This window comes from Corylus avellana, chromosome 1 (assembly GCF_965113065.1).
Source record: "Corylus avellana chromosome 1, dhCorAvel1.hap1.2, whole genome shotgun sequence".
Classification (NCBI taxonomy): domain Eukaryota; kingdom Viridiplantae; phylum Streptophyta; class Magnoliopsida; order Fagales; family Betulaceae; genus Corylus; species Corylus avellana.
Window position 1 is genome coordinate 2,297,728 of NC_142490.1, and position 69,513 is coordinate 2,367,240.

At 34.7% G+C, this 69,513-nt stretch overlaps 8 protein-coding genes and 3 pseudogenes across 12 annotated transcripts in view; 1 reads left to right on the forward strand and 10 right to left on the reverse strand.

The window, feature by feature from the left end:
- Positions 1-3,231: 3,231 nt before the first annotated feature.
- LOC132171669 (putative mannitol dehydrogenase) lies at positions 3,232-5,820 on the reverse strand. Its single transcript, XM_059583044.2, has 5 exons — positions 5,720-5,820; positions 5,510-5,626; positions 4,341-4,854; positions 4,034-4,187; positions 3,232-3,488 (listed from the first exon to the last, which is right to left on the reverse strand). Exons 1-5 carry the CDS (start codon positions 5,818-5,820, stop codon positions 3,292-3,294), a joined length of 1,083 nt encoding a protein of 360 aa, XP_059439027.2. The 3' UTR covers positions 3,232-3,291.
- Positions 5,821-9,649: 3,829 nt separating this feature from the next.
- LOC132172444 (putative UDP-rhamnose:rhamnosyltransferase 1 pseudogene) lies at positions 9,650-11,245 on the reverse strand (annotated as a pseudogene).
- Positions 11,246-17,328: 6,083 nt separating this feature from the next.
- Positions 17,329-18,759, reverse strand: LOC132172676 (putative UDP-rhamnose:rhamnosyltransferase 1 pseudogene; annotated as a pseudogene).
- A 1,683-nt stretch (positions 18,760-20,442) lies between these two features.
- On the forward strand, positions 20,443-25,594 carry ELO1 (Paxneb protein-like protein). 4 transcript variants are annotated; one of them, XM_059582365.2, is made up of 10 exons: positions 20,443-20,623; positions 20,794-21,000; positions 21,470-21,622; positions 21,767-21,993; positions 22,092-22,167; positions 22,634-22,790; positions 23,565-23,643; positions 23,931-24,090; positions 24,177-24,268; positions 24,854-25,594. In XM_059582365.2, exons 3-10 carry the CDS (start codon positions 21,490-21,492, stop codon positions 25,019-25,021), a joined length of 1,092 nt encoding a protein of 363 aa, XP_059438348.2. In that variant the 5' UTR covers positions 20,443-20,623; positions 20,794-21,000; positions 21,470-21,489; the 3' UTR covers positions 25,022-25,594. The 4 variants fall into 4 exon arrangements, with proteins under 4 accessions (XP_059438348.2, XP_059438347.2, XP_059438349.2 ...); XM_059582364.2 differs by lacking the exon at positions 20,794-21,000; XM_059582366.2 differs by lacking the exon at positions 20,443-20,623 and having other exon boundaries at positions 20,988-21,068.
- A 1,983-nt stretch (positions 25,595-27,577) lies between these two features.
- LOC148587846 (putative mannitol dehydrogenase) lies at positions 27,578-30,434 on the reverse strand. Its single transcript, XM_088513151.1, has 5 exons — positions 30,049-30,434; positions 29,818-29,931; positions 28,360-28,873; positions 28,096-28,249; positions 27,578-27,920 (listed from the first exon to the last, which is right to left on the reverse strand). The coding sequence occupies exons 1-5, from the start codon at positions 30,144-30,146 to the stop codon at positions 27,715-27,717; spliced, it is 1,086 nt and encodes a 361-aa protein (XP_088369277.1). The 5' UTR covers positions 30,147-30,434; the 3' UTR covers positions 27,578-27,714.
- A 1,249-nt stretch (positions 30,435-31,683) lies between these two features.
- Positions 31,684-34,909, reverse strand: LOC132168433 (putative mannitol dehydrogenase). Its single transcript, XM_088513156.1, has 5 exons — positions 34,714-34,909; positions 34,067-34,180; positions 32,401-32,914; positions 32,152-32,305; positions 31,684-31,997 (listed from the first exon to the last, which is right to left on the reverse strand). Exons 1-5 carry the CDS (start codon positions 34,809-34,811, stop codon positions 31,792-31,794), a joined length of 1,086 nt encoding a protein of 361 aa, XP_088369282.1. The 5' UTR covers positions 34,812-34,909; the 3' UTR covers positions 31,684-31,791.
- A 4,155-nt stretch (positions 34,910-39,064) lies between these two features.
- On the reverse strand, positions 39,065-42,442 carry LOC148587847 (putative mannitol dehydrogenase). Its single transcript, XM_088517396.1, has 5 exons — positions 42,128-42,442; positions 41,545-41,658; positions 40,042-40,555; positions 39,512-39,665; positions 39,065-39,421 (listed from the first exon to the last, which is right to left on the reverse strand). Exons 1-5 carry the CDS (start codon positions 42,226-42,228, stop codon positions 39,213-39,215), a joined length of 1,092 nt encoding a protein of 363 aa, XP_088373522.1. The 5' UTR covers positions 42,229-42,442; the 3' UTR covers positions 39,065-39,212.
- Positions 42,443-43,723: 1,281 nt separating this feature from the next.
- On the reverse strand, positions 43,724-45,612 carry LOC132168436 (8-hydroxygeraniol dehydrogenase). Its single transcript, XM_088512400.1, has 5 exons — positions 45,515-45,612; positions 45,262-45,375; positions 44,463-44,976; positions 44,225-44,378; positions 43,724-44,093 (listed from the first exon to the last, which is right to left on the reverse strand). Exons 1-5 carry the CDS (start codon positions 45,610-45,612, stop codon positions 43,879-43,881), a joined length of 1,095 nt encoding a protein of 364 aa, XP_088368526.1. The 3' UTR covers positions 43,724-43,878.
- A 2,366-nt stretch (positions 45,613-47,978) lies between these two features.
- On the reverse strand, positions 47,979-49,680 carry LOC132168441 (8-hydroxygeraniol dehydrogenase-like). Its single transcript, XM_088517397.1, has 5 exons — positions 49,583-49,680; positions 49,339-49,452; positions 48,569-49,082; positions 48,315-48,468; positions 47,979-48,193 (listed from the first exon to the last, which is right to left on the reverse strand). The coding sequence occupies exons 1-5, from the start codon at positions 49,678-49,680 to the stop codon at positions 47,979-47,981; spliced, it is 1,095 nt and encodes a 364-aa protein (XP_088373523.1).
- Positions 49,681-52,018: 2,338 nt separating this feature from the next.
- On the reverse strand, positions 52,019-54,775 carry LOC148587848 (8-hydroxygeraniol dehydrogenase-like; annotated as a pseudogene).
- Positions 54,776-65,169: 10,394 nt separating this feature from the next.
- The window catches only part of LOC132171149 (uncharacterized), a 5,559-nt gene continuing 1,215 nt past the window's right edge, over positions 65,170-69,513 (reverse strand). The window contains exons 1-16 of one of the 2 annotated variants that reach the window (XM_059582390.2): positions 69,175-69,234; positions 68,950-69,025; positions 68,725-68,846; positions 68,577-68,627; positions 68,369-68,488; positions 68,175-68,294; positions 67,942-68,077; positions 67,638-67,808; positions 67,339-67,494; positions 67,138-67,244; positions 66,967-67,057; positions 66,558-66,699; positions 66,199-66,358; positions 65,989-66,105; positions 65,681-65,804; positions 65,170-65,569 (exon numbers count right to left, since the gene is read on the reverse strand). In XM_059582390.2, the coding sequence (XP_059438373.2) occupies positions 65,324-65,569; positions 65,681-65,804; positions 65,989-66,105; positions 66,199-66,358; positions 66,558-66,699; positions 66,967-67,057; positions 67,138-67,244; positions 67,339-67,494; positions 67,638-67,808; positions 67,942-68,077; positions 68,175-68,294; positions 68,369-68,488; positions 68,577-68,627; positions 68,725-68,843 (1,860 nt within the window). In that variant the 5' untranslated portion in view covers positions 68,844-68,846; positions 68,950-69,025; positions 69,175-69,234 and the 3' untranslated portion in view covers positions 65,170-65,323. Of the gene's footprint in view, positions 65,570-65,680; positions 65,805-65,988; positions 66,106-66,198; positions 66,359-66,557; positions 66,700-66,966; positions 67,058-67,137; positions 67,245-67,338; positions 67,495-67,637; positions 67,809-67,941; positions 68,078-68,174; positions 68,295-68,368; positions 68,489-68,576; positions 68,628-68,724; positions 68,847-68,949; positions 69,026-69,174; positions 69,235-69,513 lie in introns of those variants that run through there. The other variant, XM_088515633.1, reaches the window with a different exon arrangement.

The following is a 69,513-nucleotide window of genomic DNA, read 5'->3' on the forward strand; positions in this document are numbered from 1 at the left end:
TATGTAAAGTTCTTACTTTTTGGACATTTCAGCAATATTGTAAATAATCTTTTTTATACTCTTGAAACTTGTAGAAAGAATTCTTCGATCATGGCACCTGAAATATTGCTAGTTTTACGCTACTTGAGAAAATTGTTAAAAAAATAAAAGGTCTATTTATTTATTTATTTATTTTAATTTTTAAATGTATATATACTTAAAGCATTAATTAAATATGATTTAAGTAAAGTCTTGAACCCGTAAATTATTATCTAGTCTTAATTAGAGCATGAGAAGCACGTACGGGTTGATTCAAACAATGCCAGTACTCGAAGCAAAAGCGGCGTCGTAGTATCATTAATTTTGACATTTCTGCGACGTACTTACGTTGTCCATCAATTATTATGAATTTTTTTTTTTTTTTTTTTTGTAAAGACAACATTTTGAAAGAGATAGCCATGAAAATGTGGCCAACATAAGAACTCCCACCCAGACAAGGCACTACCGACCAAAAACGTTTAAGGAACCCATTGTGTGGTGGTGGGGGAAACGTGGAGCGCCGTAAAATTACTAGTTCTGCGCTCAACAGCTATGTCCAGAACTTGAGAGAGAGAGAGAGAGAGAGGAACACGTGAGAGGTTGGCCGGATTCCCGTGAGAGCAAACCAAAAACGAAGCCCATACATACATAACACCAATAATATTGTTTCTTCCACTTACCAAACGTTACATCTCACGGGCCTCTCCATCTCAACCTAACCACTTCATTTTTCATTTTTGCTTATTATTATTATTATTATTATTATATAATGGTAATAATGATGCCAATTAGTCAAAAATTTCAAGAATCTTCTCAAATGTCATAGGAATTTTCAATTTTGGGACATCAATTTTCCTAGTTTTGAGACTTATATGTTAATTAAGGTCCTTAGGGTGCCCTTGATTCTCCCATTAATCTATGTAGAATTTAATCCATACCTAAAACTCTACCCGGCATACATTAATTGTTTAATAGTTATATAACTTGCCCCATCAGCATAATAAGATTAAAAAAAAGTGTTGTGCATATATAGCATTTCTATTATACAAATAAGTAGCATTTATATCATGGTTTGAACCATCAAAGTAGATCCATCAGGGGCGGAACTAGTATTTTGAGTTTGGGAGGTCAAAAATAAAATATTAAAAAATTTGGAGGGTAAATTTCTAATTTAAAAAAATTATAAGAGTATTTTTTAAAATTTTTAGAAAAACATGGGGGCTGAAACCCCCAAGCTCCCATGTAGTTCGCCCGCTGAGGTCCGTAATATATTTTAACATTACTATTGAATTTAAAATATATAATTATTAAATATTAATCTAATGATAAAAATTACATAAACTTTCTTTCTAAAATTACTCATGTATAGCATTGCTAAAATACTACTTCCACTCTGCTGTATAGTGCGGCAGGCCTTGCCTTGTACTATTGAGGCTGCAGTGGGCCGACAATGTAGGCTGCAGCTACGTGCAACCTTCTGCCAGGCCTACATAGCGGAAATTCATGTCCCGGCCTGGAAATATGACTAAATAATAATAATAATAATAAAAAAATTATATTCCAACTATTAAAAGATATCCGGTTGAGAATAGCATAATTTAGATAATTTCATTTAAAACAACTTATTTTTTTGAATGGTTAAAATAAGTAATTTTGGTTAAAGTTATTGCACATAATCTCCATCCCTATGGAAAAGGATCATTTTTAGTCCCTTTTGGATTGGAAGGTATCTAGTTAATGGCCAAAATTTATTATAAGAAATTTAAGGGCCACAAATTGAACATCAGTCCTTATAATAAAAAAAATTATTATTTAAAGTTTAACAAAAATTGAAAATAAAAATAATAAAAGGCATAGGGGTGGCCAGGCCACCCCATTGAGGTGGTCGACCATCCCACTTTTAACCACCAGGGTGGCCAGCCATCTAGACCGGTCGGTTTGGGGTGGCTCTAAGAGTCGAATAAAAAAAAAATAAAAAAAAATTTACATTGTTAGTCTTGGGGTGGCCGAACCACCCCCAATGGTCGATTTAGAGTGACTGAAGTCATTCCGTGGCCTTTAAGGGTGGTTCGACCACCCCAAAATGCAAACTCAAATGAAAAAAAATTAAGTACTTTTGGTTAAAGTTATGGCATAGAATCTCAATCCCTATGGCTTTCACATATATGGTATTTTTTTTAAAAAAATGAATCTGTTTTTTTGTTTTTATTTTAACAACGACAAGAGGGAGGGGTTTTTTTTTGTTGTCGTACAAGTTAAAGAGTTAAAAAGGGTATTTCCTTAAGAGGCGTTCATGTATTATTTGTCTCATTATCGCCGCATTTATTTTGGCAACAGATAGAAGTCGTCGAATGAACAATCGCTATCACGTCTGATCCGAAACATCAGATGGACTGATTGTGAAAATAATTACAAAATAACAAAAAACTAACGGATGATTTCTTCTTGTTTCGCTGAAGCGCTCTCCCTCCCTCTGCTTCTGCTACTGTCTGCACCGTACCGCATCTCTCCCTAACTCCGATCTCGATAAAAACCACCTCAGAGAGTACGGCTGGGCGTGCTCTCTGCTTCTCTGTTCTGTAACCCCACTGGAACAGTGGAGCTTATCCCGAGGGTGCTCTCGTCATTTCGCATGTTAATACCTTGTTAAGTCGCTCTCTCGTCACTATCATTTACGTTTTTGACACGAATGCCAAGGTTTCACTTTGGAGAATTCTACTTGGTCCACAAAGATTAATTTCGTAATATATAAATATATTTTGGATAAAAATTTCTTACCATTTTTTTTTTTAAAAAAAAAAATGCTATTATTTATGTTTATTATTTTTTATTTTTTTGGGTCTCATAAAATTAGGGAAGAAGCATTTTTGTGAAGGAAATTCTTTTAGCTACTCGGTAACATGCCACCTTTTATTTATTTATTTATTTTTAATTTAAGCAAACACAGAAAATGTAATAGTACTTGTGGAGACGAAAAAAAAAATTACGTTGAGTTGGTATGACAATGCTTTTTAAGATAATATTTTTCAAAACTAAAAGAGTAAAAATATTAACAAATAAATCAAAATACAAAAGTACTCATGAAAAATTCAAAATTAACCTTTATATCACATTACAACCATAAAGAAAAAAAAGGCGGTCTACAAAGTTTGGTGAAATGAACCCAATACATTATTGTTAGAAAGCTAAAAATGAATTTTCAAACATATATAACGAAAACAAACATGTTTTCCGTGGATCGTAAACAAACGGAGCCTAAAATTTATTTGAGGTCTAGATTAACATGTTGGCCACGTCAATGACAAAACGGTACTTAACATCACCCTTGGCAAGTCGTTCAAAAGCAGTGTTTATATGTTCCATTGCAATGACTTCCACATCTGCCGTTACATTGTGCTTTCCTGCAAAATCCATCATCTCTTGGGTCTCTTTCATTCCCCCGACTGCGCTACCACCAACAATCTTCCTCCCTTTTAAATCATGTACGTACAATTAATTAATGTTTATTCTTAGAAATAGAATTAGAAATAAAAAAGAGGAAAAACTGCATAAAAAATTACTGAACAACCACACGTTTTGAGAAACCTCCCATAAATTTTAAAACTCTAAATTTCACTCCTCAAACTTTCAATTTGATGCAATTTACCTACTCCGTCAATTTTTGCTGTTAAAACTCTTAAAAATATAAAATTACCTTTCGATTTTCTTTTAATTTTTTTTTGAAAAAATTGAAAAAAGGGTCACGAGGTGGGCCCAACCGTGGGTCACCTTGTGAATTTTTATTTTTAATTTGAAATTAAGGATAAATTTGAAATTTTATAAACAAGTTAGAGGTATAATGGTTATTGTATCACTTTTAACGTTTAAAAACTAACAGAGAGGTTTAAATTGACTGCAATTGAAAGTCAAGGAGTTTAAATTAAAAGTTTTTGAACTTTATGAGATCTTCTGTGCTCATGAATCTAAAGTGAAATTTTTCCTAAAAAGAAATTAAAAAGAGAACTTAATTAATTACCCAACATTAAAGGAATATGTGGTAGCTCAGGAGCCTTAATTGGAGCACCAACCAAGATCAATTTTCCGTCCGTCTTCAACAATTCAATCAATGGCAGGAGTGAGTGAGGTGCTGAAACTGTGTCGAGTATACCGTCCATTGTGCCCATGGCAGCCTAATAGATAGCAAATAAATTGAAGACATTCTTTGTTATAAAAAAAAAAAAATTATCACTTATTTTGCCAATAAGAAAATGGTTAATTTAATTATTTAATTGATATTTAAACATATTGTTAATTCAAAATAAAGGCAATTTGCATTTGGTTACCTGCAATTTGTCCTGGTCATGGCTAAGCAAAAAATCATCAACGCCAAGTTGTTCTACTGCTTCCTTCTGCTTGCCTGGAGAGGTGCTTATTACGGTGACCTTCATTCCTAGAGCTTTGGCAAACTTGACAGCCAGATGGCCGAGGCCACCGAGGCCTACGACACCCAAATGCTGGCCGGCGTTGGAGAGTCCATAGTGCATCATGGGGCTGTACACTGAAATTCCGGCACAAAGTAGCGGGGCAGAAGCGGCTAATGGCAGATTATTTGGGACAAGGACCGCAAAATGGTGGTCTACGACTAGCTTATCAGAAAATCCACCAAAGTTTCTCAGGCCATCGTAGTACTCTCCGACGGAGGTCCATAACATTTTGGGGCAATAATTTTCTAAATCCTGCTTGCAATTGTTGCATGAACCGCATGAGCCCACCATGGCTCCCACGCCGGCTCTATCTCCGATTTTGAACTTTGTGACATTGCAACCAACATTTGTCACTTCACCCACAATCTCGTGCCTACAAAAATAATGATTTTTTAATTTTTTCCAAATTTTTTTTAATTTTTAATTTAAAAAATAAATATAAAAAAAAAAAACGAAAAAAAGAAAAACCCAAATTATAAGAATATTCTTTTTTTTTTTAAAAAAAAAAAATTAAATTAAAATTTTTAAATTTGTTTTTGTTTTTATTTATTTTTTTAATTTATAAGGACATTTTTATCTTATTGAAATTTTTTTAAGGTCATTTTTGTCTTTTAGCTGGCCTTAGATGGAACATTGATACAATTGGTAGCAGTTTGGACTTTGGGAGAGACAATATTGATCATAGGTATTGCCACATCAGCCCAATAAAATGTGAGTAATTAAATACATAATATTTCTCAGTACCAAATAATTGTCGCTATGTTGAAATCTTATTGATGAAAATAAATTATTAACTCATGTTAATGTCTATGAAAATTATAGTTACTTAAGAAGTAAACCTGTGACTAGAGGCAAAAGTTGTAAGCATTTAATACCCTCCAATCAGGTGGCGACATGTGTGAAAAATTGTGAAAGAGGCATTTTTCATAGATTAAACTTAGAGGAGCTAGCTAGCTAGGTTCCATAATGTTGTTACCATGAATGTCAAACAGTTTCATATTATATATAGACACATTAATTAAGATTACCCGGGAACAAACGGATAGTTGGTCGGCATTAGTGATCCATCTTTAACGAAGACAAGGTCTGTATGGCAAATCCCACAGTACAGTATCTTGATGGTAATGTCGTTATCGCCGTTAACCCTATGTATATAAAAGCAAAGCAATTATATATATAATCTTTTGAATTTATTAACTTTTATTTGAAAATTGAAGAAGATAGAAATGAACAAGTACCTCCTAGAGAAGTGAAAGGGGGAGAGAATTCCTGATGAATCTTTTGCTGCCCATCCATAAACGTTCACTGTTTGCTCTTCTGCTGCTGATGCTTTTGACATTCTTTAATTTGAAAAAACTTGTGATGAACCAGGAAAGCTTGTGGTGGGAAAGATGATGAACGATGCTTCTTATTTATACCATACACAAGGAGTGAGGAACAAGAAATGTGAGACTGAGACCCGCCGGCCGGTACGAATATTTAATATTACCTTCAACAACTTAATTTTCTAACCATTTGACCATCTAAACAAAGAACAAATTAAAAATGGAGAATTTTTCAAACCCGTCGAAGCAAGAAGAAGGTTTAAGGAGATAATTATTTATACGTAATTAGACTATGATGTTAGACTTTTCTTTTTTGTTGTACGTCTCCACCCTAGTTGTCTGATTGGCTGGCTCCTTACAATTTAGGTTAATTATAAGAGCTAGCCTTATAATACATTGGGATTGCGTGATTTCTAAACGTTGTAAGGCGAATGTGTTTAAGAGCTTATATTTATATTTTATATATACATGGTTAAGATTAGACTTAACTTATATGGGATACAAAAATTTTAACATATTATGCACCACGCTTCTGTATTTGACATTCACGACAGCCCATTCTATTGACATTAACCCGATGATAGTTATTTTTCTTTCGTCGGCTCCACTTTCAATATTTTAATTCAGCTCATATAGGTCACTTCTTTTGTGATTCGAATTTGTGAAGTAGTGTTTGGCTTTGATACCAAATAATACAAATTAATATTAGATAAAATTCCCTCTTAAAAACCATTTTGCAAGAAAAAAAATGCCAAAAAACTTATATACACATGATAAGATTAGACTTAACCCATAACCCATAAGGCATATGAAATATAGGGATAGTAACATAAGATGTCTTAAGGCTTTTTTGAAATTGCGTTAGAGAATTTAAAAAGTACTTTTAGTACTTAAAAAGCTGTGCAAGCAAAAGTTTACTTGTTTGATAAAACATTGCAAAAATAGTAATTTTTTTTGACTTTTTTACTCAAAAAATGACAAAAACACACTTTTGATAAAATCTTAAAAATGAAGCTTTTGCCAAAAAACCACTTTGTAAGTTGAAAGTTATATTTCTCAAACACAATTCCAAACAAACGTCTTTGTTCATCCACTGTGCGGGAGTTTGCTTCTGGTTGCGAAGAAGGCTTTAGCAGCATGCATGGTTTGGTTTGGGCTGTTTTTTACAAGCTTGAATGATTGACGCATTGCCGGAATTGTTTCAGGCTGTGGAGGAGTGGATTCAACGTGGGCTGAGTAATGTGTAAATGATATTAATTGGGCTTAAAGTTTCATTTATTTTGGACCGTGAAAGGTGTCGGATTAGTAATTTAGTAGCAATGTTTTCGGCCCAGCTCTTGTTGTGGATTTTTCAACTTGAATAATGGGTTTAGGACATCAGTCTCCAAGTGATTAGACATTGACTCATTAGGGGTGAAAAGATTAAATCTATTTATTTGAATTTGTGATATTGTTGGATAAAGTGTTCCTTTATTTTTGATAATTATTGCATTAGCGTCGGGAAATGATGAAAGAAAGAGTAGGAAGTAAAGCCTAATTATTTGAAGATAACACAAAAGAGGATAAATATTATTATAATAAAGTGAAAGTATATATTCCCCTAAACATTAATGCATGAGAAAAACACTCCATAAAAAAGAACACGAGATCGAGAAGTCTTCTAAGAGAAGGTGCGTAGATTAGCATGAATCAGAAATAGCCGATCGAGTAGATGCTCGATTGAGTGATTTGCATGCTAAGTTGGATTATGTTTTAAAAAATGCAAATGACAACCGTACGTTCCTCAGTTGCAAATGGTATATATGCCGAAGTTCAAAATGCCACAAATCGGTGTCTCATCCAAGTAAAAGATGAGTGATTTATATCCTTTTATAGAGTGTTTAACAGTACTTTTTCCTAACCATATATACCAATAAGGAAAGTTGTAATTTACCCATCTTTTAATTACCTCTTGGCATAATTTAATTATGTGCGCACATGGGATGACTGTGAACTATTCTGGAGGTGGAAGTTAAAAAGTTGTAAACTTATGCAATGATTAATCCACATCGACTAAATTATTAAAGAGATAATCACCCAATGGAGTCCGAGTCTCCAAGTGAAATCTTTAGAAATATATTACAATACTTCATTCGAGGAAATTTTATTCCACCTACTCTAATAAGTGGCAAGTATCATTCAATATTTTTTAGTTTTTAAAAAATTAATGCTTAAAGTCTTAAATTAGTAGAATGACAATAAATGACTGTTAAAATATTAAAAAAAATATGTAAAAGATGTCACTTAGCACTTATTAGACTAGGTTAAAGAAAAGAAATATGTTAGAATCTAATAAAAACTCTATATTTTGCCCATAAAAGTCAATGTGACAAGATGTCTTATTATCTTCTTTTTGTTTTGTCTTTTTTCCTCCATTAAAAAAAAAATGATGTGACATCTTGCCATGTGAACTTTTATGGGCAAAATGTAGAATTTTTATTAGATTTTAGTATTTCTCGAAAGAAAATTTTCTCATAACTAGTTTGGAAGAAATTTGTCATTCAAATTATATAAGGAAAAATGTAAAATTAGTCCATGTGATTTACCTGATTTGCATTTAACTCTTTGTGGTATTAAAATGAACTCAAAGGTTCCTTAGGTGCATGCCAAAAAAAAGGTCTCTTTTAGGTGTGTAAAAAAAGAATTTAGTCCTTACAGTCAACTTTCGCTCACTACCTAAACAGATTCTGATAGCGTGAAACGTTAGAACCAATAAAATTGTGATACTTGTCCTATTTAAATTAGTGTCACACTAACGAAATCTGTTAAATTAGTGAATGAAATTTGATTGTAAGGACTAAATTATTTTTTTAACATACCTCAATAACTTTTGAATTAATTTTGATACCACAAAGAACTAATTGTAAATAGTTAAAAGACTAATATATATATAGAGAGAGAGAGAGAGAGAGAGAGAGAGAGTGTAGACGTGACCCGAGGTGGCCACATGCACCACGCGACAATCCTGCATGCTGTTGGCGCTTGGTTCTAAACCGCACAAGTCACAACCGATTAGAATTGGCATGGATTCTCTGAATCCTTGTTGAGTACGTTACTTATAATATAGTATTTATGAAATATAGTGTTTTTTTTATTATTATTATTTTTGAATATAGTGTTTTTGTGTGGTGAAATTACCGTTTTGGTTGAAGTTAACCAAAACAGAGCTTCTTAAACTCTTTACACAAACGTCATTGATGATGCTTATTGTCTTGGCTTGAAGTTGAAGAAGCCAACTTCGAGTGTCCATGCAATTGTATATATACAAAACATCTTATAATAATAATAATAATAATAATAATAAATGTAATATATATATATATATATATATATATATATGTGTGTGTGTGTGTGTGTGGTGAAATTACCGTTTTGGTTGAAGTTAACCAAAACAGAGCTTCTTAAACTCTTTACACAAACGTCATTGATGATGCTTATTGTCTTGGCTTGAAGTTGAAGAAGCCAACTTCGAGTGTCCATGCAATTGTATATATACAAAACATCTTATAATAATAATAATAATAATAATAATAATAAATGTAATACATTTTAATAGTAGATAAACAAAAACACTATATTCACCACATATATATATATATATATATATATATATATATATATGCTTCCAAATCCAACCTGTCTGAAACAGTATTAAGTACGTAACCAGCCTATTTTGAAGTATGTGGGTCCCGTTGCCCCCATTTTCTAGATTGCAATTGAGCACTTCAATTAAAGAAAATATTGAGGATCATATGAAAGTCTATATACAACCATTGACTATGATTGCTAGCACATGGAGGCATTTATTGAGGTCAAACAGTACCATTTTGTAATAAAACATTTATGTAAAAGCAAAGAGGCAAATTCATGCTAACTTAAATTACATATATAGCTTTTGTCAATTAAGGAGTCGAGGACATTTTGCTTAATCTTTTCGCTTATCTTTCATAGTTTGTAGAAAAGATTAGCTCAAGTACCCTTGGTGTCATTGGTGATCACATGCCTGTGGCTCCCAAGAAAATCAACAAATTTGTCTATGTAATTGGACTGGAGGTCCTTGTCTCCGATTATGGTGGTCATTTCCTTAGCTTTGTCGTGATAAATCTTCCCCTCCTCATCCTTCATCACCAACCTCAGCGTTTGGGCCACCGAGTCACTGCTAAACGACCCGTCGTACTCATTTCTGGGAACCTCAACTCCTGCCTGCATCTCTTCCAAAAACCGAGCATTCAATCCTTGGTCCGTCAAGAAGGGCAAAAGAATAAGTGCGCGTCCAAATTGAAATGCCTCCGTCACTGAACCCCAACCACAGTGAGTCAAGAAACCCCCAACCGACTGGTGAGCCAATAGCCTTAACTGAGGCACCCAACCCGTCCAAACAACCCCACGACCTCTCGTTCGCTCCTCGAATCCTTCCGGTAGCTCAATCCGCTTTCTTTGAGCCCAAAAGAAAGGCAACCCCGATTGCTCAAGTCCAAGAGCCAGCTCTGTGAAATCCTGTTGACTTGGTTGAATTTCACTCCCGAGTGCTATATAAACCACTGATCCTTTCTCCTGCTTGTCTAACCACTTACCAATCGTACCCCATGTGCTATCTTTGTTGAGGTCTCCGCTTTCTTGCGGCGTCGAGGGTAGCAATAAGCCCACCGGAATTACAGGTATATCATAAAGCTCTGCAAGGAGCTTCAACCACTCACCTTCCACCTCCGTGCTGGTTTTAACAACCAATGCCTCAGTGCCTGAGATCGCCATCTCGGCACGAAACCAGTCTGAAACACCGGAAGCATCGTCTTCAATGTTGTCAAAGATTTTCTTCGCCTCAAACAACCGATACGCTATTTTGGTTGGAAAAGGGACCCACTTGGGAGGGACAGTGAAATGCTCGGGCTCCGTCCTTGTACTTGCATCTTGCGCGTCCGTCCTCGACCCTGGTGGCTTAAGGAAACACCATGTTGATGCGTTGAAAATACTAAAGAATGTCCGGGAGATGCCTAGCTTTGTAGCGATTGGAGGTAGCCAGTAAGGGGCAAAGTCGTGAATAATCCAATCGGGAGCTGAGGTTTCTAAAAAACGAGACAAAGGTTGTTGGAGGCCATCGTGGGCTTTCTTAAGGTAGGGGATTATGTGGTATGGTACGTCCATGGTGGCTTCTGCATTTTCTGGCAGGTTCTCTACGTGGGGTAAGGGAAGCTTCACGAAGGTAATCGAAAGTGCTAAATCTGGTGGGATTTTTGGGAGGCGTTCAATGTTTCTTGGGGTTGATATGAATGAAATACGGTGACCTTTTTTGGCTATGAGCTTGGCGAGCTCTAAAAACGGGATCATGTGACCGAAGGCCAGCCATGGGAACATGGCTATGTGTAGCTTCTGAGGCTCAGACATAGCGTTCATGGTGGTGGCTTTTAGAGTTTATGATGATCTTCTCTTCTATGAGGCTCATATATATATATAGGGGGAAAAGCTTGGACACTGGCTTACGGCTTTTGCAAAAGCGACTGTGGAAATATATATAAGAATGATCAGTGGTCGGCTCAGTGTGATATTATACGTAAAGTGAACATTCCCATGACATCACATCCCACGAACCCTTCAATGACGGGAGTTGCAAAAACTCTTTCTCCTATTTCTCTCTCTTTTTTCTTTTTTTTTCTTTCCCTTTTTAAAAAAATTTCACATATTTTTCTTAGAATTCGTTCAATAAGTACGATTTTAAAAATTATATTTTTGAAATTGTCACCTTTTAAAATAGTACAGACAGTTGATAAAACATGTTAAAATCATACAGAATTTTTTCACGATTTTTAAATTTGCGTTTTTAAAATCGCAATTCTAAACACTCCAAAATTACGATTTGGTTTTAAAACGTAGATTATCTCTCAAAATTTTTAATCGTCAATTTTTTAATAGTTTGAAATAAATATTGTCTCAATTAAAAATTTGAGGAGAGATATATGAATTTTTTCAAAAAATAAAAAATAAAAAATTAACCATTAGATTCTAATATGAGGATTACAAATTCATAATTGATTTAAAAATTGAACGAGAATAGTTATGATATTCAAAATCTGGCGGCCGGTTACAGCCTTACAGGACATTTCTTGTGGGCATTTCCGTTCTTGTCTCTTTTTGACTCTGGGTTTGGTTGTTTTGTTGCTTTGCTCCCCTGGTTTTGTGGCCTGAGTTGTTTCTTGAATTTTTTTCCTTGGTCTCACAAATTTTACTCATTGCTATGAAGAAAACTGGGGAAAAGTTGACGATTATTCAGAAACCGCTGACAATATTAATTATTCTAAAATTTTACATCTTGACAATGTAAAAAAAGTATAAATTTTTAATTTAGTTACTCATTTTTTTATATAAACTCTAATAGATTATCTATTTTAGTTACTCTTTATTTTCTTTAAATATTATTTTATGTGGGAGAGGGTGTGAAACAAAGAGTAGGAAAGAGAATAAAAGAAAGAAATTGAGAGAATAATAATAATAAACAAAGTTTATAGTGTGAATAGTAAATAGGCTAACAACCTATTTACTATATATTCATACTAGAAGAAAAAACTATAAAATTACCATTATGCTAGAGAGAAAAAAATGCTAATAATAGTTAAATATGACTATTATAAAAGATTTGCCTATTCTTCTTGAGATGCTCTTATATAAAACTATAGCGACGAAGAGAATCACTTAGCCACTACTTACATTTCGTGAGCATTTTCTGATGTTTGAATCCTCCCAAAGTTTTGACACACATCTAGAGTGCTTTACCGGCCACAAGCTGCGATGATTTTTTTTTTTTTTTTTTTAGTTCATTTTTTGAAATTTTTTTTTTTTATTAATGTATTTTTGTCGTTATGGGATATTGACCATTTTTAGTAGTATTGGAGGACATTGTCGCAATCTAAAGTTTGAGATGATATTTTTAGTATATGTATGATAAAATTATATGGTGTAAAGGGTTATATTATTTTTTAGTGTTTCGAGTTGAGGTATTTGTTTCTTATTGGAGGGCACAAAACATTAAGTTTACATCACGACCTAATTAAAATTGTTCTCTTTATTTTTTAAAATCATCATTAGATTTAAGGAGTTTATGTGAGTTCCGCATATATATATATATATATATATATATATAGACCCTACAGATTGAATTATTATTTTGAAAAGTGAAAGGACGGGGGAATGATAAGAGAAAGAAATAAATCATTTTCCTATCCAAAATGTAGAAGGGGAGAATGTTCCTTATTAATCATACTGAAAGCTACTTTTATTTGTTAAACTCACCTTCACTTGACTTAAATCTTATACATTTCTATCTATAAAAAAAATAATAATAATAATAATAAAAATCTTATACATTTCATTTTAGTTAAACGGATTTATTATTATTATTATTATTAGGGTAAAGTCCTCTTAACCCCTCTCAAACTACCACTCTAATGACAATCTCATTTCTAAACTACCAATTGCGACAATTTCTCCCCAAACTACCAATACAATAACAATGTACCCTCGAGACTCATAAATTGATGAAATTAGCCTTACTAAAATAAAAACAAAAATATTAAAAAATATTTAATTATTTATTTCAATTTATGAAAAATAAAAAAGAATTAAATATATTAAAAATAAAAAATAAAATAAAAAATTGAAAAAAGAACCACCCCATGGGTGGCAGACTAGCAGGGGGCAGTTCGAGCCTCATGTTACTGGGGTGGCTGATCAGGCTACCCCATAAGACTCTTGGGGGTGGCTGTAAGGGGTGGCTGGCCACCCCAGTAACATAAGGCTAGGGGGTAGATTTGCTGCCCCCTGCCACCCATGGGGTGGTTCGACCTGTTTTTATTTTTTATTTTTTATTTTATGTTAAATATATTTAATTTTTAATTTTAAATATATTTAATGCTCTTTCAAATTTTTAGGAGTACTTTCGTATGATTAAAAATGTTATAGGAGTAATTTTGTCATTTAGTTACTATTGGGGGGTACATTGTTATTATTTTGGTAGTTTAGAGAAAAAATTGTCGCAATTGATAATTTAAAGAAAAAATTCATTAAAATAATAATTTGAGAGGGTTATTATTTGGTCCCCATTCATGTACACATTACACAAACAGGACTTCGTTAATCGTCCGCCGTTTCGGTCAAATTCAAAACCCCTAGATTGTATAATTGAAGCATCGATCGCCGGAATTGTTTCAGGCTGTGGGGCGTGGATTCTACGTGGGCTGAGAAATGTGTCACTGATATTGGGCTTAAAGTTCCGGTGTACTTGCCACTTTGGACCGTGAAAGGTGTGGGGTTAGTATTTAGTAACTTTTTTTTTTTTAATCAAATTAAGAAAATGTTATAATTAATCAAAATACTAAAAAAGTGGTGAGCTTCCAATAACATACTCTAAACCAAAATAACAGTGCAGAAGTACAATTTTAAAAAGTATAAAATTAGCTAAACAAATGACACTATTCTTTTTGAAGGGCCGCTTAAAGCGATTAGTGAGGCAAAATTGCTTCATATAGGGTCACAAACTTCAAAAGGTTCTTTTACAATTTTAAAGGTGAAGGAACCTCAAAAGGTCCATTAAACCTATGATCTGAGCCCTTGTACGGAAATAACTTTTTTTTTTTTTTTTTTGACATGTCCGCACAAGAGGGGGGAGGGAGATTTGAACTAGTGACCTCCACTTCATTAAGTGTGGTCCCAGCTAATTGAGCTACCTCTTGGGGACGTACGGAAATAACATTAACAACTACCGGAAGGCAGGAGAAGTGGAAAAGCCACTGTCAAAATACAAATTAGAAGTCGTTATTGTAGGGGAAGAACTAAAATCGGAGGCACATGCCTTCTTTACAAAATCAAGCCACAAAAACACAGGGAAACCATATCCCGCAAAACCCAAGCAACACAACAGATAGTACAGAAAAAGTAACCAAAAAACACAAACACAAACGCCACAAAAAATCCCAAGACAGTAGTGGCGGATCCAAACAACTTATATTGGGGGTGCCGCTAAAATTTTTTTTGCGTCCTAAGAATTTTCTACACCATAAAAATTTGGTAATTCACACAATATATGCATTACAACAAAATATCTATAAAAATTCGTATTCAAATTGATATATTAGAAATGTAACGTGTTGGCACTATATGAAGAAAAAAAAAAAAAAAAAACTTTCATTCCCAATACAGAAGTGTTTAGCTTGCTATAGACATGATTGAGCAACAACAACAAAAAGCTAAACAATAGCTTCAACAAACAAAGTAACCATTCAAAATATTATCTACCTATCGCAAAGACATAATAATACAAACTACTTATTAATTACGAAATAAACTTGAGCGCAATTAATAGTGAATCAGAGGTATCTTAAGGGATTTCTTGAAAACGAACCAAACACAATAAGGTCTAGCCGAATGCTGTAAACCAATAAAAACAAATAATGAATTAGAAAAAGAAATAATTGAACCAAAAAAAAAAAAAGTTATCTTCTAAATTGTCTTATAAACTTCCTCCCACACTAATTAATTTTAGTACTTCTATTTTAGTTTAAATTGTATTCTAAACTTTCTCACAAAAAAAAAAAAAAAAAAAACAATTCACATCCTCACACCTACTCCTCTATTTTTTTTAAAATTTTTTTCTTCCTTAAAATTCCACTTCATTCCTTCTAGAATTTAATGCTTACATTTACTCTCATCATTTATTTATTTTTCTTCCTTCAAATTCCACTAACGCCTATCTTCGTCTTTTTGTCTTAGTTCTCCTCACCTATTCTCTTTAATATATTTTTTTTCTACCGTAAAACTCACCCTTCTACTGTCTCCAATTATTTCTTTTATTATTATGATTTTTTTCTTCCTTAAACTTCAGTCTTCAACTCACGCTCAAGCCTACTTCTCAGAAAAAAATAAAATAAAAAATAAACTCGTGCAAGCCTACAGCCTACTCCTTGCAGTTTTTTTTTTTTTTTTTTCCTTAAAAAAATTTCATTCTTATCTTTTAACCACTCATTTCTTATCTTCTATTTCCAATTTTCCACCTTTCACGATATAATACTCCTCACTCCTCACCTCCTCACTCCTCGCCAGACTCACCTCTTCTCTTCCCATCTCAAGACTAAGCCTTCAAAGTTCAAACAAATGAACAATCAAACATGAAACTCCCACTAGGACTACTACTACACAGTGCAGTGTGTCGTTGGGGGTGCCGTGAGTTACATGGGTAGGAAAAAAGAATATTTTTTTTTAAATCTTTGGGGGTGCCGTGGCACCCCCAAAGACCAACGTGGCTCCGCCACTGCAAGACAGCAGCTGCGGCGGTGGAGAGGCATCTGGATGGAGCATGTGGGCCATGCACCGGCGCATGGGGATTAGTTGGAGGCTTGGAGCGAATCTGTGCTGGATGCATGTGTGAAATATATATATATTTGGCGTGGGACCGACATGCGTTATTTTGTGTACCATAATGTTTATGTTGGACACCTATAATTATTTTGTCAAAAGTGGACGGTTGGTTGGGGAACAAATATCATATCATCGTATAATCAATCATATTCCACATTATTTAACATAAGTGGATGTCAGCGTCTCGCTGAGTAAAATATATATGAGTGATTTCACTGATTTTTGGTATCCTTTATATACTATTTCATAACCATATACCAACAAAACTTGTAATTTACCCATCCTTAATTTTAACTACAGCTTGCCATAATTTATAAATATTTGCTAATTTAAGTCTTTCTTTAATTAGGGTTACGGAAATAGTTCAAAACTTCAATATATAGGTTTGCACATGCATATGATGACTGCTATGTACTATTTAATTTGAAGGTTTAATGAATTGGCATTGACTAATTATTAAAAAAATTTATATTGGATGGGTATTTTTGTTCCTTCAAAAAATGAAAAAATAAAAATACTCGTCCAAATAGTATCCAGTTCAAATGAAATTGAGAAGATCTTGTCTCAAATTGAGTCTTTTTAAGTGAAACCTTTGTAAACATATATATTAATGAGTAGTGCGTGATTTATATAACACTAGCGTGCATGAACAGTATGCATGCCAGTGTTATTTAATTATAAAATATAATTAAAATATTATTTAAACAATAATATATATATATATATATATATATATATATATATATATATAAATATTATATATATATATAACACTGGTGTGCACAGTATTATATAAATCACTACTCTATATTAATTACAACACTTCCTTTCATGCTAATAAATTATTGAAAATAAAAAACATTAATGTGGATAGCTACCACTTGGAGACATCTGTATTAAAATAAAAAACAGCAGTAATTTGTCAATTATTGAGAGGAAAAAAAAAAACATTATTTAGGTATAGGAAACGAGGCAAATTCATGCTAATAAATTACTGCCGATTAGTTTTTACATACATTTTGGCGAGGACATTTTGCTTAGTCTTTTCGCTTTTATTTTATTTTTTTCACAGTTTTTACAAAAGATTAACTCAACGTACCCTTGTTGACATGCCTGTGGTTCTCAAGAAACTCAACAAATTTGTCCATGTATGTGGACTGGAGGTCCATGTCTCCGAATATGGTGGCCATTTCCTTGGCGTTGTCTCGATAAATCTTTCCCTCCACATCGTTTACCACCAACCTCAACGTTTCGGCCACCGACTCCCTTGTAAACGAGCCGTCTTCTTCATTTCTGGGCACCTCAACTCCTGCCTCCTTGTCTTCCAAAAACCTTGCTATCAATCCTGTGTCGGTCAAGAAGGGTAGCATAATGAGTGCGCGTCCAAATTGTAATGCCTCTGTCACCGAACTCCAACCACAGTGAGTCAAGAAACCCCCAACCGATTCGTGAGCTAATATCCTCAGCTGAGGCGCCCAATCCGTCCAAACAATCCCATGACCTTGGGTTCGCTCCACGAATCCTTCCGGTAGCTCAACTGAATCCCCACCGACGGAGCTGCTTCTCTTTCTTAGAGCCCAAAAGAAGGGCAACCCCGATTGCTCAACACCAAGAGCCAACTCTGTGAAGTCTTGTTGAGTTGGTTGAGTTTCACTTCCGAGTGCTATATAAACCACTGATCCTTTCTCTTGCTTCTCTAACCACTCACCAATGGTATCCCACGTGCTGTCTTTGTTGTTGTCTCCGCTTTCTTGCGCCGAGGGTGGCAATAAGCCCACTGGAATTACAGGTATATCATCATAAAGCTCTCCAAGGAGCTTCAACCACTCACCTTCCACCTCCACGCAGGTTTTAACAGCCCAGGCCTCGATGCCTGGGAGCACCATCTCGACACGAAACAGATCTGAAACACCAGAAGCATTGTTATCTTTATGGTTGTCAAATATTTTCTTCGCCTCAAACAACCGATACGCTATTTTGGTTGGAAACGGGACCCACTTGGGAGGGACAGTGAAATGCTCGGGCTCCGTCCTTGTACTTGGATCGTGCGACCTTGGACAAGGTCTAAAGAAACACAACGATGATGCGCTGAAAATACTGAAGAATGCCCTGGAGATGCCTAGCTTTGTAGCGATTGGTGGTAACCAGTGAGGGGCAAAGTCGTGAATAATCCAATCAGGAGCCGAAGTTTCTAAAAAATGAGACAAAGGTTGTTGGAGACCATCGTGGGCTTTCTTAAGGTATGGGACTATGTGGTGTGGTACGTCCATGGTGGCTTCTGCGTTTTCTGGCAAGTTCTCTACGTGGGCTAAGGGCAGCTTCACGAAAGTAATCGAAGGTGCTAAATCTGGTGGGATTTTCGGGAGGCGTTCAATGTTTCTTGGGGTTGATATGAATGAAATATGATGACCCTTTCGGGCTATGAGTTTGCCGAGCTCTAAAAATGGAATTAAGTGACCAAAGGCTAGCCATGGGAACATGGCTATGTGAAGCTTCTTCGGCTCTGCCATGGAGTTCAGGGTGGTGAGTTATAGAGTTTATGTTGATCTTCGCTGTTCTCTGTGGCTCATATATACTAATAACGGCTTTTGACAAGTCGAATATAATAATAAATAAATAAATAAAAAAGAAAAAAAGAAAAAAAGAAAAAAAGAAAAGGGCTTTTGACAAGTGATCGTGGAAATACAGGTAAGAATGGTGAGTGGTGGGGCACTGTTATACTTTTCAAAGTGGGGACATTCGTGTGGGAACCACATGACGTCGCATTCCACGACACCTTGATTGACGGGATGACGATATATATAACCACATCATATATATCGGCATTTTGGTTCTTGTCTCTTTGTGACTCCGGGTTCAGTTGTTTGAGTAAAATACAATAGACATGAAATTATTGAAATGCACAGGATTGTAAAACCCATTGAAAATTTTTTGTCCATTGGGTCTGGCCAGACTTTTGATACACCGTCGGCGACTTCTCCCCTGCAGGAGGATTTCCCGGCGAATTTCCGCCACTTTCTTTTCCACTGTTTTTAACAGAGCTAAGCTTCTCTTTTTTTTTTTTTTTAAACGCATATGAGTTATTGAAAAGGTGCAATACAGTGTGTTTGTTTATTTTTCTTAAGCTGTTTGATGCTGATATTTTTTTTATTTTTTTATATGTCCACAAGGAAAAGGAAATGAGTATTCAAATGAGTGACCTCTACTTTATAGGGTGTGATCCACATTATCTCTTAAGGAGGATTTGTTTGTTTTTTAAAATAATGATAGAACTTTTATTTTTTATTTTTTAAAGTAGATGTAATTTTTAAAATAATTATTAAATTAAAATTTAAGTATAATTTATTTAAAATTTAATAATAATTTAAAAAATAATGTCAATTTTTAAGAGAATAAAAAAAACAAAAAAAATATGGTGTCTTGTATTTTACTCAAACAACTGAACCCGGAGTCACAAAGAGACAAGAACCTTTTACTTTGCTACCATATTTTTTTTGTTTTTTTTATTCTCTTAAAAATTGACATTATTTTTTAAATTATTATTAAATTTTAAATAAATTATACTTAAATTTTAATTTAATAATTATTTTAAAAATTACATCTACTTTAAAAAATAAAAAATAAAAGTTCTATCATTATTTTAAAAAACAAACAAATTCTCCTTAAGAGATAATGTGGATGACACCCTATAAAGTAAAGGTCACTCATTTGAATACTCATTTCCTTTTCCTTGTGGACATATAAAAAAATAAAAAAAATATCAGCATCAAACAGCTTAAGAAAAATAAACAAACACACTGTATTGCACCTTTTCAATAACTCATATGCGTTTAAAAAAAAAAAAAAAAGAGAAGCTTAGCTCTGTTAAAAACAGTGGAAAAGAAAGCGGTGGAAATTTGCCGGGAAATCCTCCTGCAGGGGAGAAGTCGCCGACGGTGTATCAAAAGTCTGGCCAGACCCAATGGACAAAAAATTTTCAATGGGTTTTACAATCCTGTGCATTTCAATAATTTCATGTCTATTCTATGTAAATTTTTTTGGCTACGTGTCAGTTGTTTATTAGTTGCAGTAAAGTGAGATTTTACACATTAAAAAAATATTAAGTTTATAAACAAATTGAAAAACTTTTACAAACTTATGATTAGATATAAAATCGATAAAATTTGTATTTAATCCTATAACTCCTTGAAGGATTTCTGAAAAAAAAGAAAAAAAAAAATTACGAACGGGTTCTCTTTCTCTTCGTCTGCCCAACAGGCCAACACGCTGCCGCCCTCCAGCACGCCGTTGGCGAGGACAGACGACGCCGGTCAAGCCACTCCACGAGGCCCACGTCGGGAATCTGAGAATCACCGCCAGTTCTTCAAGCTACCGTCGGTAAGTTCTCCCTCTCTCCTCCGCAGCAGCAAGAGGTTGAGCTCTCTGTCTCTCTTCAAAAACATTTTGGAAATTGATGTTCTAGAAAAGGGGTAATTGCAGAATATGTTTGCATGTCTATTGAAGGGATTTGAATCATCAATGCCTTGTACTATATATTTTTAACGCAGATGAGTTATTGAAGAGGTGAAATCCAGTGTATTTGCTTATTTTTCTGAATTGATCCACGTTGATTTGTCATTTTCTCATTGGAGGGCACAAAGGTATTAGTTGTGCAAAGACCGTACAGAAGTTATTCTCGGCCCGGAAACAGACGAGAAAAGAAAAGGAATAGAAAGACAGATTTTTGAATCGCACGTGTGCCCGACGGCGCTTCGGTCAGCTACCTTTTTTTCTTCTTCTTCTCCGTCTCAGTAGCCGACTAGAGCATAGTGTTGTGTACTAGGTCTTACTTGTTCTCACTCCGCAGCTAGTTTTTCCTGAATTATGTTTCATAGTTAAACTGATAATACTGCACACCATTTGTTCGAAGAAAAGCGTGTATGGCTGTTATGGTATTCCTTGTTGTAGTTTTTCCGTAGAATCAAATCTGCAAACAGTTAAAATTGAAATCATAGTATTTAATTTATGGGGTTCTTTGAATTGTGATTGGGACCATTCAAAGGGAAAGAAAGAAGAAAAATAAAATTTATGGGGTTCATTGAATTCATTCTATGTTATAAGGGCACCCAATAAAGGTAATGTGGTAATGAGTAGTGTTATGAACACGATAGCTATCAGTTTGTTTTTCTTATGAGCATTGCTATTGGTTTGATTCTATTTTGTTTATGCATATTCAAAATGCAGTAGAGCGTGTTAACGTAGTCATGGCAACGACCAAGTCTCGGACGAGCAGCTTCTCTCGCAACCTCGCAGCCGTACCCTCATCTACTAACCCGGGGCTCAAGTATGGTCCCAATGGCACGATCTTTATCTCTTCTGGGATACCAGACCTTGATAGTAATTCTCTACATTTGCTACTACTTTCTTGGAATTACTTACGGACTGAATCGTGTAAAAGCAATGAAATCATTGTTGTTTTTGCAATTACTTGTGTAGTCTGCATTCGTGGAAGTTTTTTTATTAATCTTCTTTGATTTGTAGAGATTTTAGGCGGTGGGTTTCCTTTGGGAAGCCTAGTCATGGTGATGGAAGATGCAGAAGCGCCTCATCACATGCTTTTGTTGAGGAATTTTATGTCTCAAGGACTTGTTCACAAGCAACCCCTTCTGTATGCCAGTCCATCCAAAGACCCGAAAGGATTTCTGGGCACTTTGCCTAGTCCAGGGTCAGCCAAAGATGATAAATCTCGCATTCGTGATCCTGAACAGGTGACCCACTTCTTCTATTTCTTTCCATTGTTTATTTATCTGATTTCTGATTTGGGTGAACATCAAGAATTCAAAGAGTGTATTTGTGCAAATTGCAGGAAAAGGGTTTGAGGATTGCTTGGCAATATAAGAAATACTTTGATGAACATCAGCAGAGTTTTGATAGCATTAGAGGTAAGCTTGTCTAGAACAACTCTGTCCTTTTTTATTTATACTTCAAGTTATGCCAATGCTGCTTATATGTAAACTGTCCTGATCTAGGAAATTTTTCTATCTCCCCAGCAGAAGTTTTAGTTTTCACAATCTTAGTTTGTCATATATAGTCACAAACATAAATACTGTAATGTACCCATGAAAAAACTAATCTTTTCCCTAGTGGCCCCATTCATCTTCAGTGCAATAGTCTCTATTAGTGAGCTATTACGCACTCTTTCAAGGGTGGCTATAAGGATATCACAAGTGAAACAGTCCATTGCTCAGAAAAAAGAGGTGAAACAGTCTATTAATTATGCAATTTACATTTATTTTTGGTTTATTTTATGTGATGAATACTTCATGTTGTCACTTAAGACATGCTACAAATTTGCAAGTTTGTTAGTGTGCAATCATGGAAAAAGCTCATTATGTTATAGTCATGCAGATGGTAAGCATGAGTACTGCAATGACTTTGACTTGCGGAAACCCCTAGAAAGGCACTTTCTAAGTAGTCAGCATATAGATTGTGTCAGCATTCAAGAAACTCAAGATCTTGCTGCTCTCCGCAATCGTTGTGCCACATTTTTGACTCAATTTCCAAGGTATTTTCATATTCTTTGATTATCACATATCTACTTAGGTAAGTAGTCAAATTTGGTTTGTGAAATTTTTTAAAACCATTTTGGCTTTCAAGATAGCTTCTTTTGCCATTTTAACGTTTTTCTTCACAGGCAAGGCTGGGCACCAGCAGGGGGAAGGGGAGTTTTTTTCATGGGGGGGGGGGGGGGGGGGGGGGAGAGGGGGAGATATGGTTAGGAATTGAAATTAGCAATAAAATATCAATATAGGAAAACAGAACTTCTATGTGAAAGAATGCAGATGTGGTAATGGCTGTAGGATGTAGACGCTGAAATGATTTGGCATTTGACTTCATTGACACAGATGTCTTTGTAGATTCTGAGACAGATTTTGTTTTAGTGTTATAAACCTTGTCTACTGTGTGCTGTGCGACATTCTTGAAATTATACATGAGGTTGTATATGAACAGTTGCTCTGTCAACTATGTTTATAGATCCTATGACATGAAAACTCATTTGAGCTTTCTGCCAAATTTGGCTTCTGTTTCTCTCGTGTCGTTTTGTTAGTCACTTGATGCATATATCTATCTTTGAGCTATTTAATGTATATATTAATGCTTCCAATCTATTTCTTCTTAGTGGTCTCAAATTCTGTTTTTTGTACAAGAATACATGGCTTGTCATAAAAATAATCCACCACTTGATGGCATTTTGTAGTGGTTCATACTTATCTGTGTTGTCTTTTGAATTTTTCAATTCTGAGATATGATTCTTACCTTCTTTGCATGGCATTCCCAGAAATGATGGCAACATTTCCCCTGCTGGTCGTATTGCCATCCAGTCATTTTGTTCCCCACAATGCGAATATTCTAACATGGTTAGTCTAGTTGCATTTTGTTTTAAGATCCTATTTACAGTAAATCTTTGCTTTAAGAGTACGTCCTGTTTCATTTGCTTCACATTTCTGCTGGATTGCTACGATTTATTTATACTCAGAGAAATTTTCTATACTTCATAGCTGAACCTGATAAATGCATTTTGTCATATCCTTGACAATCTTGGTCCTTTTTCGAGTCTGTTTTCTTCAACACATTTTGATCTGGCATTTTAATGCTACCAACCTGTATTAGTATTATTTCTTCTGTTAACATGTCACCATTGCAGGAATGGGATATGCTTTCCTTTATTAGATCTCTGAGAAGCATGATCCGGTCTTCAAATGCAGTTGCTGTTGTGACATTTCCACCTTCCCTTCTTTCACCATCGTTCTCTAGAAGATGGCAGCACATGGCGGATACCTTGCTGTCTGTGAGAGCAATCCCAGGTTTAGTGCCAGCTTTCACAAATGATTTTACACAGTAATTTTTAGTTAGATGTGAAAGATAATTTTGAAGAAGGTTCTTGTTTCAGACGAGGACAAGGAATTGGCAAAACTCCTCACTGGTTACCAGGAGATGGTTGGTCTTCTGAATGTACACAAAGTAGCACGTATTAATACCCAGGTAACACTAAGCCATGCTTCTTCCCGATCTTTGTATGTTTACATGAAAGCATGCACATGTGTGCAAGTTGAACGTGCAAATACACCCACGGATCTGCCTATTGCTCTATTGGGTGGCAGTTGGCTGCTGCTTTTTGTATGGGTCTCACTCATGCATAAAGTCACAAAGACCTGCTTTCCTATGCACTTGTTCATTGAGCTTGTCTTATAGTGTGTGATTTTCTCAATCAATGTTTAGCCCTATAGAACTTTTTTCTTCTTTTTTTTTTTTTTATAAAAAAAAAAGTTAGCCCTATTGTATTGCCTTGTTTGTTGTATTCTATAATTTAACTTATCATTGGCTTTGTCTTTGTTTGTTTCATCCCATCGGGCAACTAAATATGTCATATTTAGCCATCATTGTTGCTTACGTTCTTGAACTTTTTTCGTTGTTATTCACTAATTGTTTCTTTCCTAATTGTTCATAAAACAACTGTCTCAATGGGAAATTTCTTTTCCTGAGAAAATCTGGTCATTTTCCTGTTCTGGTTGTTATTTTTTGTAGCTTGTTTTTTACTTTACCTTGTTGGTATAAACCTGTTGTCAGGTTCCTGTGATTCTTGAGGCGACAACATTCTCAATAAAGTTGCAAAAGCGGAGATTTTTAGTTTTAGAATGTCTAAATCAAGCCCCAATCGACAGTTCAAGTGGGAGTTCGTATGGCACGTCTGCCACTTGTTCTGGAACTTCAAAGTCTGGGACCCTTGATTTCTAGTTCCGAACTTAATCTCACTGCTCCCTATAGCCGGTATGCAATTCATCTTGTTTAAGGTACTTCGAGAATGCTCAGCCATTGCCAGAAAAATTGCTGGTCTGTGCTGCCAAAGTCCTTCAGGTTTCTGATCTTCAACTGACCTTAGCAGTACTATCATCTGAATTGGGCATTATGCGTTTTACATATCTTTGCTGCCAAAGTGTAGAAGACTGCTTCATACCACTTTTGAATTAGGAAACTGAGAGTCATTAGTGCCATTGAAGTAAATTTACGCTGCCCCTGATATGTACATGTGATCAGCGGAGCCGCTGTGGGGGTGTGAGGTGGTGGAGCCACCCCTCCCCCTTAAGATCTGCCCCTACTGTGGGGGTTCAGGGTGGGAGAAAGGATGGAGTGCAGATCCACCCCTACACCCCTATCCCTCGCCTGTGAGAGTGGGGGTGGTTGTTGTTGTTGTTTTTTTTTAATAATTTTATTTTCAGCTTTTCATTTCTTGTATTTTGTTTTTAATTTATTGGGCATTACAAGATATCGTGCCATGGCTTTTTGATACAAGTAAATCTGATTTCATTAGTATTGCGTCGATAAAATGCCCTCGACACTTCTACCATTAAAAATTGAACGGATAAATTGACCGACAGTCCTATTTGTACTCAAATTCTTAATTGTTAAAATTGAAACTTAAGTTCTTATTTATCACTGGGTCAAAACTAAAAGGGTATGGAGTAATTTCTTTTATTTATTTATTTTTTTAAAATAGAACGAGAAGAGCTTGGGTTTGCCAACCAGCACGTAATCATCATAACTTTTTGGTAATATATATATATATATATATATATATATATATATATATATATATATATAACCATCCATGTTTCCATTAGCTCCCATCTTCTACTTTCTTTACCTCATATCTCTTTCTCTTAGTTATAAACCAACCATCCCGTTAGGTAACTTCGGTTGACCTATAAGTCCCATCTTAAGCCTGGGTTTGGCGTCTTAGGGTATGGTGAAGGGTTAGTTTTAGCTAAGGGTATGTATTGTGAGTTCTTGGAGAAGAGCCTATGATTAAAAGAGATACCAAGGAGGGAGAGATACCATGGAGGGGGAGATGTATCAAAATAAATAATTGAAAATAAAGCAGTAGAACCATTCATGTAGGAGGTATATGCAATTAAAATAAACATGATGCAAGATTTTTCAGAGTAGGCGCGAAATTGGAGCGCATAAAAGGGTAAGAGAGAAATAAGACAAATAGATAATTAAAAGATATCGAAAGATTTGATTAACAAGGGTACTTACAAATTCAAACGTAAACTGGAAGTAGTGAGGTTACACAAAAGCAGAAATGATTACAAGTAGAAAGCAGCAGGATGGTTGCAGAGGGATTTCAGGTGTTTAGGTTGTAAGCTTCTGCCTTACAATGAAGGAGACTTGTCCTTTTATAGACAGAGTCCAGCGGTTAAATAAAATTGCATTAGAAAATTTAACAGAAAAAGTAAATACTATAGTGTCGGCAGACATTGTAGTGTAACTGTAGCAAGCATTGTAATATTGGCAGGAACTGTAGTGTGACTGTGCCATGATGAATATATATATTCTAATCGAATGAGGAAGGGTTAAAGGGGGTATATATAGTATAATAGTATGGTGAAACTATATATTGTTTTCAGGAATGAGATTTACTTGAAGGGGTCAAAGTATTTACTAAGGAGAATGGAGGGCAAACAGAAAAAGACAATTTTTATATAAAGGTTTTTACGAAAAGAACCTCATTTGGCACGTGGAATACTCATTATGTTAAGAAAATGAATAATTATTACTTAAAATAGAGGAAGGTAGAATGAAATAATAATTTATATTAGTTTCGTGATAATAAATATGTTTTAGTTGGAGGGGAACCATTTTTTTTTCTTTAAAAAAAAAAAAAAAAACTCATTTTTATCTATGTTATTTTTTTAAAAAATAAAAAATAAAAAATAAAAAACTAAAAACCTTTGATTTTCAATTAGTAGGTGGTTGACCAGAGTTCATTGGGTTGGAATCCGAGGTGTTCTAAGGGTGGTGCGACCACTCCCAAGGGATTTGGGAGTGGCCTGGCCGCCTCTGATTAGCATTGGGGATGGTCACAGTCACCCCCGATGCCTTTTGGGAGTGGTTTTAGGCTTATTGCTACTCTTGATGGCAATGGTTGCAGAGACGGATTTAGAGGGAGAGCAGCAGTGAACTTGGTCCCCCACCCCCCCAAATTATAAGAAAAAAAAAATCTAAGGCAAAAAAAAAAAAAGAAATTATGGTTAAAAAAAAAAAAATTTGAGGTATTTTTTGTCAATTGGTCCATTTTCAAAAATTTTTTAGCCTTGGTTCCTCCAAATTCAAAGCTGGCTCTGTCCCTGGCAATGGGGGAAGCCGTGGCCACCCGCAACAAGGAATAGTTATTTCATACAAATCGCCTATAAAATAGTCATTACATTTTAGAAATCTATGTCGCAAACTAAAAATTCTAAGAACCCTTAAAAAAAATTAAGGGACAAGATCACAAAGGTACACAATATAGATCCCAAAACAACGTATCCTTCATTTTTTATTATTAATCCCAAATTGCAACCTCTTACATCTTTGAATAAATTATTCAGATAACAGACAAACAAGACAAAATGCATATCATCGTACGCACCAACGGCAGCAGAAAATCAGAAGCTCGACTTCAATGTGTTCCCAATGTCGATGACAAATCGGTATCTCACATCTGCTTTCGAGAGGCGCTCCATGGCAGTGTTCACGTAATCAATCGGAATAACCTCAATGTCAGCTGTTATCTTGTGTTTGGCTGCAAAATCAACCATTTCTTGTGTCTCCTTCATGCCTCCAATGCAACTACCACCTACCATCTTCCTTCCTGCATGTGATTCCATGATATTCATAATTAATATAGTCTCCCATTGCAAATGCACAGGCAACAGCCATAAGAAGCTACCACCCAATAACAACGAAGCTAGAGAAGTGTGAAAAAGACAGCATTCATTTCAATGCCAAAATTGTTAAATGCCGTGTGTGTATATATATATGCTTACCCATTATCAAAGGAAAGACTGGTAGCTCTGGTGGCTTCTCTGGTGCACCAACCATGACAAGCTTTCCATGTGACTTCAACAGGCTAATTAGAGGCAGGAGAGGATGCTCTGCCGAGACCGTATCAATGATACCATCTAATGTGCCCAGGGCAGCCTACGTATATACGTACAGTTGATAAAATCAGAAACTTAGATATAATATACATAATTGGTAACTCTGATATATAAATTAACGATTAAATTCATTTATCAATTTTTCAATACCTGCATCTGATCTTGGTCAGTGCTGACCAAAAACGAGTGGGCACCAAGATGTTCCAAAGCTTCCTTCTCTTTCTTGGGTGAGGTACTGATCACTGTCACCCTAACCCCCATAGCTTTAGCAAACTTCACAGCCACATGGCCTAGCCCACCAAGGCCAACCACGCCCACTTGCATGCCGGGTTTGTCAAGTCCATAATATTTTAAGGGGCTGTACACAGTAATCCCAGCGCAAAGGAGGGGAGCACCGGCATCAAGCGGTAGGTTGTCTGGAATACGGACCACAAAGTGCTCGTCCGCAACCATGATGTCGGAGTAGCCGCCGTATGTGGTGGTTTCATCGTGGTACTTGCCGCCAGAGGTGGCGATCATTTTTGGGCAATAATTTTCAAGGTTGTTGGAACAGTCATCGCAAGAGTTACATGCTCCAACCGCATAGCCTACGCCAACATTGTCTCCAACTTTGAATTTCTGTACCTTGCTCCCCACTTCTGTCACAACACCAACAAACTCATGCCTGCATTATATATCCAAATATGAAATCAGAGACAGGAGGTAGTTCTGGACCGGCTGGTAACTTGAACATTTTTTTTTTCTAAGCAAATAAGGATAGAGGGTACAAGGAATAAAAAAACCAAAAAATGTTTGGTTCCCTAACAACAAACTCAGAACAACAATACAATACAAAAATACAAACAAATAGGAAATGGACCAAAAAATTTCCTGTCCAACAGACCAAGAAATGACACAATTAAAGTTGTGTTTGAAGCAAGCCAAAGAGTTGACCAACTTTGAACAACAACACCTACCGAAAGGAGGCTGTTGAAGAAAAGATACTGAATTTACATCTGAATCCCTTGAAAGGGAGTAATGATTTCCAGTTGATGAAAATTTTTTCATAAAAAGATCAAACTAGAGTAATTATAGGAGATTAAAACCCACAAAAATACAACATAACAGATAGAACAAACATTAATACAAGACAAAAAAACAAAGCAAAAGAACAGAACAAACTTGATCATTGTTGAGACTTAATTGAATTGGCTATAACATCTGTGAAATGATGCAATATTTTGGACTCGCTCATCCTATTGAGATTGATTGACAGCCTACAACAACTTCTTAACCTATAGAAACGTATGCAATAAAACAATTGCACCTTAATGCTACACGACTCTGTCTCTTACTAGATTCTAGAGAAATACTGACATGCTTTATCCATTATTGCTTATGATTATTATAACATCAAGTAATTGATAAAGGGGGATCTTAGGTAGTTTCTTCGTGTTCTGCTTGTCCTAAATGGATATTATTTTATTAATTAACAAAAAAGAAATTATTTCTCTCCTGATTTTTAGAAAATAACATCCATTTAGAACTAAGAAAACACCTAACATTTCTCAATTATAAATTTAAAACTTGTTTACGAAGGCAGTTATAGAGACCTCGGGGAAAACATACCCTGGGATAAGGGGGTAGGTGGAGGTGCCCCAATCATTCTTGATCATGTGAAGGTCGGTGTGGCATATCCCACAATAAAGAACTCTGAATGTTACGTCCTTGTCTCCGGTTGTTCTGCAGACATGCCGTTTATTTTAACACAAACCAAGAATTCACAACATCAAAGGGGAATTTCGAAAAGCATGATAAAATTTTGGATTGAAACAAAAAAAGAATGAGACAAGAGTGGACCTTCTTGAGAATTTGAAGGGGGAGAGGACCCCGGAAGAATCCCTGGCAGCCCATCCAAAGGCCTTCTTGGGGTGCTCTTGCTCTGGTGATTTCGCCATTTCTATCTTTTGTCGCACGTTGAAAGCAAGAGCAACAAAAAATGAAAATGAATAATGATCGTGTGGGTGATGTCTAGGCCGCCACAAGCTGGGGTTGTTGTTGTGTGACTTTATTAAAGCATGTGGGCGTACTGTTTAATTCTCCAATTGGCTGGTTTACTTCTCCAAGTAGGAGAAGGAATATGTCAGCTTTGTTTTAATTTGTGAGACAAGCAACAAAAACGGTTGAACAAGAGAGAAGAAGAAAAAGGGTGTTGTAGAGTGAGAGAAGAAAATAGAGATCTCTTGGGAAATAGGATTGATTAATTTCCTAACAAGGGTGTGTGCTTTATATATATATAGGTGATCGAGCTAGCGAGCTCTTAAGTCTTGCTGGACGACAGTTCCTGATTGTGGCTTCTCAGCATGAACAATGAGGTTCATGCCATTTTCGCCTTTACAAGCCGACAGTCCAATATATCCTATATTGTATTGTGGTGCTAAAGAATTGCTCTTTTGTTGGAATTCATCGTATGTCGGCTAACAGAGCACGTGCTGCATGTTTCGTGTTTTTATGTCAATATCCAATGTCCATCCACTATGTCAACAGTCTTGCGTGTGGGAGTCCTGTCTTTCCTGGAAAAGCCCTATAATTCAAACTTAGTTAGGTACCCAAAAATTCAAACTTAGTTAGATAGATAGATAGATAGATTGTATTTCAAATGTATAGATAGATAGATTGATATTTCCTTGTATTTCAAACTTACTTACTTAGATTACATCTGATCTGTATGTGTATAAATACATTGTTCAACATCAATAGAATTATTCAACCTCAAATCATTTTAAACTATATTCCTCTCAAATGTGATGTATCTTTTAAAATCACCAATATATCGAAATTCAATAATAACCATCTAAAATTCAATTCAATGGTGATTTTAAAAATTGCATTACATTTAGGAAGAATATATGAGAAATCTAATCTTCCTTATATCATTATTCTATAAAAAGGGAGGATAGGATTTATCAAATTATACTATGTCGCCTCATTGGAATTTGGCTAGGCCGCATAATGCTCTTAATGGAATAAGGCTCTAACCAATGGAAAATTATTTTGAGAACTGCATAATCATTTTGGCAACAGTAAAATTTGTAGGTTTGACGAAGGAAATCATTTTTCCGATTCTTTTGAAAACTGCCCCTAAAATTTTGGATCGATAGGCGAGTAATTGTCTAGTTGTGTCAAATTGTCTAGTGTCAATCTTTGAATAAGTGTAGACAGCTTATAGAAACCCACCTACTCGCTTCTATGAAAGTATCAATAAGAGTTATATTCAGAATTAAACTTTTGAGTTGTGAAAACTCTGTTTTTCCTCTGGTGCGACATCAGATTTTCTTACTCTGTTTAGACTTTAGGTTGTGCATTTTTTTTTTCTGAGTTAGAGGCTTTCTGTATGTTTAAGGGCTTTTGATGCACAACTTTTGCTTCACATGGTACACAATATCTCACTAAATGTTAAAGATCCCAAAACAATGGATCCTTCACTTTTTTTTTTTTTTTTATTAATCCCAAACTGCAACCTTTTACATCTTTTTAGAACAATTCAAATAACAAACAAACAAGACAAAATGCATATCCTCATACGCCCACAAGCAGCAGAATTCAAGAGCTCGGCTTCAATGTGTTCCCAATGTCAATGACAAAACGGTATCTCACATCTGCTTTCGAGAGACGCTCCATGGCAGCGTTCACATAATCAATCGGAATAACCTCAATATCAGCTGTTATCTTGTGTTTGGCTGCAAAATCAACCATTTCTTGTGTCTCCTTCATGCCTCCAATGCAACTGCCACCTACCATCTTCCTTCCTGCATGTTGATTCCAAGATATTCATTAATACAGAGTCTCTCAGAAGAAATTCGCAGACAACAGCAATAAGAAGTTGCCGCCCAATAACAATGAAGCTAGAGAAGTGAAAAAAAGACAGCATGCATGTCAATGCCAAAATTGTTATATGCTTACCCATTAGCATAGGAAAGACTGGTAGTTCTAGTGGCTTCTCTGGTGCACCAACCATGACAAGCTTTCCATGTGACTTCAATAAGCCCAATAGAGGCAGGAGAGGATGATTTGCCGAGACCGTATCAATGATACCATCCAATGTGCCCATGGCAGACTACAATACACATAATTGGTAACTCTAATGATATATACTTCGTCATTATTGTTAAAATATAAATTAAATGATTAAATTCATCAATTTTTTAATACCTGCATTTGATCTTGGTCGGTGCTGACCAAAAACGAGTGGGCACCAAGATGTTCCAAAGCTTCTTTCTCCTTCTTAGGTGAGGTACTGATTACTGTCACCTTAACCCCCATAGCTTTAGCAAACTTCACAGCCACATGGCCTAGCCCACCGAGGCCAACCACGCCCACTTGCATGCCGGGTTTGTCAAATCCATAATATTTCAAGGGGCTATACACAGTAATCCCAGCACAAAGGAGGGGAGCACTGGCATCAAGCGGTAGGCTGTCCGGAATACGGACCACAAAGTGCTCATCTGCAACCATGATGTCGGAGTAGCCGCCGTATGTGGTGGTCCCATCATGGTACTTGCCACCATAGGTGAGGATCATTTTTGGGCAGTAATTTTCAAGGTTGTTGGAACAGTCACCGCAAGAGCGACATGCTCCAACCATGCAGCCTACGCCAACATTGTCTCCAACTTTGAATTTCTGTACCTTGCTACCAACTTCCGTCACTACCCCCACAACCTCGTGCCTACAATATTATTCAATTTAGTTGCCATGATTTAAATATGTTACAATAAAAAATACTAGAAAGTCCATGTTGAAATGATACAATAATACTACGGGTTCAATCATCCGCTGTTGAGTGTTGATTAAAGAAAGTCAACACTTTTCTGACTATTATTTATTAATTTAGTCAATTACATCAATTATATATAATATTATATATACAAAACAAAAATCTGGTTCGGGACCACGTAAGCCTAATTAGTTTCTCCTAAAAAGCAAGAGAAATGTTAAAAGCCCAACTTTTTTGCCCAACAAAAGTCTACCTTTTGCCTTTTTTTTTTTTTTAAAAAAAATTATAAAAATGTATGAGGTAATTCTATCTATTTTTGGTCTTTCTTTTATTTAGTAATTTTTTTAAAAATGAAAAATAGTATTTTTCTTCGTAATAATGACATTTTATTAAAAAAAAAATTGACATTATTATGAAAAAAATACCGAATAAAAGAAAGACAAAAAATAGATAGAATTGCTTCAGACATTTTTTTTTTCATTTTTTTTTTTTTAAAAAAAGAAAGACAAAAATTAGACTTTTGTTAGGCAAAAAAATTGGGTCCCTATCATCCCTTAGAAAGCAATAGGCTAGAGAAAATTGAATTCGTGGAGCCGTGAGCTGAAGACAAAAGGTGCAGTGTACGTATGGCTCTCAAAGATCCATTTGTGTGACTCTTATAAATCACCCAGTTGGTTGTTGAACGAACGCTGAAGCTTGGACCTTTAAGAGCCACATAAATGATCAGTACCTTTCATCACAAACCACTTCGTCAAAGGCAGCATTTTGTAAATAATAATAATAATAAGATTTTCTTTAATTGATATGAGCAGGCATTTTAACATTAGCTTTGTAGGATATTTATGAAAGATTTATGGGGTAACTATGTAGCATGCATTACTCTATGCAATATATTTGCCTCATGTGGTCATTATTATTATTATTATTATTATTATTATTATTATTAATCTTTTGTTTTCTTGTTTTAAAAATAAAGCCATTGGTAAACAATTCAAATGCAAAATACTCAAAAAAAAAAAAAAAAAAATTGATATAAACAAATATAGATGGATAAAATCAGAGGCTAATTCTCCAAAATAAACACAAGAGTAGAAACATATATACCCAGGGATAAGGGGGTAAAAGGAGGTGCCCCATTCATTCTTGAGCATGTGAAGGTCGGAGTGGCATATCCCGCAATAAAGAACTTTGAATGTTACGTCCTTGTCTCCGGTTGTCCTGCCATTTTTCAGAACAAAGCATGGATCATTGTCAATACTCGATGAAATGGGTGCATTATTTAAGGCCTAATTAACTCATCTCTAATTTGATCACTTTCAAATAAAATGAACCCGACAGTCTCTAATTTCATAATCAACAAATTATTTATAAGAATCAGTTTTAATTAAGTAGAAAAAATATTTTCATAATATCCTTATAATGTTGATGCTGTTATAAACATTCTTAGAATCGATGCGATTTACAAATATATAATCTAATTAATAACATTTTGAATCCAATCTTATTTTGATTTGCGCTTAGAAAGTAGGAGAAAAAGAAAATCACCACCATTTTTCCATTAATCCAACCCATTTTATTTTTCAAGAACCAGAATTTTAGATGAAACGAAAACCAATCAAACAAAGAAATTCGGAGTAGGTTCCCCTCCAACCCTCTCTATTTTTAATGAAATAAATTTTTAGATTGAAACAAAAAGGAATGAGACAAGATTAATAATGGATAATATAGGGAGAGAACGAGAGAAAGAGGACCTTCTTGAGAATTTGATGGGGGAGAGGACACCGGAAGAATCCCTGGCAGCCCATCCAAATGCCTTCTTGGGGTGCTCTTGCTCTGGTGATTTCGCCATTGCTTGCTCTCTTTTAACAATTGGAATAGTTAAAAAAACCCTAGCTAGGTCCAATGGAAAGGAGAAAGTATGTGTAAAATGACTGTGTGTAGAGGTCAAGGGTGTGAGTGCATTTTATAGAGAGTGATTTACCTACCATTAAGGGTATAGCTGACGTATTCGCTGAGCTAACGAGAGTTAGACTATTTCTTAGGGCCTTTGATTCTGGCTCAGCACTGACGTCACAGTTTGGTTCCAATTTTATTGACGGATGGTTTCTGCTGCTTCTGGATATCTTTACTTTTCGCCTTTACAAACCGTCCAATATTTTATATTAATCGTGATTGTTTGTGGTGCTAAACAAGTGCTTTTCTGTTGGAACTTGGAACTCTTCATTGGTCGATCGGGTTTTGTTAAATTTGTGGGTCACCCGAGCATACGGATTCCTTCTAGTACGTAGGAGAGAAATTAGAGATTTTATAATTGTTAATTATGGCTTTTATTTTAAATTTAATAATCTATAAAATTATTTAAATCTCAATAAAATAAAAATCAACATTTAATATCTCAACTATATATAAAAATATCTGACATTTTATAGATCATTAAATTTAAAATAAAATGTCACGATTAACAATTGAAGAATCTCTAATTTCTCCTCAATTAGAGGGGATCTCAATTCGTCATCCACTGGGTTACAACAATCGTGTTGTTCACTATATAATAGTTTTAAGAGATTTTTTTTCTTTCTTAAAACTATTAAAATATAATTTAAATTACACAATATATATACCTAAAAAAAACCTCACTTAATCTTTTTGAATTTTTATCGCTTTTGAAATCAATTCTTTAAAGTTAAAAAACTTTCAATTTATTAGTATATCAAAAATTTCCATTATCGCTCATTTTCTTTACGAGTCAAACACCGAACTTTTTCTCTGCTCTATAAGAAATGATAAGATCAAAATGTGGGAGGTTGGTAATTTTGAAAAGTAACATCAAAGCAATGAACTATTCCTACGAAAATGATTTTTTTTTTTAATTTATTTTTTAATTTTTTGAAATGCCTACCGAAATGAATTAAAGAAGCCCCAAGGATATCAAAAATGAAAAAGACTTCATTAACCTTAATTAGAATCGGGGAAATTTCATTTTAATTACTAGAGCATAATTTTAGTTCACTCTTATTATTATTATTATTTTATATGAATTTTAGTTCATTAGAGAAGCCTTTAGGGACATCAAAATTTTAGCCTAAAGCTAAACCAAAAGAGAAATTATGCTTGCAAGAATAAAAACCATGTATATTGAAAAAAAAAAAAAAAAAAAAAAAAAAAAAAAAGAAAAAAAGAAAGAAAGATTGAGATATTACCTAAGAGCAACTAATATGACATATTTTAATTAACTTTTTTTTAGGGATTAAAATGAAAAGCTATTCAAAATACTACATCAATCAATTTTATTTTTTTTTATTAAAAAAAAAACCACATTAATCTATATCAAATAAATGAAAAAAATAACTCTTCTTCAACGTAATGCACAAAAGAGTGCTAAATCATTTTTTTCTTTTTAATTGGGGTTATCATTTTTTTTTTTTTTTTTGGTAGCATATGTGGCGTTAAAAGCATAGGTATCACCTATAAGATATTATCTAAGAACCTGAATGGAGCCTTATTTGAACTTGATTGAAACTCATGGGACTTGGCCAAGTCTCATACATATATATATATATATATATATATATATTGATTGAAACTAATGGGACTTGGCCAAGTCTCATACATATATATATATATATATATATATATATATATTGATTGAAACTCATGGGACTTGGCCAAGTCTCAGCCATGACGTTGTCGAAACATTTTCTTAATTTAAATATTAATATGTTTGAATGAATATATATATATATATATATATAGGTATCACCTATAAGATATTATCTAAGAACCTGAATGGAACCTTATTTGAACTTGATTGAAACTCATGGGACTTGGCCAGGTCTCAGCCATGACGTTGTCGAAACATTTTCTTAATTAATTTAAATATTAATATGTTTGAATGAATATATATATATATATATATATATATATATATATATATATATAGGTATCACCTATAAGATATGGACAAAGTTTTTCTCCAAATTAGGTTGGAGGGAATTTCTCCAACCTAGTCTCTAAAATTGACATGTGTCCTCAAACATGTGCTTCTCACATGTTTTTTTTAATACCCTAATTTTCACAAACTATAGTTAACTCCACCGTTAGTTTCTCTCTCTCTCACGTTCTCTCTCTCTCTCTCTCTCTCTCACGTTCTCTCTCTCTCCTTCCCCTCCCACACGAGACCAAGCTGTCTTTCCAACCCAAAAAATCTCTCCGTCTTTACGGAAGAGTGTTTTTTTAAAAAAAGAAAAGACTTTTAAGAGGGTTGATTGGGTTTTCTTAAAAATTTAACAAAAAATAACAATTGTACTTTCTATTTTTTTAGTCGGAAAAGATAACAAAAAATGCTCAGATTGAAGGGATCATCAAAGATTGAAACTTTTCTGGAAATTTCATAAATTTTTTTTACCATGCTCAGATTGAAGGGAACATCAAAAAATGCTCAGATTGAAGAATAATCTTTATTTGTTAAATAGATGGTTTTGAAAATTTAAGAAAAACCCAATCGCCCCTCTTAAAAATCTTTTCTTTTTTTTTTTTAAAAAAAACTCTTGGCAAAGTTTCAATGAAGAGATTTTTTGGGTTGGAAAGACAGCTTGGTCTCGTGTGGGAGGGGAAGGAGAGAGAGAGGACGTGAGAGAGAGAGAGAGAGAACGTGAGAGAGAGAAACTGACGGTGGAGTTAACTATAGTTTGTGGAAATTAGGGTATTAAAAAAAACATGTAAGAAGCACATGTTTGAGGACACATGTCAATTTTAGAGACAAGGTTGGAGGAATTTCCTCCAACCTAGTTTGGAGGAAAACTTTGTCCTATCTAAGAACCTGAATGGAGCCTTATTTGAACTTGATTGAAACTCATGGGACTTGGCCAAGTCTCATATATATATATATTGATTGAAACTCATGGGACTTGGCCAAGTCTCAGCCATGACGTTGTCGAAACATTTTCTTAATTTAAATATTAATATGTTTGAATGAATATATATATATATATATATATATATATAGGTATCACCTATAAGATATTATCTAAGAACCTGAATGAAGCCTTATTTGAACTTGATTGAAACTCATGGGACTTGGCCAAGTCTCATATATATATATATATATATATTGATTGAAACTCATGGGACTTGGCCAAGTCTCAGCCATGACGTTGTCGAAACATTTTCTTAATTTAAATATTAATATGTTTGAATGAATATATATATATATATATATATATATATATATATATTTGTGATTTTTTATATGTGAATAGCAAAAAACAAAGTTTTTTAGGAAATATTTTCTAACAAAAAAAAAAAACATTTTACGTCATAATGACGACACACCACTCTCCCATGTTGGATCTAGAAAGCCTATTTATTGAAGTCACTTTGTTTGTAGGCTGTAGCATGGCCCCGCATGGGTGAAAATGTATGTTGTAACTTGTACGTGAGCCTACGTGTGTGTTCTAGAAACTTGTATTCTAGAAGGTAAAAGTTGCTTTTGTACAGAAGAAGTTAAGAAAATATTCATATTCCTCCCATGCTCTTTGTATTTTCCCTTTTTTTTTTTTTGTTTTTTTTGTTTTGTTTTGGGTCTGCGGCTTTTCTGCCATTTGGAGTTTGTCTCACCGGAACAACCACCCAACAGGCGACAAGGAGACCCCACCTTCCCTCACCGGTTTCTCACCAGAGAAAGCACGTACAGAGAAGGACCTCTTCGATTCTATGTTATTTTTTATTTTTTTTATATATATATATAATTATTATTATTTTATCAGTACTATCATTCATGCAAAAGAAATTACAATGGAAATTAAGAAAGGAAATACAAGCTAAAGGAAAATCCAATTCAGACATACTACTAACACTAAAAAGTTACCTGTGAATGCAGTCAATAAAACTCGCAGCAGCGCTCTACAAAGGATAAAAGCACATAGAATAAAAATACCAATATAAACTTAAATACAAATTTTCAAAAAGATTGTGAAAATTGAAAAGAAAAATGGGTCCCTTCACAAACAAAGAGGGTCCAACCGGTTCGGGGTAAAATTGTTCTAGAAAACCGGAATTTCAAAATAAGAGAAATTAAATAATAAGAATGTTTCCAAGCAAATAGACCACGAACATCCATGCCCATTTATTAGTTATTCAAATATTCAATAAATAATAAAAATGACAAGGTTCTAGTGTTTAATACATGCGAATAGTAAGCAATCAAACAAGATCTTTCCAATCGTACAATAAATTAAAGACAACCTAATCTTCAAGGCTTGGTAGCACCCAACGTATTTCCAACGTCAATTACAAATCGGTATCTAACATCACCCTTAGCAAGACGCTCCATCGCCGTGTTAACGTACTCCATTGAAATAGTCTCAATGTCTGCCGTGATGCTGTGTTTTGCTGCAAAGTCGATCATCTCTTGTGTCTCCTTCATTCCCCCAATTGCAGTCCCCACAACCATCTTCCTTCCTGTTTTTGACAAATAGTAACAAATAAAAGAGGAGACCAACAACATATAGCAATGGAAAAATTTGTCATTTGTCTTGTATAGAAAATTACCCATGAGTAGAGGAAAGATAGGTAACTCAAGTGGCTTGTCCGGCGCACCCACCATAATAAGTTTTCCATGGGACTTCAATAGGCCAATTAATGGCAAAATTGGATGCACGGCAGATACCGTGTCAATGATACCATCCATTGTATTTATGGCAGCCTACACAAATTAATTTAATACTTGACCAAATATTACATGAAATCTATTTTATTTTTCAGACCTAGTAAGATGCGAAAAATAAGAAAAAAAGTAAAACAATCACCAACACAAAATATTTAGATAGAACCCTAAAACCATAAGCAATTATAAATACGACCAACAACCAGGTCAAAACAAAGAAACGGCCCTAGCCTCAGCTACAAGGATTAAGCCTCATACAAGGATTAAGCCTAAACAATAGCGCTTTCAATATCATACAAGGTAGGGTGCAAACCGGGTCTGACACAAACCTAACATCACATAGCCCAACAACACACCCAATCTCTAGAAGCGCATACTTGAGAACTAGAGTAGCTATCATAAGCTAAAATTTTACCTGCATTTGTTCTTGGTCACGGCTAATTAAAAAAGAGTCAGCACCAAGATTTTTCAAAGCTTCATCCTTCTTGCTAGCAGAGGTACTAATTACCGTCACTTTCACCCCAAAAGCCTTGGCAAATTTAACAGCAACATGGCCAAGCCCACCCAAGCCAACAATTCCTATATGCTTTCCCGGCTCGGCAAAACCGAAATATTTCAAAGGGCTATACACTGTGATTCCAGCACATAGGAGTGGAGCTCCAGCGTCAAGCGGCATGTTTTCTGGGAATCGGACGATGTAGCGTTCATTAGCTACCATTGTGTCTGAGTAGCCTCCATATGTAATTGTTTTGTCGTGATAAACAGAATTGTAGGTGAATATCATTTCAGAACAGTAAACTTCAAGGTCATTGTTACAATTCTCGCACGAGTGGCATGCACCGACCATACATCCAACACCCACTTTGTCTCCTACTTTAACTTTTTTCACCTTGCTCCCTACTTCTGTCACTTCCCCAACGATTTCGTGTCTGCAAATAAAAATTTCAATTTCACGAACTGGGACTTGAAAAGGTATTATTACTATTTGATAAGCCCTTTAATTTATATTTTTTCAAAAACACTTCTGTATAAAGGCTAGATTAATACAGAAACGTTTGTTCAGTACTTAGAGCTAAAGTTAGACTAAAAACACATAAACTGATTGGGGTAAAAGAAACACTATCGTTCAATATTACTTTAAAAACATTAATTAACAAAAGTTTTTTCGAATTAACGGAGATGCAAAGAAACTTCGCAATTTTATTTATTAAAAGGTCCACTTAATTTCAATAATAAAATAAAAAGATAAGGACATAATGAAGGGACCCATTATGCAGTCGTCAAACATAAAATTAAACTCAATGGTATACAAATACTAGTTTGTCCGCTAGCAGCAGAATTAAATAAGTTTTTGTCGGGGAAAGTAACAGTTCGTAGTGCGTCTGGTGCGTTCCCATTAATTTATAAAGACAGGCCTGTCTGGGCCGTATGGCAAATAATTGTTTTTTTTTCTCATTCCTTTTAAAAAAGCCAATTTCATATCTTATGAGATATGGATTTCAAAGAATAGGTACTCAGGAAATTGGCTATTTTAAAAGGAATTATGAGAAACAATCCCCACCCCCCCCCCCCCCCCCAAGGTATATATATTTGTACAGCTACTTTGTATTTAATCATGATTATCCAGTAAATATATATATTACGTTAATTTGGATTATCTAATAAAGAAATTAAAGGAAGAATTTTATTAATGAATTGTATGTACTTATATTTGTAACTACCAATGCTTCTTATCCATCTCTTGTACATATATTTTATGAAGAATTTGCCTATTTCTTGTATAGCTATAGATGGGTGAAAGATGAGATCTGAACATATATGCATTTTTAAAAATAAAAAATAAAAAATAAAAAATAAAAAGGAAAAGAAAAACAAATCTAATCCGGGATTTTAGAATATTGAAGGAAAAAATACGTACCCAGGAACAAGAGGGTAGCTAGAGAAGCCCCAATCATTCTTGATGCTGTGAAGGTCGGTGTGACATATTCCACAATACAACACCTTAAACCTGACATCATCTTCCTCAGTTGCCCTGCAGCATATAATCATGTGATTAACAGAAACATCATTGATCGTGGTCGTCAATATCGATCGCACTACGTAACTGCTACTGACTTTGTAATATTGATTATATTATTTAGGGAAAATTTCAGAAAGCCCCCCTAAACTTTCAGCTAATTTGAAAAACCCCCCTGAATTTTCAAAACTCTCATTTAGGCCCCCTGAACTTTGGTTTTCTCTCACTTTGAACCCTTTTAACATTAAACTACGCCGTTTTTAGCTGGGTAGGTATTTAATTTTAGGATACAAAACGACGTAGTTTAATGTTAAAAGGGTCCAAAGTGAGAGAAAACTAAAGTTCAAGGGGCCTAAATGAGAGTTTTGAAAATTCAGGGGGAATTTTTCAAATTGGCTGGAAGTTCAGGGGGGCTTTCTGAAATTTCCCCTATTATTTATTAACGCAAGTTAATTAATAAAATACATGGAGCCTTGATGATTACCTTCTAGAGAAGTTAAACGGAGAGAGTTGCCCAGATTGGTCTCTAGCAGCCCACCCAAAGGCCTTCACCGGGTGTTCTTCTTCTGGTGCCTTTGTGGTCATATTGATAAGAGTTTTAGGGTTAAGAGAACTGATCGAGTGTGTTGCTTGAAGTTGGAGATCGAGCAAGAGGAATATGGATTAGTGTTGAGTGATCTCTTCATGAAACTTTGGTTTATATAGAAGAAAAAGAAAGAAGTGTAAATGGTCCACATGCATGTCTGAACATCATTTTTATATATTAAACCACACACATGGTCCGCAACTTTTGAATTTTGAATTGTGGTAGCTGCAGATGCTGAATGTCAAGTTGCTGAGAAGAGGGTGGGTGGGTTTTCAGGCTTTTGTAAAAGATTCTTTGTTGGTTTATAAAAAATTGCTTATTCATAAAAAAAAAAAAAAAAATCAAACAAAAATCATTGGTCAAAGTCATTTGATTAAAGTATTATAGGAAGTATGGTTCCGACGACAATCCTTGTTTTTTTCTTTGTCTTTTATAAGCCAAACAATCTTGTTATTGTCGTTAGTGAATGGCACCAAGAAGATAAGCACTTAACAACTTGGTCAAACAATCATGTTTTTGGCGTCGAGTGAATATTGGTCAGATTGAGAAGATACTTCACAACTTCGTTTAATCGTTTTTGTTTTGTCTGTAGATATCTTCTGCGAATTTTCCCATTCGAAATATTGATTTTAAATTGAAATTAACAAATATAATAATTGATCATTGCCCTGTTAATGGGCTCATAATTGGCCTTATTTTTTCTCATTGTAAAAGGCCTATTGTGACCATTTTTAGCCTATTATTGTTGGACTAGTGTTTGTCAGAGCACTGGCGTGCATGAACAGTGTGCACGCTAGTATTTATATATTATTTATTTTTTTAAAACATAATTAAAATATTATCTAAACAAAAGAAAAAAAAAAAAAAAATTGAACACTGGCGTGCATAGTATTCTATGCACGCCCACAAACACTACTCATTATTGTTGGCCTAATTTTCGAGTCTTCGACCCATGCCAACTGTTACTAGCCGCAACCACCATAGCTTATTATGCCATCTCCGGCCATATATTTGGTCAATATGATCTTTGGATGCTTTATTTGCCCGGTCATTTGCTTTTTATTGGTTATGTTTAATGACCCAAGCCCATCTTTGACCTATTGTTGGCCCATATATTGCCCCAAGTTGATCCTATTTTTGGCCCATAATTGACTCATTTTTTTACCTATTGTGACCCATTTTTAGCTTATTGCTGTTGGCCCAGTTTTCAGCCCATCTCTAGCAATTGTTATTTGCTTGCTGCCCCCTCTTACCACCTTCTAACTTCCACAATTTTCAACCATTGTGGCCAGCCGCCACAATATCCGGCCGTCGTTAACGATTGCCGTGTATGGTGGATGATTCTATCTACCAGTTTGAGCTCACGGTCAGATCTGCTGCACACACTTGTGTCACACCTCCAAATAAAATCTCTTTATTTACCAAATTCTAATCCATCTCCATGAGTACAAAATGATATTAAAATAGATTTATTGACTAATAAACGACTGTAATTTGATCAACTTTGAGCTAATTAAGCCCATTATTACCAATTTGACTAAACCTCGTACTAATTGACTTTGAACAAAACACATTTATTGAATTACAAAATAATATGCTTAACTCTTAAAAATAAAATTAATAACCTAAATATAATTACAAGACCCAAGCTAGTCTTCAGGGTTAGTAGCGGCCAAGGTGTTTCCAACGTCAATGACAAATCGGTATTTAACATCACCCTTAGCAAGGCGCTTCATCGCCGTGTTCACGTACTCCATCGAGATAGTCTCAATGTCTGCCGTGATGCTGTGTTTTGCTGCGAAGTCTACCATTTCTTGTGTCTCCTTCATTCCTCCGGTGACACTTCCGGCAACCATCTTCCGACCTGTTTTACGAATCTTATTAACTCTACTGTACAATTGGAATAAATAAAAAATGATTGACATGCAGCAACGCACACACACATACATATATATAACAACTGCAAAGTTTATCAGTTATATAGAATTTAATTACCAAAAAGCAGAGGGAAGACGGGTAGCTCAAGCGGCTTTTCTAGTCCACCTAGCAAAACAAGCTTCCCATGGTACTTCAATAGATCAATTAATGGCAAAATGGGGTGTACAGCAGATACCGTATCAATGATACCATCCATTGTATTCTTGGTAGCCTGCATAAATAGAGAATTATTAAACACGGAGCAAATATTGAGAACTAGAGAAGATAAAGTAATTAACTAATATGTTTTAATTACCTGCAATTCTTCTTGGTCATTGCTAAGCAAAAAAGAGTCAGCACCAAGATGTTCCAAAGCTTCATCCTTCTTGCTAATGGAGGTGCTAATTACCGTCACTTTCGCCCCAAAAGCCTTTGCAAATTTAACCGCTAGATGACCAAGCCCACCTAGGCCAACAACTCCAATATGCTTGCCCGGCTCGGCGAGACCAAAATATTTCAAGGGACTATACACTGTGATCCCCGCACAAAGCAGTGGAGCGCTAGCGTCAAGCGGCATGGTTTCCGGGAATCGGACGATGTAGCGTTCGTTAGCTACCATAGTATCAGAGTAGCCGCCATATGTGATTGTTCCATCGTGGTAAACAGAATCGTAGGTGACTATCCATTGGGGACAGTAATTTTCAAGGCCATTGTTACAGCTCTCGCAAGTGTGGCATGCACCAACTATGCATCCAACGCCCACTTTATCTCCAACTTTAACTTTCTTCACCTTGCTCCCAACTTCTGTCACTTCCCCAACAAATTCGTGCCTGCAGTCCAAATTCTAGTGTTATGGTGCTTTTGATTCTTCCCTTTTTTTTTCTTTTTTTTTTCTTTTCTTTTATACTTGGTCTTATTATAAAAACTAAAATTAATAAAAAGAGATGAATTTAATTATTTAATTTATATTTAAACATCATTGAATTTCTTTTAACACTAATCAATACATAAAAAAAAAAAAAACAAAAACAAAAACAAAAAAAAAAACAGACGACTAAATTACAGCACATATATATGTAGAACTGTATTGAGAAATTCCTAGCTAGGAAACGTACCCAGGAACAAGTGGGTAGGTGGACGTGCCCCAGTCGTTCTTGATTTTGTGAAGGTCCGTGTGGCATATCCCACAATAAAGAACTCTGAACCTTACGTCCTCGTCTCCTGTTGCTCTGCGGACATATTTACCATTTTTTTTTTAACACAAATTAACCAAGAATTCAGAACAAAAAAGGAAAAACAGAAGAGAAATGTTGAGCAGCATTTGTGGAAGGAACGAAATCAACGAATGAAAGTAAAGAGAAAGAGTACCTTCTGGAGAATTTGAAGGGCGAGAGGAGCCCCGAAGAGTCCCGGGCTGCCCATCCAAAGGCCTTCACGGGGTGCTCTTGCTCCGGTGACTTCGCCATTTATGGTAACAAAAAAGTGGGAGTTTATTCTGGAAAAAGAGTACGTAGAGAGAGGGATAATATGAGTCAACTAATGAGCGTCGTGTGATATATATACATATATAGCCATACCGGTCATGGTGGGGGTTTAAAATTGGTGCTGCCCTGACGTATTGAGTGAGCTACTTAATGAGATTTTTATGGATTAATTATAAAAGTTTCAAGTCAATATGCTCTCTGAATTGTATATTCCAATCAAAGTGGGGCTGGGCTGACGTATCCAGTGAGCTAATGTGTTTGACGAATCTTGCTTCCAATTTTGGCCTTACGAAAATGGAAAAGTCCGATTTGTGGTGTGGTCTTGATTGTGGGCTGGGCTTGTGTTTGCAATTATGATCCACCACAAGCCCACAATATATTATCATTTTTCATCCCACCCAATACGACAAGAGTTGTGCAAAATTTTCATACTCTGAAACGACGGCTCCGGAGACCCGTTAGTATGCCGTTTCCCTTGAGACCTTATTTCTTTCCACCAATTTATTTGCCAAAAAAATACAATGGAGCTAATTAGAAAATATTTTGATATTTGACTGCATTCATACTTATGATTAACAGTTATTTAAACTTGATTGTTTGATTATTCTCGTTAGTAATGGTTACTTTATTTCTACCATTAGGATCTAACTTGATTTAATCTTGAAAATTTAATAGTAATGATCTAATTACTTTGATGCTTCATGCTAAGTAATACGAGCGTGTACCAGTATTGCCTTCCAATCACATGAACATGCACGCACGCGAGTGTATACGAAGCACCGTATTGTGAATTAGGATCATCTTTGATTTATTTAAGTTGGATAATATCCAGTTAGTTAATATTGGAGGGATATTTTTGTCCTATTAAAAGTAAAAAGACAAAAATACCCTTATAATATAACTAACTGAATATTATCAAATTCAAATAAAATGAAGATGATATGTTCCTCGTATTGGAGCATACATACAGCAAGGAATATTGCTTTAAAGCAAGTTACATTAATAAATGTCTTCCTTGTCTTCTCACTATGACACTATCCCATTTGGATCACTCACTAAGCTAGGATCTTTCTCTAGGAGCTCCGAATTAATAAAATAATAGTATTCTTTTCTTAGTAAATAGTTTTATCTCAAGCAACTAACATAAAACTATGAAAAATGCTAAAGAGTCAACTATTTTGTCCAATTTTAAGCTAATTTTTGCCTTATTTTTTAATTAAAAATAAAAAAAATATTGTGTAAAGCAATAATATATTTTATTAATTCTCTCCTTGGAAATACTCTTTTATTTATTAATGGAGTAGCTATTGTTGTGAAATAGCTAGCCATTTTATTTGTTTCGTTACTTTATTATTCCGCCTCTAAGGAGAGAATTAGCTATATATTCCTTTTCTTGGTGGGAATAGCACATTGATTGACATCACTTGTCCCTGGTTATGTTTCCTGTGAATTTATCAATACTCTTCTATAACTACTTTTTGTTTATTTTGCAGGAGATTGTAATTTACTCTTCTCTCCATTTATTTATTTATTTTGCTGGGATCGAGTAGTAGATCTAAAAGAAATTCAAGACGTAAATCATGATTTATTTATTAATTTATTGTAATTTATCTCGACCTCTAGCAGCTGTCTATATGGTTTTATCAACTCCAGCAGTAGCCTTTTTCGTCTTGTTCACCTCCAAAGGCTTAACCTTGTCAACAATCACTTTAACTACTCTCAAATCCCATCCCAGGTACATGATCTTTCAAGACTAACAATCTGGCCGGTTTTGGCTTGCTAGAGTAAATGAGATTTATTGATCAGCATACATAAACTTGATAATATTATGGTTTTAGTTCAAGAATTATTCTAGTTAAATGACAGAATGATGCTGCCGGCCGGTAAGATCTGCGGTTCTAGAGGAAAATAAAAATATTTCTGTTATATATATGGGACAAAAATTCCTTCTGAATTTGTTTTTACTGGTTTTACATCATTTTAAGTCGAAACATAAATGCTAATACTATGAAATTTGGTGAAAAGAAAAGGAGTCACATAACCAAACAAAATCTATTTATTTATCAGATTCTAATCCATCTCCATTGAGTACAAATAGATATCTAAATAGATTCATTCACTAAACACTAATTTGACGGGATTTGAGCTAGCTAGGCTCATTAATATTACTAATTTGACTAATAAACCCGAATATATATATATATTAACTTTGAACAAAATACATTTATTGAATTACAAAATAACTTAAAAATTAAATAAAACATAAAGTTTATTACATGCAAGACACTATCCCGTATCAGTTGCAGTGGAGAAAGAATTAGCAATTAAACAAAATTACAGAAACCAAGCTAGTCTTCAGGGTTGGTAGCAGCCAAGGTGTTTCCAACGTCAATGACAAATCGGTATTTAACATCACCCTTAGCAAGGCGCTCCATCGCCGTGTTCACGTACTCCATCGAAATAGTCTCAATGTCTGCTGTGATGCTGTGTTTTGCTGCAAAGTCTACCATTTCTTGTATCTCCTTCATTCCTCCGGTGGCACTTCCGGCAACCATCTTCCGACCTGTTTTACAAATCTTGTTAACTCTACAACTAGGAATGAATAAATTAAAGACGATCGACATCAACATACTTATATTATAAGAACTGCAAAGCTTATCAGTCGTGTAGAATTTAATAATTACCAAAAAGTAGAGGAAGGACGGGTAGCTCAAGCGGCTTTTCTGGTCCACCCAGCAAAACAAGCTTCCCATGGTACTTCAATAGATCAATTAATGGCAAAATGGGATGTACAGCAGATACGGTATCAAGAATACCATCCATTGTATTCTTGGCAGCCTGCACAAATTTAATATTACACATGCATGCATGTACCCAATTTATCGAGAAGTACGTACAACTATGAAGATAAAGTAATTAGCTAATATATTTTAATTACCTCCACTTGTTCTTGATCACTGCTAAGCAAAAAAGAGTCAGCGCCAAGATGTTCCAAAGCTTCATCCTTCTTGCGAATGGAGGTGCTAATTACAGTCACTTTCGCCCCAAAAGCCTTTGCAAATTTAACAGCTAGATGACCAAGTCCACCTAGGCCAACAACTCCAATATGCTTGCCCGGTTCGGCGAGGCCAAAATATTTCAAAGGACTATAAACTGTGATTCCGGCACAAAGTAGTGGAGCTCCGACGTCAAGTGGCATGTTTTCTGGAAAGTGAACGACGTAGCGCTCGTTAGCTACCATGGTATCAGAGTAGCCGCCATATGTGATTGTTCCATCGTGGTAAAAGGAACTGTAGGTAAGTATCATTTGGGGACAATAAATTTCAAGGTCATTGTTACAGTTCTCGCAGGAATGACATGCACCCACCACGCCTCCCACGCCCACTTTGTCTCCAACTTTAACTTTCTTCACCTTGCTCCCCACTTCTATCACTTCCCCAACGAATTCGTGCCTACAAGTCCAAATTTCAGTGTTATGGCGCTTTTGATTCATTTTTTGTTTTTTAAACTCTTCTTGGTCTTATCATAAAGCTAAAATTGTTAAAAAAAAATGAATTTAATTATTTAATTTATATTCAAACATTGTTAAATTTCTCTTACACTAATAGATAGAAAAAAAAAAAGACGACAGACGACTAAATTACTGCATATATATATATATATATATATATATATAGAACTGGATTGAGAAATTCCTAGGAAACTTACCCAGGGACAAGTGGATAGGTGGACATGCCCCAGTCGTTCCTGATCATGTGAAGGTCGGAGTGGCATATCCCACAATAAAGAACTCTGAACCTTACATCCTCGTCTCCTGTTGCTCTGCGGACATATTTACCATTTTTTTTTTAACACAAATTAACCAAAAATTCAGAACAAAAAAAGGAAAAACAAAAGAGAAATGTTAAGCAGCATTTGTGGAAAAACGAATGAAAGTAAAGAGAAAGAGTACCTTCTGGAGAATTTGAAGGGCGAGAGGAGCCCCGAAGAGTCCCTGGCAGCCCATCCAAAGGCCTTCTTGGGGTGCTCTTGCTCTGGTGATTTCGCCATTTATGGTAACAAAAAAGTGAGAGTTTATGCTGGAAAAAGAGTACGTAGAGAAAGGGATAATATGAGTGATCTAATGAGCGCGTGATTTATATATATATATAGCCATATAGGTCGTGGTGGGGGTTTAAAATTGGTGCTGCCCTGACGTATCAAGTGAGCTAATTTATGGACCAATTGGTTCAATTATGAAAGTTCCAAGTCGTCATAGGCTCTGAATTGTAGACCAAAGGAAGGGCTGCTGCGTACGTGACTATACAAGTTTAATATTTCAATAGAAAAAAAATAAAAGAATAATTTTTCCTACCAATAACAAAGTTCGATCACTGAAATATTTAAAAATCTTTTTTTTGATAAATTATTTGAATTCAGAATCTTTGTTTTGATATATATATATATATATAATCATTACTTATTGTAAAATTTTAAACTGTTTCGTGTATATATATAGGTATGCTTGAACAGTAAGCACGTCGGTGTTAAAATATTATTAAAATAATTTTTAAACAGTAAAAAAAAAAATATTTTAACACCGGCGTGCTTACAGTAAGCACGCCGGTGTGTCAAAAATTACTATTCATATATATATATATATATGTTTTTTTTTTTTTTTTTAACATGTCCACACAAGGGAAGGGGAGGGAGGATTCGAACTAGTGACCTCCGTTTTATTAAGCGTGGTCCACAGCCGATTGAGTTACCCCTTGGGGACTACTCATATATATATATATATATATATAAACACTTAATCTGATAAAAATAAATAAATTTAATTATTTAAACAATAAATTAACACTGAAAAGTCACAAATCATAATCGAATCAAAGTGGGGCTGGGCTGACGTATTCAGTGAGCTAACGAGATCGACAGTGGCGACTCAAATCTTGCTGCCAATTTTGTCCTTCTGAAAATGGAAAAATCCGATTTGTAGTATGGTTTTGATTGTGGGCTGAGCTTGTGTTTGCAATTATGATCCACCACAAGCCCACAATATATCCATCCCGCGCAATACAAAGGCCTGTTACTATGCCCCCAAAATACAATTGAACTAATTAGAAAATAGGGAAAGTATATTTTATCCCTAAAAGTTTGTGGCGATTTTCAATTTGATCTTTAATGTTTCAATTTTTGCAATGCACCCTCTCAAAATTGTAAATTTTTTTCAATTCGACTAATTTCATCTCAAAATTTCCATATTACCCCTAATTTATTATTTTTTTATTTTTTATAAAAAAACTAAAAAAAAAATATTCGGTGGCCATCTGGCCATTTTTGCACCCCCCAAATTTATTTATTTATTTTTATTTTTTTTTATAAAAAATAAAAAAAGTAAAAAAAATAAGGGCAATATGGGAATTTTGGGATGACATTGGTTGAATTGAAAATTTTTTGCAAGTTTGAGGGGGTGCATTGCAAAAATTGAAATATTGATGGTCGAATTGAAAATCGCCTCAAACTTGGGGGGCTAAAGTGTAATTTTTCCTAGAAAATATTTTGATATTTGACTGCATGCATACTTATGACTAACTGTTATTTAATAATGATTGTTTGATTATTCTCGTTGTTAATGAGTACTTTATTTCAACCGTTAGATCTAACTTGAGGAAAAAGAAAGATTATAACTAGAGGAGGAGGATTCAGGGGTGGGTGTATAGATCGAATAGTACTGAGAATTCTCTAGACTTTAGACCTATGTAATATGTATATTTTAGGCTTTACATTCTTTGCATGCAAAGAAAAGAAAACAAGAAAAGAAGGAAACTGAGGGCACAAAGAGATAAAATATTTGAAAGGAAAGGAATAGCCAAACTACCAAAGAGGGCGCTAAAGAACATTAATAGATAGATGAACAAATTAGAAAAATGATAGAATTTATTCTTTTTCAATCATCTTTATAATTGGTTGAAAGAAACCATTTTTATATAATTTCATTAATTCATGCATATAGATTTTTCTAAAAGATTTTTGGCTTAGGAGGTTAGCATGAGTTTAGTCTTAAGAAGTCCATATATTTATTTTTTGAAAAATATATATATTTACTCCCTGAGCACCCTTGACCCTTGTGCTTGGCGACGGTGGCTGCACGGGCCATCCCCAGCAGTGGTGGTACGTACTCTGCCATTCCAAAAATAAAAATATACATATATAACGTATATTAATTTTAAATAACATTATCAGACTAATTACAACATTTAAACATGATCGTCCATATATTGTTTCTGTACGATAATAGGGACACGATTTTTCACTATGGATATTACAAGCAAAAACTAAATAAAAGTACCATTGGAATAATACAGGAATTAAAATATAAACAGGAGGTATATATAGTTAATAGTCTTCAAGGCTTGGTAGCATCCAAGGTGTTTCCAATGTCAATGACAAACCGGTATCTAACATCACCCTTAGCAAGACGCTCCATTGCCGTGTTGACGTACTCCATTGAAATAACCTCAATGTCTGCGGTGATGTTGTGTTTTGCCGCAAAGTCAATCATCTCTTGTGTCTCCTTCATTCCTCCTATGCCACTCCCCGTAACCATCTTCCTTCCTGCCTTAACAAATTTTATTAACACTACAACCAACAAAAGATAAATATAAAAATTGAATGGGAAAATATTTTGTCATCGTCTTGTAGGAATTAATTACCTGTAATTAGAGGAAGGACAGATAACTCCAGCGGCTTGTCTGGTAAACCCACTATAACAAGCTTTCCATGGGACTTCAATAGACCCATTAATGGAAAAATCGGGTGAGGAGCAGATACTGTGTCAATGATACCATCCAAAGTGCCTTGGGCAGCCTGCACAAAGAGCATCAATCAAACAGATCTAGTAAAATTAAGAACTAGATGTTCTTCATTTAAGGGATCATAAGCTAACATTTACCTGCATTTGTTCTTGGTCACGGTTAATTAAAAAAGAGTCAGCACCAAGACGCTCCAAAGCTTCATCCTTCTTGCTAATGGAGGTGCTAATTACCGTTACTTTCGCCCCAAAAGCCTTAGCAAATTGCCAAATTTAACAGCCACATGACCAAGCCCGCCTAGGCCAACAACTCCAATATTCTTACCCGGCTCAGCTAAACCAAAATATTTCAGGGGACTATACACTGTGATCCCAGCACAAAGGAGCGGAGCTCCAGCATCAAGAGGCATGTTTTCTGGGAACCGAACGATGTAACGCTCATTAGCTACCATGGTATCCGAGTAGCCGCCATATGTGATTGTTCCATCATGGTAAACAAAACCGTAGGTGAGTATCCATTGGGGACAGTAATTTTCAAGGTCATTGTTACAATTCTCGCAGGTGTGGCATGCACCAACCATGCATCCAACGCCTACTTTGTCTCCAACTTTAACTTTCTTCACCTTGCTCCCCACTTCTGTCACTTCCCCGGCAATTTCGTGACTGCAACATAAAATTCAACCGTCATGCTATATATATATATATTGTTGACATGTCCACACCAGAAAGAGAAAGGAGGGAGAAGATTCGATCTAGTGACCTTCACTTCATGAGACATGAAGTAGAATTGGTTTTAGATATCAGATCACTTAAAAAAATCTCGGGATGTAACTCGTTGAATTGACTTTAAAGACGAGATTGAAATAGATAAAGTTTCTTTAATCCAATTTAAAAGAATTTTTTAAATTTAATTTATAAAATCATAATGTTTCTTTTAGCTTACAAGAAACATTTTTTTTTTTTTTAATTAGCATATTAAAATTATTAAAAAAGCATGTACTTCTCACTTGTTCAAGGAATATATAACAGTTCGAAGTCCTTAGAAAACAGTTTTGAGAGGAGGGGGAAGCAGATCTGCTCCCTCCTCTCCCCTTCCCTTTCTACTCTCCGCTCCTACGCTCCCCCTCCCCTTTTGGTCTTTTTCTTTATGTTTGTAGGTGTTCTCCGACCAGATCAGCGACTTCGGCCTCTCGCTATGCGTCCGTCTATCTTCCTCCGTGTTGTACCGTTCATTTCTTTCTCGGCCGCTACTGCTACTTGTTGGTTGTTTGTTTGTGTTTTTTGTTTTGAATAATATGTTTCTTCTCTCTAGATCTGCCCTCATGAGCGATGATGTATAATTAGGTGTGAGAGTTTATTTCTCACGGCCTGGATAATTCGGTGTGAGAGGTTATCTCTCACAGGTTTAAATAAATTTTGTTAGGAAATTTGGCTACCCAGGTCTTAGATCTAGTCTGCTTGGAGCAGATATACTCTTTAACTGTATTTGTACATGGGTTAACAGAAGATTGAAGCCATAGATAACACTTGATTGTAAGAATTTTTGCTTGTATATATGACTTTGTAACCTCATAGCATGTGGTTATGATTTTGCAGAGCTTTATGCTTTGTGCTGTAAGAGCTTTTTACTCTATTATATAAGAGCTTTATGCTCGCGATTTTTAATCAATGAAATCATCAGATTTCCATTATATATATATATATATAACAGTTTGAAGTAAATTGTTTGTTTTACTAGAACCATAAAAAAGTTGTTTTACCCAAAAATCACGGAAAGTTGAATACTTTTGTTTTTTGTTTTTGTTTTTGTTTTTTTTTTTTTGTGTGACTATTCATTAATTATTAAGGTTTGGATATCTATTTTGGAAAATTTGTTTAAAATGAAAAAAAGAGGAATAAGACTTCTTGTACGTATGAATTGTACGTCTTTACTTTCATACGTAATTCCGGAAAAAAGTTCAAAAACTTCTTATTTAAAGGAAAAAAAATCTAGTGCTCAATTTCAATAATATGGAAGGAAATATTTACCCAGGAACAAGAGGGTAGGCAGTGAAGCCCCAATCATTCTTGATGGTGTGAAGGTCGGTGTGACATATTCCACAGTACAACACCTTAAACCTGACATCATCATCCTCAGTTGCCCTGCAGCATATAATCATGTTAATTAACTATTATTATATGTTTATGAATGCATGTTAAAGTGATCATCATCATGCAGTAGTGTTAGATAGAGATCGAGTGGAGCTTTAATTACCTTCTAGAGAAGTTAAACGGAGAGAGATGCCCAGATGGGTCCCTAGCAGCCCACCCGAAGGCCTTCACAGGGTGTTCTTCTTCTGGTGCCTTCTTCATATTCGTAAGGTAGAATTAGAGAACTGATGATCAGTGATCTTTCTCAACACTAATTAAGCTTTGGTTTATATAGAAAGAAAGAGGGACATATTACATATATATGGTGTCTCTTCTGTTCGGCTGATGTGATCGATCAATGAGGTAAAAGCCAAGGGCAAAATGTACTTAGGAGGTCGGAATATTATAATATCTTAATTTATACAATATTCCACCAGTTAAGAGCTCTGGTTCGATCAGTAATAAAATAGAGCAAGAGAGACAAGGACTATAACCGGATTGTGAGTAAAATATTAAGGTTCTATATATGGGCCATCTGGGTTAGGCATGCAGCCCCATTAGATGCCGTGTTTTCATTAATTGCCAATTTTCTATTAATGTTAGGTACACATGAGCAGGGCGGCTCAATGTATTGGGGGGCTTTAGGCGAAATTTTGAAGTTTGACCTTATTTTTTTTAATATTTAAATATTAATTAAATAATATTTATTTTTATAATATTATTATATGTTTATAATATTATTATTATGGGTAAAGTCCACATACCCCCCTTAAACTACCACCCAATTGACAATGTACCCCTCAAACTTTCAATTGTGACAATGTCCCCTCCAAACTACCAAAACATTGTTAATGTCCCCCCCAAGGATAGCAATAAGACAAAAATGCCCCTATAGATTTATCAATAAGACAAAAATATCCCTATAAATTTTCAAAATTTTTTTTTAATTATTTTTTAAAAAAACGAAAAATTTTAATTTTAAAAAAAAAATTTAAACAAAAATTTTTATTTATTTTTTAAACGGAAATTTTTATTTTTTTAAAAAACTATTTTTTTATTTAGTTTTAAAAAACAAAAAATTTCATTTTATTAAGCGAAAATGTAATTTTTTTAAACGTAAATTTTTATTTAAATAAAATTATAAAACAAAAATAAAATAAAAAAACAAAAATTTTCAATTTTTATATAAAAAAAATGAAAAATTTTTAATTTTTTTCTTATAAAATTGATTTTAAAAAGGAAAAAATTGGCCAAGTTTGGATTTTTTTTTTTTTTTTTTTGTTAATTTTAGGTTTTTTCTAGAAGTTTTAGTATTTTTGTTTATATTTTATTAAGGGTAATTTCGTCATTGGGGGGAATATTGACAATTTTTGGTAGTTTGGGGGGAACATTGTCACAATTGAAAGTTTGAGGGAGACATTGTCAATTGAGTGGTAGTTTGAGGGGGTTATGTGGACTTTCCCCTATTATTATTTTCATTCTCATTGTTGTTTCATGACTTTTAAGTTTAACTTTTAACTAGTTGCCCAAAAAAATTGATGTGACATATTTATTTTTTTGGGTTAATTGGTCTTATTTTATAATTGGCGTATTATATTGGGGCCTTATTTTAGAGGCCTTAAATTTTTATGGAAAAAAATTTTGGGCTTTTTTTTTTAAAAAAATCAAGCCTTTAAGTTAAAATAAAATTAAAATTTTTTTTGGGCTTTATTAAAATTTTTTTTAGGCCTTACTAATTGGGGCCCGTAGGCGACCGCCTCAGTGGCTTAGCTATTGAGCCGGCCCTGATTATGAATTATTGATTTGAAAAAAAATATTTGTTATCAAAGTTGACTGAGAACCGATTGTCAGTATACCGCCGGCAAAGAGAGAAGAGTTCAACAAAATATTTTATTGAAGCATATCCGCGCGCGAAAGATAATTCCTACGCTTAAGTCGGTATAACTGAAGGTAAAATAGTAGAAGTAGGTAGTAAAAGACGAGGATAAGTGGGGTCTTCCCAGAAGAATCAGCAAGGAAGAAGCACACCAGCAAATTAAATCACTCATAAGCTCTCAACAAGTGAAGCCCATATATATTGACCTGAAAATCATTTTCATAAAAACAAAATCCACAAAGACTGCTTTATAAAGACCTCGAAGTATAATGCTTTTGGAAAATGAAATGGTAGAAATGGTAAAGAAAATAAATCATCAAGATCCCAATTGTTTAATTCACTCTACTTCACTTATTTATTTGGTGACGATGCATGTTGAAACATATCTACACCATTTATTTGTTAATGAGTGATATATTAGGATTTCAAGAATCAAGAATGGAGAGTTTTACTGAAAAAAGTCTAGTTTAATTATTCTTTTCCAAATTTAATAACCAATATGAAATAACGTACGTATAAAGTAGGTTGAGACTTTTGAAACACAAGTCACAAATATATTTTACAAAAAAATAATAATAAAACTACAATTATGAATTTTTGTATATTCCACACCAATATCCCATTATATAAATAGGAGTCTAGTATATATATATATATATATATATATATATAGTTAATTAAGGACTCATCTACATCCACGGTAGATGGATCAATTACTATGAGTTGCTTTGCCAGTCGTAGATGGATCAATGGATCATGGATCCCAAGCTTTTGAAGATATTTAACTCACTCAATTTTCAAGTTAAATCGATCGATACGTTTCTAATCCGATCGAGTTGCATTACAAAATGCATGTAGGTGTAATCAATTAGTTGAACTTCTAGAGATCGAGCACGATGATCTAGATGCGATGTCCTATGAGACTTCATCAACGGGTACCTCCTATAGAAACTAATAATGAGATAACTATAAAGCAGAATAATAATGACGGCTCAGAAACAGACATTAAAGTGGTTAAAGTCTTATAAACTACATCTTTCCTTGAGGTTTGATTTGAGCACAATATTCTATTTATATAACTTTACATGTGATTTAAATAATTTCAAATATTATAAACATATCCCTTAAATTAGAGTTAACAAACGTCATCTAAATTCCTTGATTTAGAGAATAGCTAGAAATCAGCATTTATCACAATATATAGATTTAATTATATCCATAGTCTAGTGACTATCAATGCTTTCTTCCCTATTATGGTTATCAAGTTTGCTTGTTACTATAATAGGTGATGTTTCAAGTATATCCATCTCTGAAGTGTCCCTTCAAATCACCATTTTAAGCGGCTTCTTTCTTGATGGGTGGGTCGAGAATCCAATGAGGTAGGCCATTTATTTGGCCTTTTTTTAGTAAATTAAAGCTCGTAATCTCCATCCCTGTTTCCTTGTGCATAAGCTTAGAAAAAAGAAAAAAAAAATGGTTGAACTTCTTGACGGCTAGAAGTACACACTTTACAAACAGTAGGCACCATATATATAGAAACTGGAATTCCAGGGTGTTTAGAAGAATAATCCATTTATTATTCAATTTTTACAAGGAAGGACTGATGCTTAGCCTTACAATATAACAAATAATTTAATCTTTTAATAGCTACAATATACAAGATAGTTATTTGTCACTGTGGCTTTCTAAGATATAGAGGGCAATTGAGATGTAAAATCCTGTACGTGTAGTAGGATCAGTCCCCCTTAATTAGGAGGCCCTTCAAAACGAAGGTAGTCATACATGACTCCTTGGAAAGGATTTTTGCTCCTTGTTTGTGTTAGATAGATTATGTTCTTTCCTACTTGCAATACATCACTTCCTACGCCAATGCTGTAAAACCAATATAATCCATGAATACCGTGCCTCGCGATAGCATTCTCTCTTCCTATAACTCCTGTTCGTAAGTGTGCAACTTGGGCCTTCACATCGTTGAACCGAACCTTTATACAACCCAATTATGAGAAATCCATAAGCAAAATATACATAGTAACCAAAAATAAAAAAGAACTCAAAATAGTAGGCAGTGTGCTTGTGTTTTGAATGTTTTATACCTCCAAATTAGCTTCATTGGCCGAGGCCAAGGCCAACCGGAGTGTGTAGTTTCCGTTGTTGTTCACACTTTTAAGATCAAACAAAATTTTCCATGTTGCTGGTTCGTATTTCTGATCATTTATGTTCCTGCAAATGCAATATATATTAGAACCAAGAATTACAACAAAGGCATTGGATTAATTTGTTGCAATTCGAACAATTCAAAACTAGTCATAACACCAGGCATTAGGGCTAACTGGATTAATTGCAATTTGGATAGACAATTATATACCTGGAAACATGCGCGTAGAACCAATCCTTGCGATAATCACTAGTATTAATTACGTATGTGAGATCATGCTCACGATATAAGTCTGCATACCGGGCCCACAAGCCATATTGCCTGAACCTGCGACTCAAATTTTTTTTAAAAAGTAAGCAACAAAATTTCTTTTAGAATTACAACAACAATGTGTGTCTGCATATGGTGTATGTGACTAACTTTTCAGTTGATTGATTCTTGTACAATTTGTTGATGAGATTTGGGTATGGGTCTGGTACATAGAACTCTTCGGCACTACGGTCAGGGATCCCAATTTCCCACAAAGTAGGACCCAGTCTTGGAGGCTCATACACAAGGACATCCATTTGGACCTCCCCACCTACATTGCATGTCAATGGAGCTTTTTTAGTTATCATGTTCAACGGATAGAGCATCTTTTATTATATTTAATGGCATACATGGTCTCATGTTATTTAAAATTTTAAATGATGTGACAACATATGTATCACTAAATCTATAAAATTTCATATGAATCTTTTGAAATTGAGATAATCCTCATCTAGCATATGCTAACCTGGACTAACAGTAATCTTGGAATCATTCTTATAATCGCCAATAAAACCAGGGACCCATGCATACAAATTATAGTTCCCGGGTAGGATGTTTTTGATTATGAAACGTCCCTGCTCGTCCGCCTGGGTCCAGAATTGATAACCCTGAAACAAATTAATAAAGACATAGAATTTAGAGCTAATTAGTCTTTGATCACTTTACATCATTTTAAGAGAAAATTACTTAAAATCATCACTTATCTCAAGTGTGGGCTCAAACTCTCTTTTAAAAAAAAACCAACATGTGAAACATTTATCAATTGAAATAAGAGGCAAATGATAGAGACAAGACTTGAACTCAAGTTAAATAATTACTTATTCAAAAAACTTAAACTAATAAAAATGGATCATTTAATTTATAGTCTAATAATTAGTGACAAAAAATTACCTTACTTTCTCTTTGCCATGATCCCACCTCCCCGGGTGCCGCCAAACCCACGTAAGCAGATTTTGCATGCATTAGTTTCTCATCGATGTACCTATAATATATTGATTAATTCTCTCATTGTGAGTATCACTTGAATATGTGTGGAGCAATTATGCAAGTAGCTACTCAAGTGCCATACCGGTCATGGACTAGCAATTGACCCGCAACTGTTCCTCGTTGATCAGAAGAAAGGAAATCTTTTGATTGCGTGAATTTGTATGGCCAGCTACTCACTTCGCTCAACATCTGGTAAAAATTAAGTGTTAGTTAATTAATAATTTAGTTATAAATTCCAAGGAAAAGAACAACACACCAGGTATAATATGAGTTACTAAATATTATACCTGCTCTTTAGCATTTTCCCAAAGTTGTCCGGGATTGTTTTGACTGGAAGCTGAGTTAAGATAGACAAATATGGGACCAAAAACTTTTTTCCATGGCTCTCCCTCTTCAAAAAGCATCGCTACGTCCTTCCCAGCATAGTGGCAGCTCACAAACATCTACACATAAACAACCAAATTCGAATGAAGACTGCTCTGTTATAATAAACAGAAATCCCACCATTTTTGTTTTTTGGTTGTTTAAGAAGACAAATATGTGGTGGCTGTTAAAAAAAAGAAAGAAAAAAGACATGTGGTCCATCGTGAGATGATATATAGGTGGACTTACGGAGAGGGCAATGGGGCCGGCATGGGAGGTGAGTTCTTGCTTGGTTGGCCCCGCTATACGGAACTCATTACTGGGTGTTATGATCCAGAATCCAACGGGTGGGTTATTGGATATCCATCCGTGAACCTTATTATTCTCAGTCTTTGAAGAGTACTGGTACTTGTCATCCACCTGCGCCCCACAAATTCACGTGTCTTAAAACCATGAGCCAACGCATGCTAAAAAGTAAAAACAAATAATAATAATAATAATAATATAACATATAATAGAGTAATATTATAGATATGGTATAAATGGATTTAAGGGTACCTCTCCTTTAAGCTGAGAATCGGCTGGATTGGTCAAAAGAACAGCCTCAGGGAAGGCGAGTGGCTGGCCATTTACACGGTCATCCATTGTTGGCATGATCCTCTGCCTCTCATCCGATAGCGCCATGTAGCGAAATCTGGCCAATTCATTTCAAATAATATATTAAAATACTATTCACGTTTTTTTTTTAATAATAAAATAAAATGATAACATCGATCTTCTATAGAATTACTTGTCACTCTGGAGCTTGTAGACAATTCTAATTTGATCAATCTCCTCCTCCGGCCATCCTTCAAGCCGCTCAAATACTGCATATGAATAATATCCCGAATTCCCGCTCCGCAATACGTACCTGTAAAATGTTATAATAATATTAACAATTAATGTTTATAATTTTAGACTAAGATTATCAATTGATGAAAAATGCACCTTTTGTCTATGTTTAAGGCAACACTTTTTCCACTGAGCGAAGTATCCCATATCTTACTAAAAGAAAGCTCTACTTGGTATTCATTCTGGGTTATAATTGTGAAGTTTGCTCCTGCTATTCTGCAAATTATTCGTGTACATAATTTCAGTTTTCCTCCATATAATACAAAACCATGCAAATATATATTGATCATAATATTAGGGTAGAGAATTTAATTAATTAGTTACCTCTCGAAGATTCTTTCAGATTTGGGCTTATTCCAAACTACGTCCCAATACCTAGATCATGTTAGATTATGTCAAAGAATTAGAAAGTATTATAGCATGCAAATATATATATATAGAAGCTTGATTTAAAAAGGAAGTGGAAAATCCCACGTACGTACCCTCTATCTTCTCTTACATTATGATGGTCAAGTATGTCAGGGATACCATTGTAACTTATCCCCAGGACATGACCATCCGGTATTGAGAAATTGACTTGGACGATCCCATTATCCACCATCACCTGATGAAAATATTATGTGAAGCACAGTAATGAACTAATTCAATTATATATGTTCGTTTTTCTGCCGAGAACGTGTGAAAAATGGGAGAATATATTCATGCATTTACCAGCTGATCATGGGTGTCGGTATATTGCTTCACCTCAATAGATTTTTGGCCTTTGACGCCCTCAAGAAACCTCCTGCATTAATTATATGTAAAAAAGTTATCATCAAAAGAATCCGCTGTTGTTAACAAGTAAAAGTAAGCTTGAAAACTCCTTGACCCTACTGGAATGTAAACACCATAAACTCAAGATATTAATGAACAAGAAAGCTTTGCTTTTAGAGTAATATTATATATCACCAAAAATGAAAACAATGGACTGAATATTAATATTAATGGAGTCGCCCAATAAAAAGTATAAGTAAAAGAAAACAATAAAAAGGATTAATTTCTAAAGCACAATGTAGCGTTTTCCGGTTTCTTAACACTCTCTCAGACATCTCCAATTCAACTAAAATAATGCAGACATCGTCTGAACTTCTCTCTCTCTCTCTCTCTCTCTCGACATCTTATAATGTTCTATTTGGGGGAGCAAAAGATGAGGATGAACCTAGATGTGGTGTTCACATGATAACCAGAACCAGCAAGCAAGAACACCAGCAAAATCGCTCCTAAGCACCCAACAAGGAAACCCCATTGCCTTCTGTTCCAGGTTACCTGCTCCATACTGACCTGAAAATCAATTTCATGAAAAACTAAGAACACTACAAACACTGTCTTATACGACAACCTGAACAATGCTTTTGGAAAAAAACATGATATAAACGGTAAAACATCGATCTATGCATGCATCCAATAATAATTATCCTAGGAACTTGGAAGTACCTGTAATAGATGCCAATATCTATGCACTTCTCACTAGTCTTTATACTAAGTACATCTCCGTGGTTGGAGCCTTGAATATTGCTTAAAAAACGTGCACAGATATATTACGCCATGCAAATGAAATCTAATAATTAACTGCGTGCAGTTAATTAAGGAAGGAATTTGTTAGGATCTAAAAACTCCCTAAAATTGTCCAAATTCAGTTGGAAAAGATTACATTGAATCCGTTGTACCAAATCTCTTCGACAAATTTGAGATAGGTTGGAATATAAAACCTGCCCCAACATTTGTACTACGTTGGGTGATTTTTTATTTGGGACATAAATTTCCTCTAAATCAATATGAAGGAAATATTCTCTAACCCATTTAAAATAATGTCAAGTGTCTATAAACATTTAAAACGTTAATCTAAGTTAGCAAAGTGTCATTAATAACCTTAAGAATTTAATGTAAGTTTTAAATGTTTATATACACTTGACACTATTTTAAATGGGTTGGAGAATATTTTCTTCATACTGATTTGAAGGAAATTTATGTCCTTTTATTTATGAATATATTTGTTGGGTTATTTTTTGTGTTCCAAAACTCATCGAGTCAACAGAAATCTCAAGTGAGTTAACTCGTCAGCTCAACAACCAAAAACTTAAAAAAAAAAAGAAAAAAAAAAGGCACAATCTATCTAGTAGGTTTCTTAATTAAGAGTAATGTTAGAAATCTCTTTTGTGTCCCTCTAAGAGTGATGTAGCTATTAAATCACCATTAATTAGGCTTGCGGTTGATTACTATTAAATTTTGATCAAATGATAATTTTAAATGTTATCTCATTTCTGGAGATCTAAATACAAGAGAGACTTCTAGAATTACTTGTTTTGTTATTGTTTTGTGTGGTTGTTCTTTAATTTAGTATGTGTTCCATGGATTTACATTTTCTTTTCATTTATAAAACATATGTTTTACTGATTTTAGAGTTCTAGAAGAAAGTTGATAAATCTTTACATAAAAACTTGTAATAATCGACCACCTATTAATTGACTAACTGATTAATTGAAAAAGTCGAAACTATTGCGCATCGGTATGAAGTCAGTTAATTAACTAACTTAGGGTGCGTTTGAAATTGAGACTTCACAATAATAATCTACGTTTTTAAAAGATATCACACAATGTAATGTGTTTGGCATTGCAATTTAAAAAACACTTAATCTAAAATAGGAAAAAAAATATATGATTTTTTATAAGTAGGCTTGGGGGTGCTTATTTGAAAAGGCATAAATTTAAACCAAAATCATGATTTCGCATAACAAATATTTGATTAAAAAAACTTTTTAGCATGTTTTACCAAACGTCTTTGCGATTATAAAAAGGTAGCGATTTAAAAAACGTAATTTTTAAAATCGCACATATTGAAACCGTAATCCTAAACAGACCCTTAACCAACTTTCATGGTTCAGTAGACGAAAATACCCACACGACACCAACTGAACTGATACGTACCCACGTACCCTTAATAGGAAGGCCTGGAAGGGGTTGTTGATTTAAGAACAATGCGATGTAGCGGCACTTTTTCCTGCATTTATCCAGAAATAGCGATGTTCCATGGTACTATATTTATAATTACAAATGTGGCAAGGAATTCCAGAAATAATGCTTTTCCTAAGCATTAGCCTTGTTTTAATGTAATCGATATGTGCCAACTTTGGACAATTTTAAGAATTTGTCGAACAAATTAGGAATTTGTTCTAGAGTCTAAAAAATCCCCCTAAAATTGGCCAAATTAATTTGGCAAATTAAGATTACATTGAATCCGTTATACCAAATTTCTTTGACAAATTTGAGATCTGGTTTAGTAGGCTTGGATATAAAACCTGCCCCAACATTTGTTGGGTTATTTTTATTTTTTATGAATGTATTTGTTGGGTTATTTTTCGTGTTCCAAAACTCATCGAGTCAACAGAAATCTCAAGTGATCGAGATTTGATAACTCGTCAGGTCAACAACCAGAAACTAAAAAAGAAAAAAGAAAAAAGAAAGAAAAAAAAAACATGCACAATCTATTAACTTTCCTTCTATGATAGATTTGATAACCGGCCAACATGCACGGAATCACTTAACAAGTAGATGAAGATTTTTTGGTTCCCTACCCATAAATTGTATTTGATATCAAAAAGTACAAGCAAATTGTATACTTCTATATGCTTAGAAAAAAAATAAAAAATTGTATACTTCTATATAATTTTCCATAATGGATCGTGATCAATAATAATGAATTATGTTTTTATTATAATAGATTTCATATGTAGTTTAACTGATTGGGAACCACGCCTCATGAATCAAAGGTCACTTGCTAGTTCGAGTTTTTCTCCATTTGTGTGGACATGTCAAAAAAAAAAAAAGATTTTAAAATATTTATTTATTTAATTTTTGTTATTGAAGACCCACAAATTTGTTAGAAAATATGAATTGTAAAAAGAGAAGATATGAAGGCAAAATAGGATTAGCACTTCAAGACTCCATCACAACCACAATATGTTTAGAAAAATAATCCATTTATTATAATTCATTTATTACAAGGAAAGACTGATGCTTAGCCTTACAATATAACAAATAATTTAACCTTTTGATAGCTACATTAATATACAAGATATATAGTTATTTGTCACTGTGGCTTTCTGAGATGTAGAGGGCAATTGAGATGAAAAATATTCTTGTACGTGTAGGGTCATGAGTACCCCTCGGGAGGCCCTTCTAAACGAAGGTAGTCATACATGACTCCTTGGAAAGGACTTGTACTTCTTGATTGCGTTAGATAGATTGTGTTGTTTCCTTCTTGTAATACATTACTTGCAACGTCAATGCTGTAAAACCTATATAATCCATGAATACCATGTCTTGCGATGGCATTCTCTCTTCCTATAACTCCTGTTAAAAAGTGTGCAGGTTGGGCACTCGCATCGTTGAACCGAACCTTTAAACAACCCAATTACCAGAAATCCATAAGCAAAATATTAACCAAAAAACAAAACTCAAAATATAACTAGCTAGGCTGTGTGCTTATGTTGTTTTGAAAGTTTTATACCTCCAAATCAGCTTCATTGGCCGAAGCCAAGGCCAACTGGAGTGTGTAATTTCCGATGTTCACACTTTCAAGTTCAAACACGATTTTCCATGTTGCTGCTTCGTATGTTCGATTATTTATGTTCCTGCAATGCAATATTAGAAACAAGAATTAGAACAAATGTGTCCGGATTTGTCGCAATTTGTTGTTTAGGTAAATGTTCGAACAATTCAAAACTAGTTCGAACATGTGGCAAGAGGCCCAACCGGATTAACTGTAATTCAAATAGACAATTATAGAGGATTCTAGTGCAAAACAAATATATATACCTCGTAACATGCGCATAGAACCAATCCTTGCGATAATCGCTAACATTAATTGTGTATACGAGATCCTGCTCACGATATAAGTCTGCATACCTTTCCCACAAGCCATATTGCCTGAACCTGCGACTCAAAATTATTTTAAAAAGTAAGCAACAAAATTTCTTTTAGAATTGCGACATTAATGTGTGACTGCATATGGTGTACGTGACTAACTTTTCAGTTGGCTGATTGCTGTACAATCTGTTCATGAGCGTTGGGTATGGGTCTGGTACATAGAACTCTCCGGCAGTGCGGTCAGGGATCCCAATTTCCCACAAAGTAGGGCCATGTCTTGGAGGCTCATACACAAGGACATCCATTTGGACCTCCCCACCTGCATTGCATGTTAATGAAGCTTTATTAGTTAGCATGTTCAATGGATATAGCATTTTTTATTGCATTTAATGATATACATGGTGTCATGTCATTTAAAATTTTAAATGATGTAACAAAATATGCATCATTAAATCTATAAAATTTAATATGAATCATTAATTTGAAATTGAGATACTCTTCATCTAGCATATGCTAACCTGGATTAATAGTAATCTTGGTATCATTCTTATAATCGCCAATAAAACCAGGGACCCATGCATACAAATTATACTCCCCGGGTAGGATGTTTTTTATTATGAAACGTCCATTCTCGTCCGCCTGGGTCCAAAATTGATAACCCTGAAACAAATTGATAAAGAAATAGAATTTAGAGCTAATTAGTGTTTGATCACTCTTCATCATTTCTAAGGAAAATTACTTAAATCATCACTTAAATCTCAAATATAGGCTCAAACCCTCTCTTAAGAAGTGAGAATTAACACATGAAGTAGGAGGCGAATGATAAGACCCTCGAACTCAAGTTAAATTACTACTTATCAGAAAAGTTTAAACTAATAAGAATAGATCATTTAATTTATATTATAATAATTAGTGACAAAATATTACCTTACTTTCTCTTTGCCATGATCCCACCTCTCCGGGAGCCGCCAAACCCACATAAGCAGATTGCGCCCACATTAGTTCCTCATTGATGTACCTAATATATTGATTTCTCATTGTGAGTATCACTTGAATATGTGTGGAGAAATTATGCAAGTAGCTACTCAAGTGGCATACCGGTCATGGACTAGCAATTGACCCGCAACTGTTCCTCGTTGATCAGAAGGAAGGAAATCTTCTGATTCGGTGAAGTTGTATGGCCAGCTACCCACTTCGCTCAACATCTGGTAAAAATCAAGTGCTAGTTAATTAATAAATAATTTATCAGTTATAAATTCCAAGGAAAAGAACACCGGCCACCCAAGTTCAATATTATACCTGCTCTTTAGCATTTTCCCAAAGTTGTCGGGGATTGTTTTGACTGGAAACTGAGTTAAGATAGACAAATATGGGACCAAAAACCTTTTTCCATGGCTCTCCCTCTTCAAAATTAATCCCTATGTCCTTCCCAGCATAATGGGTGCTCACAAACATCTGCACATAAACAATAACCAAATTCAAATGAAGACCTTTTTGTTTGTTTGGTTGTTTAAGAAGGCAGACAATTATGTGGTCGCTGTCAAAAGAAAAAGAAAGACAAATATGAGGGTCCACAGATGATAAATGGGTGGACTTACGGAGAGGGCAATGGGACCGGCATGGGAGGTGAGGTCTTGCTTGTTTGGCCCAGCTGTACGGAACTCATTGCTAGGTGTTATGATCCAAAATCCAACGGGTGGGTCAGGGGATATCCATCCGTGAACCTTATTATCCTCATTTTCTATAGAGTATTGATACTTGTCATCCACCTGCGCCCATAGGGTCACGAGTCTTAAAATTGTACGTGAGCCAACGCATGCCAACAAGTAAAAACAAATAATAATAATAATAATATATAATAGAGTAATATTATGGATAAGGTAGAAATGGATTTAAGGGTACCTCTCCTCTAAGCTGAGGATTGGCTGGATTGGTCAAAAGAACAGCCTCAGGGTAGGCGAGTGGCTGGCCATGTATACGGTCTTCCATTGTTGGCATGATCCTCTGCTTCTCATCCGATAGCGCCATGTAGCAAAATCTGTCCAATTCATTTCAAATAATATATTATGATTATTATTCACTTTTTAATAATAAAATAAAATGATATATAACATCTTCTTTATATATAAAATTACTTGTCACTGCGGAGCTTGTAGACAATCCTAATTTGATCAATCTCCACCTCCGGCCATCCTTCAAGCCGCTCAAATACTGCGTATGAATAATATCCCGAAATCCCACGCCGCAATATGTACCTGTAAAATGTTATAATAATATTAACAAGGTTTATAATTTTAGACTAAAGATTATCAGTTGATGAAAAATGCACCTTTTGTCTATATTTAAGGCAACACTTTTTCCACGGAGCGAAATATCCCATATCTTACTAAAAGAAAGCTCTATTTGGTCTTCATCCTGGGTTAGAATTGTGAAGTTTGCTCCTGCTATTCTGCAAATTATTCGTTGGGAAAAGGCTACTTTAAATTTCCTCCCTAAAACACAAAACCATGCAAATATTTGATCATAATATTAGTTACCTCTCAAAGATACTTGGGCCTCCTGGCTCATTCCAAACTACGTCCCAATACCTAGATCATGTTAGCAGATTTTGTCAAACATGAAAAAGATTGCGTAATTATAAGTATAGAAGCTTGATTTAAAAAGGAAGTAGAAAATCCCGCGTACCCTCTATCTTCTCTTCGATTATGATCGTCAAGTATGTCAGCGATACCATTGTAATTTATTCCCAGGACATGACCATCCGGTATTGAGAAATTGACTTGGACGATCCCATTATCCAACATCACCTGATCAAAATATTATGTGAAGCACAGTAATTGACTAATTCAATTATGTTTGTTTTTCTGCCTAGCTAGAACATGTGAGAAACGGGAGAATTCATGCATTTACCTGCTGATTGATGTCGGTATACAGCTTCACCTCAAGAGATTTTTGGCTTTTGCCGCGCCGCCCCCATAGGACTCTCCTGCATTATATGTAAAAAAATAAAAAATAAAAAAAATAAAAGTTATCAAAAGAATCCACTGTTGTTAACAAATAAAAGTAAGCTTGAAAACTCATTGACCCTACTGGAATATACACACCACAAACTCATGAAATCAATGAACAAGAAACCTTTGCTTTTAGAGTATTGTATATCACCAATCGTCTTCTTCTTGTGCAGTAGTAGTACTTAAACAGAAAGGCAAACGAAAAAAGATGCCAGGCTGAAAGATAAAAAACTAGTTTACAAACTAGTCACCTCTCTATCTCTTTCTCTCTTTTATTTCTAAAAGACAAAGAACAAATAATTAAACTAAATGAAAGTGGAGGAATTCTTCATTTTATTTCACTCGTACGAAAATACATCTTACGAAGCCTATAAATAGAGGCATACAAAGACTAACTTACTTGGATTGAGATCCCCTCAGATGTCATCAATTTCATCTAACGGTTTAAATAAATATAAGAGTT

Excerpts from the sequence above, each read along its gene's own strand:
- LOC132171669 (XM_059583044.2), bottom strand. The coding sequence starts at position 5,820 with ATGTCAAAAGCATCAGCAGCAGAAGAGCAAACAGTGAACGTTTATGGA. Across the intron at positions 4,855-5,509 it reads AACTATCCGTTTGTTCCCGG|GCACGAGATTGTGGGTGAAG; the intron begins GTAATCTTAATT and ends TTATTTTTGTAG. Across the intron at positions 4,188-4,340 it reads ATGACCAGGACAAATTGCAG|GCTGCCATGGGCACAATGGA; the intron begins GTAACCAAATGC and ends GCTATCTATTAG.
- ELO1 (XM_088513132.1), top strand. The coding sequence starts at position 21,451 with ATGCATATTCAAAATGCAGTAGAGCGTGTTAACGTAGTCATGGCAACG. Across the intron at positions 21,994-22,091 it reads GCATTCGTGATCCTGAACAG|GAAAAGGGTTTGAGGATTGC; the intron begins GTGACCCACTTC and ends TGCAAATTGCAG. Across the intron at positions 24,269-24,853 it reads TAGCACGTATTAATACCCAG|GTTCCTGTGATTCTTGAGGC; the intron begins GTAACACTAAGC and ends ACCTGTTGTCAG.
- LOC148587846 (XM_088513151.1), bottom strand. The coding sequence starts at position 30,146 with ATGGCGAAATCACCAGAGCAAGAGCACCCCAAGAAGGCCTTTGGATGG. Across the intron at positions 28,874-29,817 it reads ACCTACCCCCTTATCCCAGG|GCATGAGTTTGTTGGTGTTG; the intron begins GTATGTTTTCCC and ends TATATAATGCAG. Across the intron at positions 28,250-28,359 it reads CTGACCAAGATCAGATGCAG|GCTGCCCTGGGCACATTAGA; the intron begins GTATTGAAAAAT and ends GTATATACGTAG.
- LOC132168433 (XM_088513156.1), bottom strand. The coding sequence starts at position 34,811 with ATGGCGAAATCACCAGAGCAAGAGCACCCCAAGAAGGCATTTGGATGG. Across the intron at positions 32,915-34,066 it reads TTTTACCCCCTTATCCCTGG|GCACGAGGTTGTGGGGGTAG; the intron begins GTATATATGTTT and ends ATAATATTGTAG. Across the intron at positions 32,306-32,400 it reads CCGACCAAGATCAAATGCAG|TCTGCCATGGGCACATTGGA; the intron begins GTATTAAAAAAT and ends TGTGTATTGTAG.
- LOC148587847 (XM_088517396.1), bottom strand. The coding sequence starts at position 42,228 with ATGACCACAAAGGCACCAGAAGAAGAACACCCGGTGAAGGCCTTTGGG. Across the intron at positions 40,556-41,544 it reads AGCTACCCTCTTGTTCCTGG|ACACGAAATCGTTGGGGAAG; the intron begins GTACGTATTTTT and ends TTTTATTTGCAG. Across the intron at positions 39,422-39,511 it reads TATCTTTCCTCTACTCATGG|GAAGGAAGATGGTTGTGGGG; the intron begins GTAATTTTCTAT and ends TGTCAAAAACAG.
- LOC132168436 (XM_088512400.1), bottom strand. The coding sequence starts at position 45,612 with ATGGCGAAGTCACCGGAGCAAGAGCACCCCGTGAAGGCCTTTGGATGG. Across the intron at positions 45,376-45,514 it reads CCCTTCAAATTCTCCAGAAG|AGCAACAGGAGACGAGGACG; the intron begins GTACTCTTTCTC and ends ATATGTCCGCAG. Across the intron at positions 44,977-45,261 it reads ACCTACCCACTTGTTCCTGG|GCACGAATTTGTTGGGGAAG; the intron begins GTACGTTTCCTA and ends TTTGGACTGCAG.
- LOC132168441 (XM_088517397.1), bottom strand. The coding sequence starts at position 49,680 with ATGGCGAAATCACCAGAGCAAGAGCACCCCAAGAAGGCCTTTGGATGG. Across the intron at positions 49,453-49,582 it reads CCCTTCAAATTCTCCAGAAG|AGCAACAGGAGACGAGGATG; the intron begins GTACTCTTTCTC and ends ATATGTCCGCAG. Across the intron at positions 48,469-48,568 it reads GTGATCAAGAACAAGTGGAG|GCTGCCAAGAATACAATGGA; the intron begins GTAATTAAAATA and ends AAATTTGTGCAG.